This window comes from Rhineura floridana, chromosome 6, assembly GCF_030035675.1.
Source record: "Rhineura floridana isolate rRhiFlo1 chromosome 6, rRhiFlo1.hap2, whole genome shotgun sequence".
In the NCBI taxonomy this organism is placed as follows: Eukaryota; Metazoa; Chordata; class Lepidosauria; order Squamata; family Rhineuridae; genus Rhineura; species Rhineura floridana.
Window position 1 is genome coordinate 1,473,838 of NC_084485.1, and position 70,599 is coordinate 1,544,436.

The 70,599-nt window shown below is 47.8% G+C and overlaps 3 protein-coding genes across 4 annotated transcripts; 2 read left to right on the plus strand and 1 right to left on the minus strand.

Moving 5' to 3' along the window:
• The first annotated feature begins 8,478 nt into the window (after nt 1-8,478).
• LOC133386927 (cell surface glycoprotein 1-like) lies at nt 8,479-24,436 on the plus strand. Its single transcript, XM_061630744.1, has 2 exons — nt 8,479-8,588; nt 21,855-24,436. The coding sequence occupies exons 1-2, from the start codon at nt 8,513-8,515 to the stop codon at nt 23,225-23,227; spliced, it is 1,449 nt and encodes a 482-aa protein (XP_061486728.1). The 5' UTR covers nt 8,479-8,512; the 3' UTR covers nt 23,228-24,436.
• A 468-nt stretch (nt 24,437-24,904) lies between these two features.
• LOC133386928 (chelonianin-like) lies at nt 24,905-38,747 on the minus strand. The gene is made up of 5 exons (XM_061630745.1): nt 38,650-38,747; nt 34,176-34,352; nt 32,292-32,432; nt 29,484-29,651; nt 24,905-28,390 (listed from the first exon to the last, which is right to left on the minus strand). The coding sequence occupies exons 1-5, from the start codon at nt 38,714-38,716 to the stop codon at nt 28,380-28,382; spliced, it is 564 nt and encodes a 187-aa protein (XP_061486729.1). The 5' UTR covers nt 38,717-38,747; the 3' UTR covers nt 24,905-28,379.
• A 16,196-nt stretch (nt 38,748-54,943) lies between these two features.
• On the plus strand, nt 54,944-63,461 carry LOC133386518 (WAP four-disulfide core domain protein 3-like). 2 transcript variants are annotated; one of them, XM_061630173.1, is made up of 5 exons: nt 54,944-55,037; nt 61,392-61,526; nt 61,972-62,106; nt 62,559-62,693; nt 63,185-63,461. In XM_061630173.1, the coding sequence occupies exons 1-5, from the start codon at nt 54,953-54,955 to the stop codon at nt 63,193-63,195; spliced, it is 501 nt and encodes a 166-aa protein (XP_061486157.1). In that variant the 5' UTR covers nt 54,944-54,952; the 3' UTR covers nt 63,196-63,461. The 2 variants fall into 2 exon arrangements, with proteins under 2 accessions (XP_061486157.1, XP_061486158.1); XM_061630174.1 differs by lacking the exon at nt 54,944-55,037 and adding an exon at nt 61,180-61,301.
• The last annotated feature ends 7,138 nt before the right edge of the window (nt 63,462-70,599 follow it).

Genomic DNA, 70,599 nt, shown 5'->3' on the forward strand with positions numbered 1-70,599 from the left:
CTCTCCCCTTGGCAGTCCTTACTAATTGCACGTGTGACGTCTTTCTCCCTTGTCCTTTACGCATAGACTCACAGTCCTTCTTCAGATGCAATGTTGAACCACAGGTATAGCATGCCTTCATACCAAAAGATCTTGTACCTGTGTCCTTAAAGTCAGGCCTTCTTTCTCTCTTTTCTCCTCTTGCTCTCTTTCTCCTACGTCCTTTCGTCTCTCCCATTCCTGGAGCAGCTTTCCCAAAACATACTGGACAGTAAGACCTTCATCCGGCATAGCTTCCAGCGAACTTATTATCAGATCCCAGGAAGAGTTTAATGAGGATAGGATTATGTACACCTGTTGTAATTGTGTGTGTACTACTTCTCTCTCTTGTAGTTCCGCAAACAGTTTCTTTATCTCTAATAAGTGTGTAGACATTGATACGTCATCCACCAGCCTCATTTGGTGCAATTTCCATGCCAGGTATATTTTACTGCTTTCTGTTTTCCTGACATACACGTCTTTCAATGATTGCCAAATGGCTCTAGCCGTGGGTTTGTCCTGTATATGTAGCAGTTGTGCATCATCTACTGCTAATATTAAGTATGAACGTGCTCTTTCCTCCAAACGTTTCCATGGAGCTGGTGGTGGGTCTGCCGGTGGGTCGTTTTCAATCACCTGCCATAAATCCTCTTTGGTCAGGAATGCCTGCATCCGTAAACGCCAGCTGGAATAGTTGAGATCAGTAAGTCGTTCTAACGGCATGCCTGCTGATAAGGAGACTGCCATTCCCATAGACATGTCCTCCTTGTTTAGTATATCGTGTCGTATACGTCCGCTCTCCGGGCACTTTTCTCCCCGAAGATTCTTCCTTGCTTGCTCACGCCACACTGGGCACCGCTGGGCCCATAACCCTTGTTGGCAGCGTTGCCATGTGGCGTATGCCCTTTGTGCGTGAGAGTGAGAGAGTGCGTATCAAGGAAGAGACACTTGAAGCGATTAATCTTTTACTGGCTTAACCCTATACAGAAGCAATACAGACATAGAGACAACACATCTCCTATGTTAGCTACATTCGCCCCCCACACTTACACATTCTTTTACAACAGGTTTTATAGCTTGCTAGCTGCTTATCTCTGAGCTAATGACATACAGCTGTGGGTACTTTCTGTTTAGCTCCTCTTTGGTTTAACCCGTTCTTAGTCACATCTTCTACAGAAAAAACAATATGCTACCATTTGGTCCAACAAGATCGGCATCTTCAGCGTAAACTGCGAGGGGGGGCTTCATGGCTCAAGCCCCCTCCCTGGGTAGCCAGTGCCAGGCAGTACTGACAGCCTCACACGAACCACATTCACACCATACATTTATCAGAGCTTGGAAAAGATACTGTTTTAAACTACAGCTCCCATCAGCCCCAACCAGCATAGCCACTGGATTGGGCTGATGGGAGCTGTAGTTCAAAAAAGTGACTTTTCCAAGCTCTGTATTTACTCCACTATTATTCCACTTTAGACAGTCATGGCTTTCCTCAAAGTATCTTAGGAAGTGTAGTTTGTGAAGGGGGCTGAGAGTTGTGAGGAAACCCCTATTCCCCCTCAGAGAGCTACAATTCCCAGAGTGTTTTAACAGTCAGTCTCACTTCCCAGAGAACTCTGGGAATTGTAGCTCTGTGAGGGGAAAAGGGGAGTCTCCTAACAACTCTCAGCCCCCTTCACAAACTACATTATTCAGGATTCTATGCGGGAAGCCATGACTGTTTAAAGTGGAATAATAGTGGAATGTATGGTGTGAATATGGCCATGATGGACTCAGTCACAACAGCCCCTGAAGCGCAGGACTGCCGTATCTCTCTGTTGTGTCCTAAGGCCGTCTCCATGATTCTTTGGCACTTTCTTTGTTGGTGTGTTTGGTGAATTTCTACCCTGCCTTCAAGGGCCTGTGGCCCTAACAAGGTGGCTTAGGCTGCAATCCAATACCCACTTACCTAGGAGTAAGTCCCATTGAACCCAAGGGAGCTTACTTCTGAGTAGACATGCTGTGGATTGTATCCTTAGTCCTTAACCCGCTTTTTTTGGAACAAGAGACTGCAAGGCCTCAGATGGGCCCAGCAGACTGCAAATCTGTCAGAAGACTGCACTAGAGAAGCCAAGAGCGGCCATAATATTCAATATAAATAAACTCTACATTGTACAGGGACAGTAACCATTTGGTCCCAGTTGGGGGACCAAATCTCAGTCACCATGAAAAACCGCAAAGAGTCTGTGGGACTTCAGCAACTGTTTTTATTGTGGCACGAGCTTTTGCAGGCCGGAATTAGGGACGTGATCTATTAACTGGTGCCGCTTTGAAGGCATTCCGTCAACCCAACAGGCAGTATCGATTTGAATTCTTTCTTTCTCCGCTTTCTGCCATTTTTACCAGTCTGATTTGTCCCTTCTCCAAAAATATTGATATTAATATTGAGATGTTCTTTCAAAATATTGATACTTTGAAAGGAAATATCTATCAATGAAAGAAAATACCAGCATTTTGAAAGAAAGAAAATACTGGTAATTTGAAAGAAAATATACAAGAAAGGAAAGCAGTTTTGCCGCCACCTCCTTCTCCGCCGTGTTTGAGGCTGGTCAGTCTTCACATTAGCAAGCAAGCAGAGACCGGCTGAGGAAAGCAGCTTTCAGTGGCCCCCCTCCTAGAGTCAACATGGTTGAGATTTTCAGGGTCCCCCGGAGCGCCAGGTACAGGATGGCCCCCACCAGTACCGCCCACACCCCCAAGGCGGCCCCCACGAGGTAGCAGAGCTGCCAGAACTGCAGGTGCCTCAGTGGGTGCACCACGGCCACATAGCACTCCAGGCAGATGCAGGCCAGGAAGAGGGAGCTCCCGTATAGATTGGCAAAGAAGAGGCAGCCGGTGACTTTGCAGAGGACCTCCCTGAAGACCCAGTCGTTCTGGAGCGCGTGGTAGGCGATGTTGGAATATGTGTGGTTCAACTCCAACTTGGGTTGAGGGTGCATGAGGTTAAAAAGGGTAGCTAGAGAGCAGACCTCTTGGTTGCTAGGCTGTACCTGTCCTTTGATCTCCTGCTGTCCCTTTCTTCCTGCTAGCGTTTCCCAACCTTTGGGCCACAGATGTTGCTGGACTACAACTCCCATCAGCCCCAGCCAGCATTGCCAATGCTCAGGAATTATGGGAACTGTAGTCCAGCAACATCTGTGGCCCAAAGGTTGGGAAACGCTGTAACCGATATGCAAAGGATGTTGATCACAGTTCCTTCCCTCCTTCCTTCTTCTTCTTCTTTCTTGAGAGGGGAGCAGGCATCTTTCCTTTGTCTCTCCCTCTCCTCCAGCATGAGGGCGAGCACTGGGCGCAGTGCCGGCTGCTCCAACTTAGCTAGTTAGCCAGATATAGGACTCTTTCCTATCAAGCACTCGGGTGTTCTTGCACTCGGGTCCTGCTTGCGGGCTTCCCCCAGGCACCTGGTTGGCCACTGTGAGAACAGGATGCTGGACTAGATGGGCCACTGGCCTGATCCAGCAGGCTCTTCTTATGTTCTTATGTTCTTAAGCATGTACTTCCAGAATAAAGTAGTTATTTCTTATTTTAAAGCTTAACGCCTCTGTCTGACTAATATGCAGGGAAGGTAGAATCTTAGCAAAGATTTGAACACACATACATAAGCTTGCTCAGTACTCAACGTAGCCGGCATCGTGACTGGGAGGAGGGCCGACGCTATGAGTTGGCGCAGGGGAGTAGCAGTGGCGCGCTTCATCTTCCACCACCCCTGGGTGGCCAGCCGGGTCGACCATGTCTGAGCCCGGGGTGGAGGTGGGGGGTCGACAGCTGCCGCCTCCTGGCCTCCGATTGGTCCGACCATGCCATACTGGCCATGGTCTTCCTTTTCGGGCGGCGAGCGCCAGGCGGGGCAGGGTTGTGTGGGCACCCGCTCTGGTGGCTGCACCCCACGGACCTCGATGCTAGCAAGGAGCTGCACCAGTAGCTGGAGGGGGAGGTTGCTGTCTGGGCCACCATGGCCAGGGCTGGCGACCCCCAGGAGGGGACCTCTGGGACAGCTGGCAGCGCCTCAAGGGATTGCTGGTGGAGCACTGCGGTGCGCACACGTGGTGAGTGGCTTGCCGGGAGGCACGGGTCTACCAGGATGCTGTCTATGCCCTCCTGCGCTGCTACTGGTGGCGGGATGCGGGGTTCCCCTTCCCGCCGGAGGAGCTCCGCTGTGCACTGTGCACTGGCAGAAGGTGTTTGCCCGCCAGCCCAGGCCTTCCTCGAGGAGGTGGAGGCGCAGGGGGGGCGGGGCTGACGGCTGACCAGCAGGTGGCGCTGGAGGCCCCGATCACTGAGAAGGAAGTGTGGGCAGCCATTGGGCGGGGGCGGGCGAGCTTGGACCCTGTGCCTGACGGGCTACCTTGGCGCTTCCATCAGTGCTATGTGATGCTACTGCCAGCGCCGCTTGTGCGGCTCTTCAGCTCCCTGCTGCCGCGGGAGGAGGGGCTGGCAGACATCTCGAGGGCGCTGCTGGTCTTGTTCCCCAAGAAGGGGGACCTCTCACTGCCGATCAACTGGTGCCCGATCGCCCTCGCCCTCGCCCTCAACCACATCCTGGCCAGTGTTCTTAATGCCCGCCTGGCGGCCGCCTGCATCTTTATATCTCTCCTGTGTATGCCTCTGTACGTTGTTGTTCCTACCTCTGTATGTCCCTTGCCTTTGCGTTTGTGTGTGCATCTGTATTTGCCCTTGTGTTTGCCTCAGCGTTGCTGAGTAGCGGCTGAGTTCTTTTCCTGTAGGATAGTTAATTTTAAATAAAAACATTTGTACCTAAAAACATTTGTACCTAACCCTAACCCTAACCCTGGTTACACTCTGACCCTAACCTTACCCCTAACCTAAGAGTGCCAAAGACTAATTAATTAAGGGTAATTAATTTTCTCAAAGACTAATCCAAGCTACTCGGAAGTGCTACCCTCCGCTACCCAATGGCCAGTGTGGCTCAGTTTAAACAGAGAGCCAGTGTGGCCTAGTGGTTAGAGTGTTGGACTACGGACACCAGGGTTCGAATCCCCACACAGCCATGGAGCTCGCTGGGTGACCTTGGGCCAGTCACTGCCTCTCAGCCTCAGAGGAAGGCAATGGGAAACCCCCTCTGAACACCGCTTACCATGAAAACCCTATTCATAGGGTCGCCATAAGTTGGGACTGACTTGAAGGCAGTCCATTTCCATTTCACCCCTGTACAGAAAAACAGTGGACAAGATGGCCCTGTGGAGAGCATCTAGGTAAACAAGAAACAGAGAAGGAAATGAAAACAGCACTGTGGTTAGAGCCTACTGCAGCCGCCCTGAGTGCCCTATTATAGGGTAGAAGGGTGGGATATAAATATTTTAAATAAGTAAATTAAATAAATAAAAAATCATATGGAGGTGAGGATGTGGGTGATGTTTTCCCGAAAGAAATTCCAGATGTTTCAGGGAAGGAAGAATGATTCATAATCAGGGATTTCAAGTTATCCTAAGCAGAGAACCCCTAACAGATTCCGGATGTGCCTGGTTGGCAACTTCCTCATTCAGAAAGTGGAAGAAGGAATGAGGAAACCACCTGGCCTTGACTTGACTTAATCTTCTTAACTAACAGGGAAGAGTTGGTCAGTTGCATTCTGGAGGCAAGTGACCACATAGTGCTGGAATTCTTACAAACTTTTGAAAAGCCAAAGGTGAGCATAGTCAAATATGTGCCTTGGATTTCAGAAAAGCTGTTTTCAAAAAGTGCAGGAAAATGCTAGGTAGGATTTCATGGCTAGATATATACTAACTGGCTGAAGAACTCTCAGAACCGCTGTCTATTATCTTTGTGAAATCATGGAGGACCGGCGAAGTGCTGGATGACTGGAGGAGAGCTAATGTTGTCCCTATGTTCAAAAAGGGCAAAAGGAGGAACCAGTGAACTACAGACCAGTCAGCCTAACACCAATCCCTGGAAAAATTCTGGAGCAGATTATAAAGCAGTCGATCTGTAAGCACCTTGAAAACAATGCAGTGATTACTGGGAGCCAACATGGATTTATAAAGAACAAATCCTGCCAAACTAATCTTATCTCATTTTTTGACTGGGTAACCTCCCTTGTAGACTGTGGGAATGCTGTGGACATAATATATCTCGACATCAGCAAAGCTTTTGACATAATATGCTGATTAGCAAGTTAGCTAAATGTGGGCTGGATGGAACATCCATCAGGTGGATCCACAGTTGGCTCCACAATCGTACTCAAAGAGTGCTTATCAATGGTTCCTTCTCAAACTGGGGGGAAGTAACAAGTGGGGTGCCACAGGGCTTGGTCCTGGACCCAGTGCTCTTCAACATTTTTATTAACAACTTGGATGAGGAGGTACAGAGCATGCTTATCAAATTTGCAGATGATACAAAATTGGGGGGCATAGCTAATACCGTGGAAGATAGAAACAAAATTCAAAGGGACCTTGATAGGCTGGACCATTGGGCTGAAAACAACAGAATGAAATTCAACAGGGATAAATGCAAAGTTCTACACTTAGGAAAAAGAAACCAAATGCACAGTTATAAGATGGGGGATACTTGGCTCAGCAATACGATGTGAGAAGGATGTTGGAATTGATCACAAGTTGATATGAGTCAACAGTGTGATGTGGCTGCAAAAAAGGCAAATGCTATATTAGGCTGCATTAACAGAAGTATAGCTTCTAAATCGCGTGTAGTTCGCCCCTATTCAGCACTGGTTAGGCCTCATCTTGAATACTGCATCCAGTTCTGGTCTCCGCACTTCAAGAAGGATGCAGACAAACTGGAACAGATTCAGAGAAGGGCAACAAGGATGACCAGGGAACTGGAAACAAAGCCCTCTGAGGAGAGACTGAAAGAACTGGGCATGTTTAGCCTGGAGAAGAGAAGACTGAGGGGAAATATGATAGCACTCTTCAAGTACATGAAAGGTTGTCACACAGAGGAGGACTGGGATGTCTTTTCCATCATCCCAGAGTGCAGGACACGGAATAACAGGCTCAAGTTGCAGGAAGCCAGATTTCAACTGAACATCACGAAAAACCTCCTAACAGTTAGAACCATACGACAATGGAGCCAATTCCCTAGAGAGGTAGTGGGCTCTCCGACACTGGAGGCATTCAAGAGGCAGCTGGACAGCCATCTGTCGGGAATGCTTTGATCTGGATTCCTGCATTGAGCAGGGGGTTGGACTTGATGGCCTTGCAGGCCCCTTCCAACTCTACTATTCTATGATTCTATGATTCTAACAGGGAAAGGAAGCCAAGATGAAGGGGAGTTCTTGAAGGAAGAGTTATAAGAGGCAAAATGGCAAACAGGGCCAACGAGAAAGAAACATGGGAAGCATAAAAAAAAAAGTCATTGTAGCTGTGAAAAAAGTTTAGGGAACAGGTGAGGAACTCAAAATTAAAAAGGGATATCAGAAGAAGTTTGCAATTTATTTATTTGTTTACTTATTCTTTGATTTCTAACCTGCCCTTCCTCCCAGCAGGAGCCCGGGGTGGCAAATGCAATGCCATGCAGCCTCCTGTTCTCACAGTGGCCAACCAGATGCCCTAAAGGGAAGCCCACAAGTGGGACCTGAGTGCAAGAACACTCTCTCCTCCTGTGGTTTCCAGCAACTGGTACTATTCAGAAGCATCCGCCTCCAGCCATGGAGGCAGAGCACAGCTGTTATGGATACCAGCCAAGACAGCCTTATCCTCTGTGAATGTCTAATCCTTTTTCAAAGACTTCCATAGACAGGTCAGAGCTGAGTAGCTGAAGCACCAGTGTGGATGAGTCAGTGAGCATCGTAAGAGTGAAAATGTCCACAGCACATGTTGCCAACAGGTGGAACTTCCTGGCACAGGATGTGATGTCCAGGAATGAGCCTGGATCAGGACAATGGATAAGGGGTGACATCAGCTTCCTCTGCTGCTGGCAGTTACAGCTCTGTCAGGTTTGGAGGAGGGGGATGGGCATTCCGGGCAAAGGGGACTTGCCTGGGGCCATATTACTCCATGCAGGACCAATGTACGGCTCCCACCTGGTGCTGCCCGAGATGGAGGCTGGGCTGTCAAGGGGAAAGCAGGTACAAATCCTCTTTTTGGCCCCTCCAGACATAGACACAGAAGGAGCACGGTCTCCAGAGGCACCAAGGCAAAACAGGGCTCCCTTCCTCTGGGATGCAGCTGGACCAGCTGTTGGTGCCCAGGAGGAGAGTATCCCTGGTGCTGGCAGATCTGTGGGCTTCCCCGTGGCAGCAGACAAATCCTTGCTCTGTCTCCCAGGGCTGCTTCCATGGCTATCATGCTGATGCTGACTGTGTAGGTGGCACAGGCCGGCCAAGGTGGCTTATTAGGGAATGAGCGTAGGATGCATATGGGAGGGCCTTGTAAGTCACCTTGCAAACTATTTCCTTCACTGCCAAAGGAGCTCCACCCAGGCAACTGTTTATATACTGGGATGGCTAAATCCTGGGCACTTGGCGCTGTCTCTGAGCACCACCATGAAGCCACATGGCCCTTTCCTCCTCCTGGGCTCCTTTGTCCTCTGGCCTGCGCTGCTGGCTGCATCGCCCAAAGGTGAGTAGAGGCAGCTGCGGGACTGGGGTGGCTTGGGATGCAAAGCTAGGGGCCAGCCAGGTCAGGGAGGAATGTGTTTTTTCCTGCTCAGGAAAATCATGGAATGGTCTTTGATGTATCATTCTGGTACTTGCATGTAACGGCAGGTTTCAAATTTGGATTTGGCTGATGGCTGGGGTGGGGTGGGGTAGAAAGAGAAGGAAGAGCCCTCAGAGTAAGCTGCAGAGCTCAAGCCAAGCTGCTCAGCTTTTGCAACAAGAAGGTGAAATCATGGCAAATCACAGACCTGACACCATTTGCTTGTTAGTAAGCGATGTCCTGTGCCTTTGCTTTAGCAGGCACAAATTAAACAAAGAAGATTCTCCTAGCGTTCAGATGCTGTGATGGCAGAAGCTTCACCTGTAGAATTCCTGCATATCATTGAGCTGTTATATACCCTGGACCCTTGCCTGATGAAAAGGTGGCCATGATGAAAGAGCAGAGATGAAGGAGAAACTCATCACTCACATTTCCCAAACTAATTCACTCAGCTGAGATGCAGCCGTCCCTCGAAAAATCACAACTAAATTTCCAATCCAAAAATGTGTACAAAATGCAGATATTAGTGAAAATAATGTACAAAAATGCATCATGTTAGGGGAAATTGCTTGCTAAAATGTGGTTTAGGCAAAGTTGCATAGAAAATGTTTATACCAAGAGAAATGCACCCCAAAAATGGGCACAATTTTTGTGCAAGCTTTTAAACACAGAATTGGCAAACCAATGCAAAAAAGGGGGGGAAACAAGCATAAGATTTGAAAGATGAGAATCTGGAATTTACAGATTTGCCAGTCCTTGCCTGGAACCTTGAGGACATAAGTGCCTTCACAAAGAGAAATGCAACTGATGAGCACGGGAGGCAGCCGCTGTCTGGCAAAGGTTTGGTTCAGTATATTGCTATGACAAACATCACCTTAAATGTCAAAAGTGGGCCAGTGTTCTGAAGCAATACTTCTTCACACAGCACGTGTGGAATTCACTCCCACAGGAGGCTGTGATGGCCACCAGTTTGGATGGATTTAAAATAGGATTAGACACATTAATAGATTTATTTAATTACATTTATATACTGCCCCATAGCCTAAACTCTCTGGGTGGTTTACAGCAATTAAAAACAATAAAAACAAATACACACATTTTAAAACACAAAAAACAATTTAAAAACATAATTTAAAAATGCATGCTAAAATGCCTGGGAGAAGAGGAAAGTCTTGACCTGGCGCGGAAAAGATAACAGTGTTGGCGCCAGGTGCATCTCGTCAGGAAGATCATTCCATAATTTGGGGGCCACCACTGAGAAGGCCCTCTCCCTTGTTGCCATCCTCCGAGCTTCCCTCGGAGTAGGCACCCAGAGGAGGGCCTTTGATGTTGAGCGTAGTGTACGGGTGGGTTCATGTCAGGAGAGGTGTTCCATCAGGTATTGTGGTCCCAAGCCATGTAAGGCTTTATAGGTTAAAACCAGCACCTTGAATCGAGCTTGGAAACATAAGGCTATCAATGGCTAAATGGGCAATTATAGCCAGGATGGCTATGTTCTACGTTTACAGTTGGAGAATGCCAGTTGCTGGGATTTGCAGGTGGAGAGAGTCCTGTTGCTCCCACGCCCTGCTTGCAGGCTTTCCTCTGGGGAATTTGGTTGGCCGCTGTGACAATAGGATGCTGGGTTAGATCGGTCTGCTGTCTGAACCGGCAGCAGGGCTCTTCTGATGATCCCATGTTCAGGGGCTGAGGCAGCCCAGGAGTGAACAGAGCATTCTTCACGGGCCACAATCTGCAAAGCAAGGTCCAGCATTTGGACTCTGGCTGGATGGCCACTCGGTGGCTGTAGCGTCAAATGCCTAGTTCTGGCCAGATACAAGACAGTGGAGTTCGTGATTTTAAAAGGACAATGAACATGGCTGGTGGTTAATGGTTTATTTGCAAGCAGTAAAACACTATAAATGAAACTAATAGCTAGCAGGTCTCTGCCTCTTCTTCCCCCCCTCCTTATGCTCCTCACTGGCTAGAAACCTCCCAACAGCACTATGAGGATTCGTGCCTGGGAGGGGCTGAGTCTTCTTCCTTCTTCTTGATGGTACTTCAAGGCTGTGTTAGTCCCTGATGTTATCTCGGGGCTTCTTCAGCCCCCTGGAGGCTTAATCTCCTTGATCTAGGGGCCTCATTTATACCCCAAAACCCACCTGGGAGGGGCACCTTACACCTATTAGATCATTATCTGCCCATCATCCAAATTGCTGGTTTAACCATCAGGTGATGTCTCCTGACCCTGCACATGGTACAGGAATACCCCGCTATATGGACCTTCACTTTACGGACACTCGCGAGTACAGATATATTTACAGTAGCACCATTCCCCTGTTTACATACGCTCGCTTCACAAGAACAGACACTTAAAGCCATGACGCCACCGCGCGATCAGTCTCCAACTACAAACTTGGAAGGCCTACTGTGTTTATTTTAGTTATAAATGCGTTATTTAATAATAATAATAATAAAATTTTATTTTTAGGCCGCCTATCTGGCCGAATGAACGGCCACTCTAGGCGGCGTACATAGATTAAAATTAAGATACAACATATAAATACAGTTATAACATCAGTCTTCAGATAATCAGCCCACCCACATCTGTACGTTATACAACTAAAATTACTTAGAAATCCTGTATGCCCGCTGAAACAGCCAAGTTTTTAATCCTTGGCGAAAACCTACCAGGGAGGGGGCATGGCGAAGGTCACATGGCAGAGAATTCCAGAGGGTGGGGGCCACAATTGAGAATGCCCTCTCTCTGGTCCGCACCAGCCTAGCTGTTTTCACTGGTGGGACCATTAGTTATGCCTGTATATGACGACTGCAGTGCAGTATATGCATCGATAAGTGAAAAAAGGTAGTGCTTCACTTTAAGTACATTTTTGGTTTACGTACTCGCTCTGGACCCATTGCATACGTTAATGCGGGGTATTCCTGTGCAGCTTCAGCTTGAGAACACAGTTGCATCTCCAACTTAATGGCTTGTTTTGACTATCAAGTGCTTTGTTTATATAAGCAAAATGAGAACATTCGTAAGCTAATTAACTTACTGTCCCTTCAAAGCTTGCGAAGGCTATACACAAGCCCAGGGCCGGCCCCAGGCATGACGGGGGCCTTGGGCATCAGCTTCCCCCGGGCCCTGGTGTGTGTGTATGTGCGTGCGTGCAAGCGAGCACATATGCGCGCTGCCCCCCCACCTGTCACCTGTCTTTTAGCATTGCCATTAACAAAGATGGCGGCCATGGTTTCCCTAAGGGGATGAAGCCTCCGAAGCCATCTTGGTTGATGGCACGCATGCGTGCTATGCGCGCGCATCTCTGCCATCAACCAAGATGGCAGCAGGGGCTTCAGCACCTTATGGAAACCTCGGCCGCCATCTTCATTAAGGGCAATGCTAAAAGGCAGGAGACAGGTAGGTGGGGCAAGGGAATGGTGGGCAGGCGGAAGCTCCTGCCCTGCAATCTGCAGCTGGTGCCGCGGATTGCGGGAGGTGAGCGGAGGAGCCCCTCAGGGGCCCCTGTAGTTCCAGGGGCCCTCGGGCCAGTGCCCCACCTGGCCGCCCTTTAGAACCAGCCCTGCACAAGCCCTCCTGGTAAGCTAAAGTGTGGGACAAGCTGGATTGTTTCGGTTAACTGAATAACTTTTCCCAAAGGCTGTTTCATAGACAAAATGAAGCATTTGTCAATTTAATGTCAGAGAGCCTGCTTTTGAGCTCTCCAGATCCCAATACATTGCAATCACAGTATGCAAAGCAATAAGCACCTCAGTAACTCAGGGGTTTGGGGCAATAGTCATGGCACAGAGGCCATTCACATGCCATTTCTAAGCCTCCTCGATTACATCTAGATTCTTCCGGTGATTGGCAATACAGTGGCTTTACTGCAGATCAGGGGAGAGTCTTTGGGGCCTACAAGCCTCAGAGAGAGCTCTGCAGGCCGCAAGCTGGAGGGCTCAAGAGAGCTATCCAAGAGAGGCCTGTCAGAAGCAGGTGAGAGGACTTGAGAAAGAGCTCAGGCTTGGCGAACCAAGATGGAAATGCTCAAGCACTAAAGGCAGCAGCACCGAGGCAGCCCAGGTCACCAGGGTCCCAGGTAAGCCGAGGCTCAAACAGAGTGAGGAACTAGACCCAACCAGATGTGCAAGCCACGAGGGAAGGCATGTTGCAGAGGAGCACAGGGCCCACAGCCCCGTCGCTCAGAGGAAGGTAGTTGGAACGACCCAGAAGCCTTGATCCAGCCAGGGAGGTCTTGGGGGCAGGTTGTCCCCTTAGCAGACAAGTAACATCCCACAAGCTCCTGGCTGGGGGACAGCTGTAAGTGCTGGTGGCTGTTCATCCTCGTAGGCAGGGCCGGCTCAAGTCACTTTCCTCCCCCCCGAGGAGCTGCTCTGCGCCAGCTGAACATAGGATCCCTGTGCCAAGTGGCAGCTCTAGGCTTCTGCCCAGCATGCATGGCAAAGCATCCTGGGGGTGAAGGCACAGGTAGCCTTGGTTCCCCGGGGAGGGGTGCTGCTGCTGCTGGTGCAGTCGCTGGTGCAGTCTGGTCCTTGTTCAGTTTCTGTTCACAGGATCCAATGCCCATGCAACAAAAATGGCACTGCTGGGCACTCGTGACAGTCACTGTGGGAAGCCACTCTGCAGGCCTGTTGCTGGCACTTCTGCCACCCACTGCTGGCCAGAGTTGTTCACCACCTGCCTCTTTTCCTGCTTTTGGTTGTGATGTAACTCTGATAGGTATCAGGCTCAGGCACTAGTTGCTCAATTAATTAGCCTAATTGCTCAATGACCATGTTTTTTTGGTTGATCATAACTGACTAACGAGTCTTGCTCTTCGGCACCTCCTCTGCACCACAAAGCAGGTCTTGTGGCAAGCCACTTTGAGGGTGGGTGGAAAGTAGGGTTGCCATATTCCACAAATCTGGGCAGGTTAATTTGGATATTATGGAAAGTATTTCCATATTATGCAAATTATTTGTGTATTATTTGCATATTATGCAAATATTTGCATATTAATATTTGGATTGTCCAGTTGTTTTGTTTTTGTGCCTAGGAATCACCACCAAAAGCTGGGGAAAGATGTGAGAAATCTTTTTTTTAAAAGCAACATTTTCAGCCTTAAATGCCTAGACTCTAGTTTCCAACACTATGGAGTATTTATTGATGGATTAAGAGAATTTATATCCTGCCCTTTTGCTGTTAAAAACAGAGCTCAGCACAGCTTACAAATATAATAAAAACAATAAAAATACACAATCAATATAAAAACATAATAAAAACACAAAATAGCAACAAGCATAAAGTAAGTCAGGGCAGCAGTACGGTTAACCATATACGATATATTTCAAAGATGTGGTGGGTAGAGAAAAACAAGAAGCCAAAACGTTAGGAAAAGGAGTCTTTCACACCACATGCTCAGTTCTAAATACTGTTGCAGCAAGTTTTACAAGTTCCTCCAGTATTCCACTGGTGCAGGCACTCAGACATTCAAAGTATCTGTATGTTTCTTAGGTTTTATAAAAGCAGAGCTTTGCTTAACTCAAAATTTCTTCTCCCTTTGATCAACCACATCTACACAGGTTCCACCTCCATACTCAAAATGAAACTGGGCCTGGAAGTGTGCAATAACCCCACACATACCTTGCTAATTAGATTATCAATGCCAGGATGTCTGTCTTATCGACTACTCTCCTGCTCCCCCCCCCCCCCCAGGCATCATGAAAGACCCAGTCCTGGGCTCAGAAACGAAATAAATATCTGGTCCTCTTCAAAGTATTGATAAGCCTCTTGTTTTAATTGAAATAATAATTATAAATTCTTGTTCTTATCACTAATGGGAGTTAATTATCTTGCATATGCTCCTGTTGCTTCTATGGCTGTAACGGAGTGAGGTTAAAGATAAGTGAAATGCAAATAGGAAAAAAAACCACAGAAGGCAGTAACACTTTCCTAAATGTAATACCTTACCAACCACAACAAGATTCCTGAGTAAGGCAAAAAACTAAGCATCTCACAACCAGTCAGGATTCCTAACCAAAAATATGATAAATGAAGAAATATTTATATAAGCATGACTATCAAATATATTTATTATTTACACAAACTGTAAAGATATTTATAGTGCAATCCTAGGTTTATTTATTCAGAAGCAAGTCCCAGTGTATTCAGTGGGGCTTACTCAAACAGGGACAGAAATGCAACCTCAAGTGATAAGCAACTTCATTCACACAACCCAAAATTCCAAATCATGCTACTTTACGCTGTTTTGCAACTGTTTATACTTGTTTTTATGGTTATTGGATTTTAAATGACTTTATTTCTTTTTGTGAGCTGCCTTGGTTTCCAACAACCCTATCTCACAGGGGTGTTGGAAAGACTCCACACGCACACACTGCAGATGTATAAATACATACAGCCCATATAATAGTTTATTGTCAAACCAGTTGGTCATTGCTGAAAAATCAGTATTAGTTTAAAAAAAATCAGTATTACTTTCCAACAGAATAAAAACTGTAATACCTAAGTAAGCCCTGCCTACTTGCTTTAAAATTGGACTGGAGACAGAAAGAGTTAGAACACAAACACAATTCTTTTTAACATTCACTCCAAAGTCCCATTGATTTTCAGCACATTCATAACCATGTCTACTCAAAAGTAAGTCCTATTGAATTCAATGGGATTTACTCTGGGCATATGGGATTAGCATTGCTTTTACAAAAAGCAAGCATTGGGAAGGTTTTCAAAACACTGCCCAAGATCTGACTCCTGCACACAAGAGGAAAAAAAACTGAAATGTATATACTTACCCAATTTATGAGATTTTCAGATAAACAGGAGGGGAAACCACCATTTTGTTTTCTAGACACTGCCTCAGGTCAATGAAACTGAAACACAATCCCTGATTGGCTGCAATCCTGAACGGGCGGGGTTAAAGCTACGAAGTGCTATACAGTACTGTTCAAAGAAAGATTTAACAGTTGGGGGGCTGATGTTTTTATGCATATCTCGAGAACCGGGCCACCTAGAAACTTAATTTTTTAAAAAAATGAAAGCTGAGAATCCGGGCCACCTAAGGGGCTAGCCGGGCGCCGGGTGGCATGCACAGAATCTGGGTAAAACCCGGCTAACCGGGCAATATGGCAACCCTAGTGGAAAGGCAAGGAAGTTTGGCATGATAGTCAGGATTCTCCCAGGCTGGTCTTCTGGGGTCTGAGCATCTTTTGGTTTAATGGATTGTCTTTGTAATTCGAGAGCAGCGACTCCTAGCGGTCTCTGTGAGGCTTCTTCATTGCTTCCCAGGACACCCAGAACCTGGAAGGGAGCCTGTTCCCTTTTACACAGTTGCCACCTCTTCATTTTTAAAGTTTTTTTAAAACATCATGAAAACGGACTTTAAAATACATTAAAACAAAACATCTTTAAAAACTTTTTTTTAAGTTTTCATAAGATTTTTTTTAAAACAAGATTTATAAACATATTAAAAATTAATTCCAACACAGACGCAGACTGGGATAAGGTCTCCACTTAAAAGGCTTGTTGAAAGAGGAAGGTCTTCAGTAGGCGCCAAAATGATATGGCTCTTGTCTAATATATAAGGGAAGGGAATTCCACAGGGTAGGTGCCACCCAGAGCTTGGAAAATTACTTTTTTGAACTACAACTCCCATCAGCCCAATCCAGTGAACATGCTGGCTGGGGCTGATGGGAGTTGTAGTTCAAAAAAGTAACTTTTCCAAGCTCTGGTGCCACCACACTAAAGGTTTGTTTCCTATGTTGTACAGAAAGGACTTCCTGATAAGATGGTATCTGCAGAAGGCCCTCACCTGCAGAATGCAGTGATTGATTGGGTATATAAGGGATAAGTCGGTCTTTCAGGTATCCTGAGCTGTATAAAGCTTTGTACACCAAAACTAGAACCTTGAACTTGGCCCGGTAGCAAATGGGCAGCCAGTGCAATTCTTTCAGCAGCGGGGAGACATGCTGGCGATACCCTGCCCCAGTGAGCAGGCTCGCTGCTGCATTTTGCACCAGCTGCATCTTCCAGACCAACCTGAAGGGCAGTCCCACATAGAGCGCATTACAGTAATCCAGCCTTGAGGTTACCAGTGCATGGACAACAGTGGTCAGGCTATCCTGGTCCAGAAACGGCCGCAGCTGTCTTACCAGCTGAAACTGGTAAAAGGCACTCCTAGTCACGGAGGTTACCTGGGCCTCTAGCGACAAAGATGGATCTAGCAGCACCCCCAGACTACAGACCTGCTCTTTCAGAGGGAGTATGACCCCATCCAAAGCTGGCAACTGCCAATTATCCAAACTCAAGAACTACCAACCCACAGTGCCTCCATCTTGCTAGGATTCAGCCTCAGTTTATTTGCCCTCATCCAGCCCACCCCCCAGTCCAGACACTGATCCAAGGCTTGCACGGGCTCTCCCGATTCATGCATGTATGTATCGTGAAGAGATCTAAAACTCTGATATTGTATTTCAGCAATAAAGATTGTGTAGGTGGCAATTCTTAAAGCCTTTATTAGGGAGATGTTGTAATTCCCTGTCAATCAAGCTTGCATGGGCTTGCATGGACTCTCCTGATTCAGATGTTACAGAGAAATAGAACTGGGTATCATCAACATACTGCTGACACATTGCCCCAAATCTCCGATGACTGCTCCCAAGGGCTTCAAATAGATGTTAAAATAGCATGGGGGACAAGATGGTATCCTGCAGCACCCCACAGCACAACTGCCAGGGGGCTGAAAGATGGATGATGACCATGCAACTGAAAGTGTGATGCGGTCACCTGATGGGGATGGCCCTGCTCTGCCCGCCCTGGCTGACTGGTACCTATCCGGGAGGGCAGGGTTGCACGGCCGAAAGGTGCGTTTGCTTCGTCGTCATCGCGCCGCCGCCGCCGCCTTATGAAAGGACGTGGCCCTCCAAGAGGAGAGTGCTGCGTAGTCAGGTGCCACCACAGAAAAGGCTTTATCCTGTGTCACCACCTGATGTATGCTGCTCCAGCCAAGACCCAGGTCCCCAAGCCCGAGCTCCCACAGCCGCCCCCGACATAAACCATCACCCCCACCACCAGCAGAAGCCCAGGGAGAAGCAGCAGAGCGAGCCCAAGGACGTGGACAGGAAGACAACGTTGAAACAGCAAACAACTTCGCTGTAACAAACACCTGTCACCCGTCTGCCTTTCGAGAGCTGCCGCCCCTGCTAACACCACCTCCTTTTTCCTGGCGGTGCCGATAATGATAATGTTATTTGTTATTTAATTTAATTTTTGTAAATTGTATTGCTTTTATTGTATTTTTATTGTATTTTTATACCTGCGTTTATTTTTCTTTGTAAGCCTCCTTGAAGGCCTTTGGCCGAAAGGCGGAGTATTAATAACAACAACAACAAACTAACAAACAAACAAACAACAACAACAATAATAGCCCAATGCTATTCTCTGAAAATAACCCTGAAGATTGGATCAGAACCACTGTGAAACAGTGCCGCCGATACCCATCTCACCAAGTCGGCCCAGAAGGATACCGTGGTCAATGGTATCAAAAGCCGCTGAGAGATCAATTAAGAATAACAGGGTCACACTGCCCCTGTCCTTCTCCCAATAGAGGTCATCCATCAGGGCGACCGATTCAGTCCCATAACCAGGCCTGAATCCAGACTGAAATGGGTCAAGATAATCTGTTTCATCCAAGCGTACTTGCAATTGCTGTGCCACAACCCTCTCAATCACCTTCCCAAAAAAGGGGGTATTTGTGACCGGTCGGTAATTGTTGCAAACCAATGCCAAAATACATTTTAAGTAACATCCCAGAAGAATATAAAGATCGGACAAGGAACAGATTTGAGGCTTCAAACTTAGTTGACAAAGAACCAGAAGAACTATGAAGTGAAGTCTTAGACATTATCAGTGAAGAATGCAAAAAGACAATACCTCTAGTTAAAAAGACAGCAAGACCTCAATGGAAAACTGAAGAAACTGTTAAAATGGTTAAAGAGAGAAGGAAAGCGAAAGCAAAAGGAGATAGAAACACCGTCAGAACCCTAAATGCAACAATACAGCGACTAGTACGTAGGGACAAACAGAACTTTTGCAATAGTTATTGTATAGAAATAGAAGAGGACAACAAAGTTTAGATTAGAGAAATGAAAGGGAAATTTAAACCAAGGGTTGGGATGTTGAACAATCAACGGGAACACACTGACTGACTGAGATGAAATAAAAGGAAGATGGAAGCAATACACTGAAGAACTCTATAAAAGAGATGCCAGGATGACAGATTCATTCACGGAGGAACCATATGATGAAGAACCAGAAATTTTAGAATGCGAGGTGAACGCTGCTCTTAAAATACTTGGAAGAAACAAATCACCAGGAATAGATGGCATACCAATAGAGCTGCTACAAGCTACGGAGACTGAATCTGTCCAGATTTTGACAAAAATTTGCCAAGAAATATGGAAAACTAAACAATGGCCCACAGACTGGAAGCGTTCAATATATATCCCAATTCCAAAGAAAGGGGGTCCCAGAGAATGCAGTAATGATCGAACTATTGCCTTAATCCCATGCAAGTAAAGTAATGCTCAAGATTCTACAACAAAGGCTCTTACCATATATGGAGCGAGAAATGCCAGATGTCCAAGCTGGATTTAGAAAGGGAAGAGGTACCAGAGATCACATCGCAAACATATGTTGGATAATGGAACGGACCAAGGAATTTCAGAAGAAAATCACCCTGTGCTTTATAGATTACAGCAAAGCCTTTGACTGTGTAGATCATGAAAAGCTATGGAATGCTTTAAAAGAAATGGGGGTGCCACAGCATCTGATTGTCCTGATGCGCAACCTATACTTTGGACAAGAGGCTACTGTAAGGACAGAATATGGAGAAACCGATTGGTTCCCCATCGGAAAGGGTGTGAGACGGGGTGTATTTTATCACCCTATTTGTTTAATCTATAAGCGGAACATATCATATGGAAAGCGGGATTGGACCAAGATGAAGGAGGTGTGAAAATTGGAGGGAGAAATATCAATAATTTAAGATATGCAGATGATACCATACTACTAGCAGAAACCAGTAATGATTTGAAATGAATGCTGATGAAAGTTAAAGGGGAAAGCACAAAAGCAGGACTACAGCTGAACGTCAAGAAGACTAAAGTAATGACAACAGAAGAGTTATCTAACTTTAAAGTTGACAATGAGGACGTTGAACTTGTCAAAGATTAGCAATACCTTGGCACAGTCATTAACCAAAATGGAGACAATAGTCAAGAAATCAGAAGAAGGCTAGGACTGGGGAGGGCAGCTATGAGAGAACTAGAAAAGGTCCTCAAATGCAATGATGTATCACTGAACACCAAAGTCAGGATCATTGAGACGATGGTATTCCTGATCCCTGCCATCCATCAAGATGGCGGTGGAGGCATCTGGCCCTTAGGGCAACCTCGGCTGCCATCTTGGGTGATGGCAGAAGTGCACCCACAGTGCGATGGGCCCTGGCATGCCTGGCGGTGCCCTGACAACCAGCATTTACTTCGAGAGGTAGGCGGAGCATGTTGCAGGCGGCTGTTGCAGGTCTGCACCGCAGTGGGGGGGGTGTGCCTCAGAACTCGGTCCCGTGATCCATGCTGCAGATTGTGGAAGATACCTCTATCCACCCACCCTAAGGAGGCGCCGTTGGGCAAGGCCCGTCCTGGCCGCCCTCTGGTGCCAGCCCTGAAGAGAACTATGTTTGTATCTCTCTCCCCATGCAAATAGGACCAAATTATTTTATTTATTATTTCAATTCATATACCGCCCTTAGCAGAATAGCTCTCAGGGCGGTGAACAACAAGATAAAATACAGTATATCATAGTAAAAAATCACAAAAACATGTACAAACAAACAACAGAAAGCACAACAAAAACGAAATACAACACAAATTAAGAAGGATACATGTTAAAAGTAGAAAGATTAAGAAAATTAAAAGATTAAAATGCCTGGGAGCATAAAAAGGTCTTTACCTGGCGCCGGAAAGATAGAAGTGTAGGCGCCAGGCGTACCTCTTCGGGGAGGCTGTTCCACAACTCAGGGGCCACCACAGAAAAGGCCCTAGATCTAGTAACCACCCTCCAGGCTTCCCGATGAGCTGATACCCGGAGGAGGGCCTTAGATTCTGAACGAAGTGAACGGGTAGGTTCATAGCGAGAGAGGCGTTCCACAAGGTATTGAGGTCCCACGTTGTGTAAGGCTTTATAGGTAAGAACCAGCACCTTGAATCTCACCCGGAAGCAAATAGGGAGCCAGTGCAGACGCGCCAGAATAGGTGTTATATGCGAAGACCGACTGGTCCTCGTCAATAGTCTGGCAGCCGCGTTCTGCACCAGCTGAAGCTGGTGTTGGGAGTTGCTCTTGTCACATTTCTAACAGTCAAGAGCGTGCTCAAGAGATCAAAGTGGATGTAACCCCTGATCTTACCTATGTCTAGGTTTAATCAGAGAGTCAGCAAAAAACACAAAAAGAGGGACACAAGAGGACACTGAGTCTAGCCAGAGCAGGGGTCATGGCTTGTGGCTGCTAAATGGAGATTTGGGTCCATATGCAGAAGACAGTCCTGGGAAGGCTGAGGCAAATCTCTCCCAAGCAGGTAGAGATTCTGGGTAACCTGCATGGCCACAGGGCCACTGTCTGCTCTGCTCTGAGAAGAGTTACCTCAGAATTTAGGTAAGTCAGAAGAGCCAATCCTGACAAGCTTCACTGTAGGTCCTGTGGAGCACCTCTGTAAGTGCCACTGGGGCTCAAGGAGAAGGAGAGGAGTCTCTAACATCTGCACTGAGCTGCTTCAGATGAAACACCAGAGAGGGTGGGCTGTTATTCATACTCCAGGCATGGCTCGTTAGTTGCTCATCCACTGCTTATTAATGAGACTTTGCTGTATCCAGCTGGAAGACAGAAGTAGAGAAGGAAAAGATGGTGGCTCTTTGGCCTATGGAAACCACTGAGGCAAACCCACATCTAATTCCACATAGTTCTATACACGTGCCACATAGGGGGGTATCTAGACCATGGCCTATACCCTTCGTAGAAGGACAGGAGAGCCTGTCTTTCTTGTCCCCACTTTTCCTTGACACACATACATCCTTCCCAAGGCAAGTCCCAGAGCTGAGAACTGCCTGCCTGTATCTTATGTTCTCTCTTCTGTCTTCAGGGACCTCTGGAACGGCATCTCTTTCCAATGGGGGCGACACTGGGAGGCAGCAACAGAGCCAAGCCACACCCAAGGGTAAAGATAAAGAAGCCCCCAGGACAAAACTTCTGTGTCTGTTGATAAAGGACACTGAGCTGGCACAAAAGAACTGTTTGCCCAAAGGACACCTGGACAGCCAAGCTGCAGGCAGTGGGGAGATTTTTTCTAAAGAGACACCCATCTCCAAGGGAGGGGGCACCCTTCTTTCAAAGGAGTCAGCCTCTTCCCTTCTCTGCAAGAAGAAACCGCAGGCTGTGGACAAAACAGAACCTGGCTTTCCTTCTGGGAATCCAGAACCTGTTGAAAGGTCCCCCGTGGGATCAGAGGGAAACTTTTACACTGACATGAAGCCTAAGCTGGGGGTGAGAGTCATCTCTGGAGAGAAACCAGCACCAAGTGGGAAGCCTCCTTCAAAGGAGAAGCCCATGTCCATTGACAGTCTAAATGTTGCTTCAAAGCCAGCATTTCCCAGTACAGGATGTATCAACAAAAGAGACAAGACAAAACCTGGTGGGAAGCCAGGAACTGTTGAAAAGTCAGCTTCTAATATTCAATATGTCATGCCCACATCTGGTGACCAGCCAGCATCGACTGAAAAGCCAGTTCCTAGTACTGGGCACACAACCCATGGCACACCCCTCTCTAGTGAAAAGCCTGCATTTGACAGGAAACCACTTTCTCCTGTTGGAGATGTAGCTTATGTGATACCCACATCTGGAGAAAAGCCATCTGGACAAGTGGGTGACACCAAGCCTACTTCTGGAGAAAAGCCAACATCTGGAGAAAAGCCATCTAGACAAGTGGGCAACATCAAGCCCACTTCTGGAGAAAAGCCAACATCTGGAGAAAAGCCATCTGGACAAGTGGGCAACATCAAGCCCACTTCTGGAAAAAAGCCAACATCTGGAGAAAAGCCATCTGGACAAATGGGCGACATCAAGCCCACTTCTGGAGAAAAGCCAACATCTGGAGAAAAGCCATCTGGACAAGTGGGTGACATCAAGCCCACATCTGCTGAGAAACCAGCGCCCCATGAAAAGCCAGAATCTGGTGGGAAACCTGCATCCGAGGAGAAGCCTAAACCTAAGGAACAACCGGAGAAGGATGCTGGCAATGGTGGTAAAGATGAGGACGACGACATTTTTGATGATGAAGATGATGATGATGGTGACGACGAGGGTGGCAATTCCAATCCCAGTGGAGGGAACAATGACAGAGATGAAGATGCCTTTGACAAAGAACTTGATTACGGACTAAACAAGTCCCCTTTCAATGCTTATGAGTATCATGATTCGTGGAGCAATGACAACTCTGAAGATGGACGTTGGTTTTGAGAAGGTGGAGGGGGGCCCTCCTGAGGAAGGTGGTGGCTTCAGGGATGGGGAGCTTGTGTTTAATGCATGGGGAGACACACCCACCGTGAAGCAACCTGGACCTGAGCCACAGCCCAGTAAGCCTTTTTCTGAACCAGGCCCAGTTGGGGATGGGAAGGAGGAAGGAGGTGCTGGGAAGCGGGGCTCAGAGGCAGCACCTTCAGGGCCTGACACGTAGTCTTCTGAAGTGCTGAAGGGGAGCTGCTTACACCCACCTTCTTGGGACCCAAAGCACTTCAGCCCTTTGTCCTGCTTGAAAATGGCTTTTGCTGCCATTAAGTCTAATCTTTGGGAGCTCTAGATTTTCTCTGTGGCTTAATCAACAGTGGCCAGAGTGCACAGTATGTCTACAGGTTACCAGGTGCTGCACTCTGGGCAGAGAATTCAGGGTTCGTCTGGCTTACCGTGTGCCTGACTTTGCATCCTGCGTTCCTGCTTTTTTAGGTCGAGGGAATCTGTCCTGGTGGGTTAGCCACCCTCTTCATGGCTGTCACCCATGTCAGATAGGTCAATGTTCCTGAGGGAGTGTTCCCGTCTTGTGGGATGTCACTAGAGTCTAGTGGGTGATGCTCAAGGCTGCAAGAATGGCTCAATGTGGGGAGGGGTGTTCCAAGGGGGACTCTGTAGCTCTGTCCCCAGAAACCTCCCAGCTGGGCTTGAAATGCCTCTGCAGGAGCTTTTCAGAGCCCAGTCCGCTGGCAGGTCCTTGCTGCTGAAGAACGTCCTTGGAGACTATGCACCCAACATTCACAGACCCCCCCTTAGTATTTCATATCCCACAGGGCTTTCTTAAATCATGGAGGACCCCCCCCCCGCTCTGGGCCATTCCCTCTTGACCCATGTAGGATGAGATGGCTGGAGGACTAAAGGTGTTCGGTGTATTGATTTTCTTCAACAATCTCTAGGCCAGGGGTAGCCAATGAGGTGCCCTTCACATGCTGCTGGACTACAGCTCGCATCATCCCTAAATATACTGGCTATGCTGAAGGATGTTATATTTCAACCATGTCTAGAGGGCACCATGTTGGTGGCTACCCTAGCTCTAACCCTTTGGAGCAGCCCTTGTTGGCACATTGTGCAGCAACTAACCACCAGGGGGCAGCATTGTCAAGCCACTGTAAGTGCACCTTTTCACCAATGATTAAAGGAGCTTTTCACTCTGTCTGGAAATCCTGACTGGTCTTGTTTAGTTCATGATGCCTTGGAGGAAGCAGACTTTTGACTTCCGAAGATTATGTTCTAAGATTCAGCAAAATTAGATTTACTTTTTAAAAAAATCTTCTATGGCATTATTGGGGCTGATGTACCAGCAGCCACTATAAAGGGCCCATTCAAACAGCCAGTGGCCATTCTTAGGGTCATGGGTCATAGACAGGTGCTCTGGCACATCCCACTGTTGAAAAGAGGAATGTTGGAACAGGCCAGGTCTATGGTTGCAAGGTGGTTTTAAGGCAATTCCAAGGAGAGATATTGGGCGGCTATGAGCTACTGGAATTGGGCTTATTTGTGATTATATACACATCTGGGCCCCCAGAGGATTCTTCTTCTCAGGGACAAAATTAGACATGACATCAGGAAATTTATGATTAGATCTTCCACTATGTTTAAGAAGTTTAACAGTAGCCATGGAAAGGTGGGAAAATCTGATTTATTTATTTAAGGTATTTATTGACTGCCTTTTTGAGTACAACTCATCCAAGGCAGCTCAAATAAATAAAAAATCATTACAATATCTACAATGCAAGATATAGAAACACAATATAATTCTACAATTCCCCTAGTTACAAGAGCCAGCAGCAGCAGCAGCAACCACAGCCATATGCAGACCAAGTTATAAGGTGTAATCTCACATCACACCAATTAAAAGAAGTCAATTTCAGCCTTCATAGGGATCAGTCATGCAAACGACGAGGCAGACATTCAAGGCCTTTAGAAAGGACCGGGGTGTGGTAGCCTTCAGATAGTAACGACTTCCACAGCTGTGGAAAAGGCCATCTTTCCTTCAGTGCTCCAGTTCCGGGAGGTAGAAGTTTCATCCTATCTCTTCCCACCACCAGTCTCCCTAATTTATGTATGCTTGTATATTATTAGGTACATATCCTGTCATTTCCTCCATAATTCAAGGCTATGGACAGGGGATCCCCAAGCAACAAATTAAATCCACTTTTGTTTGCCTTATGGGGTAAAACATACAGACCCCGGACATCAGTCTACATCACTGACCGTTAAGAGCCAGGCAGGTTGGCATACAAGCAAATTAAGAACATAAGAAGAGCCTGCTGGATCAGGCCAGTGGCCCATCTAGTCCAGCATCCTGTTCTCACAGTGGCCAACCAGGTGCCTGGGGGAAGCCCACAAGCAGGACCCGAGTGCAAGAACACTCTCCCCTCCTGAGGCTTCCAGCAACTGGTTTTCAGAAGCATGCTGCCTCTGACTAGGGTGGCAGAGCACAGCCATCACGGCTAGTAGCCATTGATAGCCCTGTCCTCCATGAATTTGTCTAATCTTTTAAAGCCGTCCAAGCTGGTGGCCATTACTGCATCTTGTGGGAGCAAATTCCATAGTTTAACTATGCGCTGAGTAAAGAAGTACTTCCTTTTGTCTGTCCTGAATTTTCCAACATTCAGCTTCTTTGAATGTCCACGAGTTCTAGTATTATGAGAGAGGGAGAAGAACTTTTCTCTATCCACTTTCTCAATGCCATGCATAATTTTATACACTTCTATCATGTCTCCTCTGACCCGCCTTTTCTCTAAACTAAAAAGCACCAAATGCTGCAACCTTTCCTCGTAAGGGAGTCGCTCCATCCCCTTGATCCTTCTGGTTGCCCTCTTCTGAACCTTTTCCAACTCTATAATATCCTTTTTGAGATGAGGCGACCAGAACTGTACACAGTATTCCAAATGCGGCCGCACCATAGATTTATACAACGGCATGATGATATCGGCTGTTTTATTTTCAATACCTTTCCTAATTATCGCTAGCATGGAATTTGCCTTTTTCACAGCTGCCGCACACTGGGTCGACATTTTCATCGTGCTGTCCACTACAACCCCGAGGTCTCTCTCCTGGTCGGTCACCGCCAGTTCAGACCCCATGAGCGTATATGTGAAATTCAGATTTTTTGCTCCAATATGCATAATTTTACACTTGTTTATATTGAATTGCATTCAATATAATTCAAATTCAAGAATGGTTCTGGGTGCTCATCATGTGGTTCCCTGCATGCCGGCGCCACCACCTCTCTGGAGACCATCGAGGATCCGCTCAGAGGTCTGCTCCAGAGGTCTGCTTTCCCTGCTACTCCTTCTTAACCTTTCTGGGATCTTTTAAAGAATTGCTTTTCTTAACATTGTGATTTTATTGGATCATAACTGGGTGAAGCACTTTGAATGACAACTGCCACTTATGAGGGAACAGTATGAATGCCGCTGCCCTGCTGTCCCCCTACAGCCACTGAACGGAGGTGCTTCCAGCCACGGAATGCTCCAGTCCTGTTCGCTGGGGAGGCTTTTCAACATCTTTACCGTTGGGTCCCACCTTTGCAAACCTACAGAGCAAAGTTAAGTATAGGAAGCCGGTGGAGCTTTTCCAAGCCAGATTGCTGCACGGGGGTGATTTTGACTGGAGAGATGGCTGTGAAGGGGACGGTTAAGCATCCCCACCCCATGGGCTAGGAAGCCCTGACAAAAATCCTCTTTCCCAAGAAAGACAGAGGGGAGGGAGAACATTGAAGCGTGGGGAGGAAGAGAAGAGAGGTGGGGGGGAGTGCCAAAGAGAGAGAAAGTGGGGTAACACGGCGTGAAAAGGAGTGGCCCCAACCCCAGCTCTGCCCACTTTTGACCTCAGCCCAGTGGTGGCTGGTGCCCCTTGGGACTGGTAGGGCAGAAGGCAGGGAGCTCAAACAGTGGGGAGCGTCAGGGCCAGTGACAGGGAGAGCCGACTCACTCTTGCCTGCGGAGTTCCACAAGGGTCACGCTGGCTCTGCAGAGGAGGGGCCTGGCAGGCGCCCCACCCCCACCCCGGAGTGGTTCTAAGTTAGAAGGCAGGCAGGTGGGGGCTGGCTGAGGGCAGAGACTGAGGCTGACGAGGCAGTGCCCCACTTGACCCAGTGGACCGGCCTCCCCCGTGTCAGCTCCACCCCAACCAGGGCTCCAGCCATCCCTGGAATGTGGCCCCCAAGTGGCTACACACCCCAGGAATGTGGCCCTCAACACAAGCAAGGTTCCCCAGCCCTGGGGCAAATGCAGGTGGACTAGACCGGGAACAGGTGACCTGGCCTAAGGCAGCCTCCTCGCTCCTTCCCATCACAGCATTCAGTCTCTGCAAACGTGATTCAAGCCTCGTTTACCTATCACTCCTTTTCTCCATCCCTGATATTTCGTACTTTCAGGACCACCAAAGGGACCCCCCTAAGTGGGCCTGATGCCCCTTCCCCACCAGCAGCAGCCGAAGCGGCAAAAGCAGCTGCTCTTCAAACAGAACATTTACAGAAACACCCCCAGAGAGACTCCCTCCGGCCCCCAACCAGTTGCTGCTGCTGCTGCTGCTCTTGGGAGAAGACCAGGCTGGGGACAGGGATGGGGGTGTCAGGAGGGAGAACCACCCAGGAGACAATAAAGTGAGGCAGCAGCCAAGGGAGCCAAAGCCCCTCCTTCTTCTTCCTCCTCCTCCTCCGTGTGTGCCGGGCTCCTGCAAGCGGCCACTGCCTGCTTGACTGGCTGGTTTCCTTCACTCCAATGCTTGCTTGCAGGCCTTTGCAGAGCCCAGAGTGTGACCGAGGAATGAGGTGACCTCTTGGAGGGCAGGACCTTGCAGGACAGTGCAAGGAGAAGCAGACAATCCTTTGCACCCTCTTGAAACAAGGACACCCCCCGGGGGGAAGCATTGTTCACACTCTGAGATGTTTATGCAGCGATGGTGACATTTTTCATCACATTACAGCAACGTTCATTCATTGATTGGAAAATGTACTATAGCCAGACCATCCTTGCAAAATGCACGCTGACGGGCAGCCTATTCTTGTATGTCGTCATCTCAGGCTGGTCCGGCCAAGGGCTTTGCGGCAGTCAGTGTGTGGGGGGGGGGGGGGCGGTAGGCAGGTGAGGAGGATTTAGGAAGACCCTGGAAAAAGGGGGAAGGAGTCATCAGAATACTGTGCCTGTGATGGATCCCTAGCTAAGGTTGTTTTCACACTTCCGTGTTATTGAGACATTGCTTTTCTGCAATCAGCTGAAGGGAAATTTAAAACAAAAGTTCTACACAATACTAAATACAGTGTTACAGTATGCAGCAATTCCTATCCTAGCTGTCAAGAACTTTCTATAGCATCTACTCAGAATCAGTCCCACATTCAACGAAGATCCTCAGCAACATTAAAAGCTTCCTGCATGCAAGTTTGCTCTTTTTAGTGCTTCCTGTCGATTCCTTAGTGACAAATAGCCTCAATTGTCCCTTAATGTCAGTTACAATTCCCAGTCTCTCTCTCTTTCCCCTTTAAATACATTTCCTCTTATTATGGAATTTCCCCTTTCATACAACTATTAAGGGCACAGGAGCCCTGTCCTTTACTGAACCTGGCAAGCCAAATCTAGATGCCTACTCTGGTAGGCTTATGAACAGAGCCACTAGAGGGGGGAATAGGTGGCAAGACCCACGTGGGCTTTGACCTGAGAGCTCCCTTTCGAGAGGACTATGGATCCTGCCATGGAATGCAATCTTGGGCTGTGTAGTCAAGTGGGCCCAGAAAGAGTCTTCCATTACTGAGGAGACAATTTGGATTTCTCTGAGCATCTTCTTTTTCACTGGCAGTGAAACTGGAATAAATGTCGTGGAGAAACTCAAGGGGCCCCTCACTGGCCTGGAGCCATCATTGGTCAAACTGAAGGGGCTTTCTAGGTGGGAAGACCAAGAGTGCCAACACCTCTTAAACCAGGATGTGGAGCTTGGGTGGTCCAGAGCGGGAGCCTGCAAAGGACTCAGGTGGGAGGTGCAGGGAGTCTGCTGAAGGTGATGGGAAGCTGCAACGGCAGGTGAGGAGACATGGGCCAAGATCTGACCCCTTGAAAAGCATTTCTGGTCATCTTGCCCTCGATACTAGAGAAACCTCCTGCTCACTGTCAGCACAGGCTCATTTATTGACAGGCACGCAAGACTGACATGGCCAACAACCACCCTCCTCCTCCGGGGTCTGCATCCTTCTGAGCCTCCTGCTTACCTCCTCGCTGGCACCTGGCCTGGCATTCTCTGAGTTTCCTGAAGTTGTTTTTGTTGCCAAGGCATCCACCGTAGCTGAATTTCTTACACTTCCGAGTGTCCCAGTCGTAAAACCAGTTTTGGGTTTTGCTATCACAGGGCCCAGCATCTGGAGGGAGTCTGCAAATATCTGAGATGACAAGGAAGAGAAAAGGAGGGCTGAAAGTTGTTGGGAGGGGGACAAGAGCAACTCCTGTTTGGATTCTTTTGTTTGTGTTCCAGAAGGAAGACGGAGTTTGGGTCCTCCAGCTGGCTGGGCTTGCCTGCCTTGACCTGTGCTCTTCTCTACCTGACTTCCTTCCGTTGTCAACTGATATGCTCAGGGATGCTGACCTGCCCCTCCTTCGTCTTCTTCTTCAACTGTCGGAGAGAGAGGAGACACCTTTGTCTTTGCTCTCTCTCCTGAGCCATGAGGGCAAGACCCAAGTGTGGGCATTGTGCCTCCAACTTAGTTGAAAATGAAAATGAAACGGATGGCCTTCAAGTCAATTCCGTCTTATGGCGACTTATGAATAGGGTGTTCATGGTAGGTGGTATTCAGAGGGGGTTTACCATTGCCTCCCTCTGAGGCTGAGAGGCCCAAGGTCACCCAGTGAGTGTTGGCAAAGAAAGAGTGCCTGAATGTATTTTTCCACAGCAGAGTTACAAGGCCAAGAAGCACAGAGTCCGTGCAGATCTCAAGGACAAGTATCCAAGGCAACCAGCTGGCCTTATCTATAAGACTTAGCAGATCTGGCCAGTCGGTGTGGGGGTCGAGGAGTTTGTACAGAGAGAGAGCTTGTGATATATTCTATTGTCAGTAAAGTGACTCTTAAAACTTGTTACTTGTCTGGCTCATTGCGTCAACTGGAATCTAGCCTGTCACTATTCTGTTCTGCATCCTGGGCACCTGCTTGCGCCAGATACAACATCCAACAGTGAGCTCCATGGCTGTGTGGGGATTCGAACTAACTTAGTTAGAACTTGATATGCCTTTCCTATCTACTATGTATTTCTATAAATAAATTAGCTTTTCTTATTTTACTAAGTCTTAAGTCTCAGTGATCTAAATGCAGGGTAAAAGCCTGCCACTTAGGTAAACACACACGCAGCTCAAACTGCTGAGAATCTCTGCATATATATATATATTTCCATAACAAAAGTCAGACCAGGAGAAGCAGGAGCATCATCTCCTGGACCCTGAGGCTCCGTCCTTCCTGCGCCACCTTGCTTGGAGTCTCTTTCTCCAGACCGGATCTTCCTCTGAAGCTCACTCAGTCCATTTTCTTTTCTCTGTCTCTCTGAGAATATTAGGAGAGCCTGAATGCTGGATCAGGCCGCAGGAGGCTCATCTAGTCCAGCATCCTTTTCTCATACTAGTGGCCAATGAGATGCCTCAAAGGGTAGGCTGTCATGACTAGTAGCCATCGATGGCCTTCCAACCTCAACCTCTGAGAATAATTCCATCATTCAACGATGTGCTGGGTGAAGAATCAGCAAAGAGCAACCAAAATTAACAAAGGGCTGGAGCAACTCCCCTGTGAGGATTGATCACAACAAGAAACTAGGCATGTTGCAGGAAGATTCAGGGCAGACAAAAGCAAGCAAAAGAGAATGAAAAATGAAAAACAAAGTACTTCACACAGCACAGAGTTAACCTATGGAGTTATTCTCAAAAGTTGTAGTTGGAAGGCCATTCATGGCTACTAGCAAGATGGAGTGATGTCTACCAAATTTATCTATTTATTTATTGCATTTGTATACCGCCCCATAGCCGAAGCTCTCTGGGTGGTTTACAACAATTAAAAACATTAAAAACAAATATACAGATTTAAAAACACATTTTTAAAAAGCAATTTAAAAACACATGCTAACATGCCTGAGAGAAGAGGAAAGTCTTGACCTGGCACCGAAAAGATAACAGTGTTTGCGCCAGGCACACCTCGTCAGAGAGATCATTTCATAATTTGGGGGCCACCACTGAGAAGTCCCTCTCCCTTGTTGCCAGACTCCCAGCTTCCCTCGGAGTAGGCACCCAGCGGAGGGCCTTGGATGTTGAGCAAAGTGTACGGGAGGGTTCATGTTGGGAGAGGTGGTCCATCAGGTATTGTGGTCCCAAGCCATGTAAGGCTTTATAGGTTAAAACCAGTACCTTGAATCGAGCTCAGAAACATACAGGCAGCCAATACAAGCAGGCCAGAATCAGATGGGTTTAAAAGGGAATTAGACAAATTCATGGAGGACAAGTCTATCAATGGCTACAGGTCATGACGACTATAGATTGCAACCTCTCCAGTATCAGATGCCTCAGAATACTAAAAGCTTCCTGAGGAACATGGGAGGGGGGGTTTACTGAGACCACGTCCTGCTTGTGGGCTTCCCAGAGGCATCTGTTTGGCTACTATGGGAAACAGGACTAGACAGCCCCCTTTGGCCTGTTCCAGCCGCTGGATCCTCTTCTCCTCTTGGGAAATCATAGATCATGGTGGTGGTGGGCATTTGCTGGTGGCTTTGGGCTCCCAAAGCTGACTGGAAAAGGGGGGGGAATCCCAAGCACCCTGAGAGGCGTGTGGCAGCACAGCAAAAGCTGGAGGGTCAGACATGACATGACGTGACCCAAAGAAAACCGGGGGAGGATTGAGAGACGAGCCTTCGGGGTGTCCTCCAGCCATGGAAACACAGCTCTGTCCTCACAAGAGCTCAGCATGATTCAGAGTAGGTCCCAGCACTTCTTTGAATGGGGCCCATTTCCCTCACACACACACCCCCAGCAGCAACTTCTGGGTCTCACCTTTGACAGGGTCAGAGCAGCGCAAGGCACACCCATAGGAGCAGCACTTCTGATCTCCAGGACAGTTCCCGTCATGGATGCAGTAGGCTAAGCACTCCGTAGTCACATGCATGGGGCTCGGGAGACACGAACCGGGCTTCTCTGCAGCACGGAACAAAAATATGGGGTTTGGGGTCTGACATAGAATCATAGAATAGTAGAGTTGGAAGGGGCCTATAAGGCCATCCAGTCCAACCCCCTGCTCAATGCAGGAATCCAAATCAAAGCATTCCTGACAGATGGCTGTCCCGCTGCCTCTTGAAGGCCTCCAGTGTCGGAGAGCCCACTACCTCTCTAGTTATTGGTTCCACATGGAGTGGCCTGTCGGGCTGTTGTTGTGTAGCCCATTGGGGAAATTCTTTATATACAAAGAATAAGCAAAATATACTCTTTTATAAAGCTATAAAGGTTTATAAAGGTTTAAAACATTTTAATAGTTTAATTTAACATTTAATAAGTTTAGCAGCCAGCCAGAACCCTTTTCTTCTTGGAGCGGTCTTCCCTGACTGTGCTGGTTTGTTTGGAACAACTTGTACTCTAAACAATTATGATAACACTGAATAGACACGGAATATCTCTGAACATCCTTGTCCTCTCCAAGATGTAGGAAGGATTGCATTAGCTGGAATGCTTAGCTCACAGTGAAAATGTACTTTTATGTGAAGTACTGAACATTGCCAAATTCACCAAAACATGATGCAGAAAGTACAGTACCTATGCAATGCCTATGCAATACTGTAATGCCTATGTCATATTGATGTGTTCACTCCTGATTGGTAGATGCTAAAGTGTTTGTCCTGAAATGTATAAAAACCCCAGGCAACTTGTCGCCAACTAAAGGCCTACCTTTTTGCTGCAAACCTGTGTTCTTCGATTTTACTCAAGGACCCCCAGTCCAACAAACTACAACATTCCCTGTCACCCCACCCATGGGCCTTCAGCTTCTAGGAATGGGCTTGGTTGGGTGGGGGTGAGATGGTGCAAGAAGCGGGTTGTCTCCTGGCTCCCCTCCTGGACCATCAGCAGCAAGGGTGGCAATGGTGGTGGTGGAGATTCACCAAGGGTGGGAAAAGGCCCTCAAGCAATCTTGAGAAGATCCTGGGGGCTGGCCCCATCTCGCCCAGCATCTTGTTCTCACCCCTATAGAGAGCCTGCAAGCAGCACTTGGGGGTGCACCGCCATTCGAAGCATCCTGCCTCTGACAGTGGAGGTCGTACACAGCCATTGTGGCTAGTAGCTATTGGTAGCCTTACCCTCTGGGAATGTGTCTACTCTTTTGAAGCTATCCATGTTGGTGGCAGCAAGTTCTACATCTTAACTATTTGCTGTCTGAAGAAGTCCTTCCTTTTGCCTGTTCTGAATCTCTCATCATTAGCCCCGTTGAGTTCTAGTATGAGAGTGGGTGAAAAAAACTTCTCTGTCCACTTTCCCCACACCAGGCATGATTTTATACACCTCTAGCATGTGCCCCCTGCACCCCACTTGCTTGCTTGTGAGGCAGGGCTTCCACGGGGGCACTGAGGGGCTGATCTCTGTGGCCCTTCTCTTTCCTGGTCAGACTACCCCCTACTCCTCTCTGGAGCTTGGAGGAATAGGGTGGCAATCTGAGCCACATCTGCATCTCACCATGCCTATGTGGCATTTGCGTTGGGGGCGTAGAGCAGGGAAGAGGCTAGACTAGGCAGCCACGGGATCAGGAGGCCTAAGGGGGCCAAGCCCTTGTGTTTTGAACCCGTCCAGGGGCCCTGAGCTTCCAGCTGCCTGAGGGTCTGTCTCCCAAGGGGTGTGTGGGGTCCCTCACCTACTCAGTGGCCGTGCCCACCCCCATCTCCCACCCCCACTCACCAATCTTCCCACAGTGGCGCTGACATTCCTCAATGGTGTAAAACCGGTTGCGGTTCCACAGGCAACCTCGGAAAAGGAACGACTCGCACACCTTGGAGGTCGAGTTGTAAAAGAAGCGGCGCTTGGGCTCCCCACATCGATCAGAATCCTTTGGAAAGGTGCTGCACACGTCTGTAACTGGTGCAAGGAGAGGGGGGGGTTGAGGAGGGGAGGGCACCTTAGCCAAAGGCCTTGGCCATCATCCCCTTCCCATGGATGGTCAAGGCAACAGTCGCTTCCACAGCTCTTCCTGTGCTAAAAGGTGGTGGGGTGGAAGAGCAGGCACCCCCTCCCTAGCATATTCCCAGCTACAGTCCTGGAGGTTCCAGAATTAGCTCTAGAGAGGGATATGGCTCCTCTGGAGTTTCTCCATCCCTTTGCCTCACATCCTACACATCCCAAGGCCTGCAATCCTGACTTCGGTGGCCTTACAAATATACAGGTTGAGAAGAGGAAGAAGCACAGCCAAAGCACTGTGCTCTCTCACACATGCACCATACACACAGAGCACATTTACCCTCTCCAAGGGACCCTGGGAACTGTGGTTTGCTAAAGGTGCTGGAAATTATAGCTCTGTGAGGGGTAAACCACAGTGCCCAGGATTCTTGGGGGGAAACAATGCACTTTAAATGTGTTTTGAATGGATGGTATATAATATGTAGGCCCTCTCTCTGTTAGAATTGGCGCAAGAGCAACTCCTGTTTTGTTCTTTTGTTTAAGCTCCAGAAGGGAGATAGGGCTAGGGTCCTCCAGATGGATAGGCTTTGTTTACCTTTACCTGTGATGCTCTGACTGACTTCCTTCTGTCGCTGGACTGTTACATCTCTTCCTTTCTTCTCCCACTGTCTGGGAGAGAGGAGACTCCCCTTGTCTCTGCTCTCTCCATGCCATGAGGCTAACTCCCGCACCTGGGCGTTACGCCCCCAACTTAGTTAGTTAGAGCTAGGTATGCCTTTCTATCTACTATGTATTTCTACAAATAAAGTAGCTTTTCTTATTTTACTAAGTCTCCAGTCTCAGTGATGCTGATGCAGGGTTAAAGCCTGCTTTCTTAGGCAAACACACACACACGCTGGCACACTCGCATTTCAACATCCGCTGTTACTCTGCTGTTGTTGTGCTGCTTTAAACAAAATTAAGCACACAAACACACACAGCCAACACTCTCCAGGCAGAGGCACCTCCCCAAATTGTTCTTGGCATACGGAGCCCAAACTCAGCACTCTCTCCCTTTCCCCCAAATGGTCTCCAAAGCCCATTTGCTCTTGCTGGGATCACATCGACTGGGGAGGCATCCCCCTTCCTGGCATTTCTTTGCCCCTCAGAATGGCCAGCTATGGACATCAATCGGCCAGAGTCTCCCTAAACCTTGGAGCCTTTGCCAGCTTTCCTATGGCTGGTAAGGCAGCCTCCATTAACTCCTTCCTGCCTGATATTTATTTATTTATGTATTATTTGATTTATATCCCGCCTTTCCTCCCAGCAGGAGCCCAGGGCGGCAAACAAAAGCACTAAAAACACTTTAAAACATCATAAAAACAGACTTTAAAATACATTAAAACAAAACGTTCCTTAAAAAAAAAGCTGTCAAAACATCATCTCAGATTAAAAAAATTTTTTTTAAAAAAGGTTTAAGAACATCTTAAAAAGCAATTCCAGCACAGATGCAGACTGGGATAAGGTCTCAACTTAAAAGGCTTCTTGAAAGAGGAAGGTCTGTCAGTAGGCGCCAAAAAGATAACAGAGATGGCGCCTGCCTAATATTTATGGGGAGGGAATATTGATATATTGTCGTCAGTGTGCAGGGTGTTTTACAAAGCAACAGAGGAGAGGTCCCTGCCCCAAGAAGATGACAATCTAAAAGGAGAAAGGGGAGGGAAATGGAGGCAGGGCTACACAGGGGAAAGAATGTGCAATGGTTTTTAGCTTCCAAATGCTTAGGCTTGGGTACTTAGGCACAAAGCAGGGCACGAGGACACAGAGGGTTGTGCTAAAGGTGCCACTGAAAGGGTGCATTTCATGGAGGAATCTGGAGAGAGATGGAGAGAGGTGGCGATGGCGTCACACAGGTGCTTTTGGAGGCAGTCCCTGTTGGAAGTGGGGCAAGATCAACTTGTTTTGTTCTTTCATTTATGCTCCAGAAAGGAGATAGAGTCAGGGACCTCCAGATGGATAAGCTTGATTACCTTTACCTGTGATGCTCTGACTGACTTCCTTCCGTCAGACTGATAGTCTTTTAGGAAGCTTACCTGCCCCTCCTCCTTCCGCCCTTTCCACTCCTTTCTTCTCTGACTATCCGGAAGAGAGGAGACACCTTTTGTCTCTGCTCTCTCTCTCCTAGCCATGAGGGCAATTCCCATGCCTGGGCGTTGTGCATCCTACTTAGTTAGTTAGAACTAGGGATGCCTTTCCTATCTACAATGTATTTCTATAAATAAAGTAGCTTTTCTCATTTCACTACATCTCACGTCTCAGTGATCCTAATGCAGGGTAAAAGCCTGCTTTCTTAGGTAAACGCACACACTGGCAACAACAGTCCCAAGGAGCGCAGGGGGCAGCGAGTGAGAAAGGGCAGTCCACCAAGGGCACAGCAGGCAGTGGAGGGTGGTGGAGCAGAGAAGGGAGGCCATGGAAGGCTGTGAAGGTAAGCAGGCGGAGCTGCTGCTGCATCCTGGACCGGCAGGCAGGAAGCCAGTGCAACACCATCACAGACTGTGTGACCAGAGCGGAGCTCACAGTTTGGGCCCCTGAGGGCTGGAAAGAGAGGAGGGAAGACAACGGGAGGAGCTCCAAGAGAGGAGAAGGTTGCAGATCTGAAGGCCACAGATGACAGGAGTCGCCTGAAGGAAGGAGCAGGGAGAGGGAGGGACATGTTGAAAGCCAGCACCAGCCCATTAGGAAAGGCCACAGCACCACGCAGCCACGGTGTTTCTCTGAAGGCTTAATATTTAAGCACACAGGGTCCTCTTCTCCTCGCCAGCAGCAAACTTGCTGCTCTTTTCTGTGCCAGCCTGGAGGGCAGCCATAGGGCACCCTCAGACAAGCCCGAATTTCCCACAGGCCCCGCAGACCACAGGCCCCACAGGCATGCAGGGAAACATTCCCTTGTAAAAAGAGGAAAGTAAACACCACTCAGTCCCCCTCCCCCTCAAAAACCCTGCTGTTAATGAGGGTTGTGCATTCACAGCTGTGTGAAAAATCCCCAGTATGACCCCCCCCCAATTTCATGGATCATTTTCTAGGCATCGCCATCTTGCTTTTTGCTCAAAGAGCAGGCTCTGGACATCTGTGAGTCATTTGTGCTTTGCTCTGAGGACTCTGGCATCACCTACTACGTTGGAAGCTGGGTTGAAATTTGGTTTCTTCTAGTGCTGAGGAAACTTGGAACAAGAATGGATTTCAACATATAACTACCAACAAATCTGTGCTTTGCCTTTTCCCAAATATCAAAGGCTGCATGATTCATCCTTTTGCTCTCCTATCCTTCCCTTTCCCAAGGATGACACACGCAGACACACGCATGTATACACATGTCCTCTGGAAGGAAAGGTGGTGCCGCAGTCTGCCCCTCTCTTTCCTGAGGCTTAATCTCCAAGAGGTCCCCCCACCAGCACTGCCTGCAACTCTGTCAAGGGCCACCTCTGGCAGCCCCCATCCCCTCCTCTGCTCGGACCTGAACCAGAGGAGACCGCGAGGGCGACCTGCAGGCTTTCAGGGCCTACTGTGTTTTTTACTGGCGCCCCAAGGTCCCCTAGCTGGAGCCAGATGCAAAGCATGGGAGGGAGCAGGGGGTGGATGACGGCAAGCTCAGCATGAAGGAACAGGGCGCCTCTGAGCATACACAGGCCCAAGAATCTGTGCACAGTTTTAGAACTGGGCTCACAGCGACTCTAGGCAGAGAACCTTGGCACCTTGGCGGGGTGTGGGGGGCGGACGCTTAGCCGCTGTTGCCAACTCAAGGAAATGGGGCTGGGAGAAAGCCGTTGCAACCCGAGGTCCCCCTGGAGGGCGGCGGGTCTCGCAAGAGCGCCGTCACGCTCAAACTCTGCCCCCCGCCCCGCCCCACATCCCACATCCCACCGCACAGCTTTGCGCGGTCGAGGCGCCGAAGGAAACGTCGAGGAAGTCTGCGGCTGGGCGAGAACGCAGCAGGTGGCTACCCGACCGGCCGGCGGCGGCGGCGGCCGCCTGTCAATGGTCAGCTGGAAGCATCCGGGCAGGGACGGGGCCAACGACCTGGGCTCTTGGCGACGGAGGCCGAGATGCTGCGGGACGCGGGAGGAGCCTTCCTGGCCACGAGGGTCTGAGTGGTGGGGAGGGGGGACCCCTCACATTCAGAGCTGTCTTAGCCAGGGCAGAACTCTCTCCGGCCAGAGCAATGCCACCCCCAAGCATACGCCCAGCCGCCCCCCAAGTCTTTCTCCCTCCAACTCACATGGGGCGGGCACAGATGGCAGCTCAGTCCAGAGGACGACGGCGAGGAAGAAGCTGGAGGACCTCATGATGCGCCGGGAAGGCAGCTGTGAGGGCGCCGGGCCACGCGAGTCAGCCAGCCCGACTCCCGCCCCCGCCCCCGCCCCTGGGTTGGGCTGGGAGAAGAGCCAAAGGGATCCCAGCAGCGGCTGCTGGCCCCGGCCCAGCTGCTTCGGGGTGAGCACCGGGCAGAGGGAGCCAGGCAGCGACAAGCAGCGCTGCGGCCCCGAGAGAGAACAGGGGCCACAATGGGGCCCCATGGATGCTTCGGCTGCGCGAGGAAGAAGCGTGGCCGGGAAAGCCGGCTGCCTGGGCAACGCGGGTTTATCAGCAAGCATCGTTTGGCCCCCAGTCTCACCTGCGCGGGACCCCAGAGCGGTCCCAATCCCCGGCCAGAAAGGGGCGCTGTCCGGCCCACCGGTGGTCTTCCCTGCCTTCCCTCCCCAACCCCCTCCGTCGCCCTCAGCTCCGCTGATACAAAGAGATACGGAGGGGGCAAGAAGCAGGCTTCATCCCGAGAAAAGAGCGCCTGCGTCTCACCGCGTGGCAGGGCCTCTCCAGGGCGGGGCCCTCTTTGTGGAATGCCCTACCTGGTGCTGGGGCTGAGGCGCCTCTGCTTCTGCAGGAGGGATCTGAAAACCTTCCAGGCCTTTGATGGACGAAAGATCATAGAATAGAAGAGTTGGAAGGGGCCTCTAAGGCCATCCAGTCCAGCCCCCTGCTCAGTGCAGGAATCCAAATCAAAGCATTCCCGACAGATGGCTGTCCAGCTGCCTCTTGAAGGCCTCCAGTGTCAGAGAGCCCACTACCTCTCTCGGTAATTTGTTCCATTGTCGTATGGCTCTAACAGTTAGGAAGTTTTTCCTGATGTCCAGTCGGAATCTGGCTTTCTGCAACTTGATCCCATTATTCCATGTCCTGCACTCTGGGATGACCGAGAAGAGATCCTGGCCCTCCTCTGTGTGGCAACCTTTCATGTACTTGAAGAATGCTATCTTATCTCCCCTCAGTCTTCTCTTCTCCAGGCTAAACATGCCCAGTTCTCTCAGTCTCTCCTCAGAGGGCTTGGTTTCCAGTCCCTTGATCATTGTTGCCCTCCTCTGAACCTGTTCCTGATACTGACCCTGGCACCCCTGAAATCATGGGATGCGAAAGTGATCACTTTTAAACTGATTTTAGAAGGAGAATGGTGGCTGATGTGTTTGCCACCCCGGGGGCCTTTGGCAGGATGGGGTACCAATGGAAACCATCATCACCCAAGTTGGGGTCACGGACCCCTGGAAGGGCCCCTATGGCAAATCTCCCGTTTCCCCAGTTCAGTGGGCCTTTGCTGGTGGTTCACAGTCAAAGAGGCTCCATGAGAGCCCACAGGGGATGTCCTCCCGCTAAACATTAAAAAATGTTTTTAAATTTGTTTTGTATTAACATACTTCAAAGTCTGTTTTTATGATGTTTTAGAGTGTTTTTAGTGCTTTTGTTTGCTGCCCTGGGCTCCTGCTGGGAGGAAGGGTGGGCTATACATACAAATAAAAACAAAATAAAATAGCAGGACACCTGGGGCTTGCTTGGGTTTCCAGGCCAGGAGGAGGGATGGAGCAGTTTCTCCTGCCTGTGGAAGTTGTGCCTCTAACTCTCCTTTGTGCCGCTTTGTCAACTTGGGGAAATGCCCCCGCCTGGCCCTTGGATGCGCTTGGAACATCCACCTCTTGCCATGCAGTGCCTTTTCTGCCTCTCGTCGTACTGTTGCAATGTTTTTCTTTCCTTCTCCCACTTTATTCAGTCTTCAGATACAAAGAATGAAAATGCAGAACTGATCTAGCATGCCAGGAGCACTGCTCCACGTGCAAGAAAGAAACAATGGGGGGGGGAACTTGATGCTGCCAATGGCCCCTCCCCTCTCCACTCCTTCAATTTCTGTGAGGCGGTGGCAGGTGGGCCCCATCCTCAGGGCAGCCAGGTGCGATCATGGGTGCTGCCCCCTCTGTGAATGAAGCAGTCAGGGATGGTGGGGGTGGACAAGGATGGCACCTGCTGGGGTGCTACCTAGCAGGGCTGGCCTATCAGGTAAAGCAGAAGGGGGAGGGTGGGGTCTTTTGATATGTTTTAAAGTCCTGGAGTTGAGTGCAGGACCTGCGTGCAAGAACACTCTCTCCCCTCCTGTGGTTTCCAGCAACTGGTATTTGGAAGCGCACTGCCTCTGGCTATGGAGCTAGTAGCCACTGACGGCCTTTTCCTCCATGAATTTGTCTAATCCTCTTTCAAAGCCACCCAAGTCGGTGGCCACCACTACCTCTTGTGGGAGGGAGTTCCATATGAATTCCATATTCCAACTATGCGCAGCATGAAGAACTCCTTGTTTTGGTCTGTCCTGAATCTTCCAACATTCAGCTTTATTCTAGTGTCATGAAAGACAGAGAAAAATCTTTTCCTGTGTGCTTTCTCCATGGAAATGGACTGCCTTCAAGTCGATCCCGACTTATGGCCACACTGTGTGAACACGGATTTCATGGTAAGCGGTGTTCAGAGGTGGTTTCCCATTGCCTCCCTCTGAGGCTGAGAGGCAGTGACTGGCCCAAGGTCACCCAATGAGCTGCATGGCTGGGTGGGGATTCGAACCCTGGTCTCCAAGGTCGTAGTCCAACACTCTAACCACTAGACCACACTGGCCTCATGCCTGGCATAATTTTATTCACTTCTGTCATGTTGCTTCTTACTCGCCTTTTCTCTAAACTAAAAGCCCCAACTTGTGTCTGTCAAAAGTTGAATGTGCCCAGCTGAGAGTGACTAAATCAAACAATAGCCCAGATCCCTGCAAAGTGCCCCGTGGGAGTTTCTCGGTTCTTGTCTCCCCCACAGCACCAAGAGGCCCAGAGTTCACCTTTCTTCTGGGCTCTGTTAAGTGATGCAAAACCTCTTTCGAGTATGAGGACACAGAAGCCGCTGACTAACTCATCCTAATTGACTTGGCCCAAGGTATGCTAGTTATGACGGGAAAGGGATTTTGTCTGAGTCACGAGGACCCACCCAGCAAGGGGATTTCCCAAGAGGAAATCTGCAAGCAAATGGAGGCTATTGAACCTGAAGGTCAGCAGCAGAGGGATTAAGAGGTTTTGGTCTTGAGCAAAGGCTTGAGGCGGTGGGGAGGGGAAGCGCCCTCTTTCATCCCTGGAGTGTGAGACAAGAGCATGCAGTTCCTTGCAGCAGCAATGGGGTATCCCAGGCCTCAAACTGGCCCTTGGGACTGAGGGCCAGGCTGGGCCAGGCTGGCTGTGTTGCACCACCACTAGATGCAGTGATGGCCACCAGCTTGGATGGCTTTAAAAGAAGATTAGACAAATTAATGGAGGACAAGGCTATCAATGGCTACTAGCCATGATGGCTGTGCTCTGCCACCCTAGTCAGAGGCAGCATACTTCTGAAAACCAGTTGCTGGAAGCCTCAGGAGGGGAGAGTGTTCTTGCACTCGGGTCCTGCTTGCGGGCTTCCCCCAGGCACCTGGTTGGCCACTGTGAGAACAGGATGCTGGACTAGATGGGCCACTGGCCTGATCCAGCAGGCTCTTCTTATGTTCTTATGAGGCCATAGGGACTGTGTCATGCAAGGGGTGGTGTAAAGTGGAGTCGCGTGAGGAGAGCCTAAGGGGCCTTTCTCTGTCTGCTGCCCCCTTTTCCCCTCCCCTGGAAACTGTCTCCCCACAGCTGCTTCACTCCCAGCTATGCCCACTTCCTGGGAGTGGGGTGGGGTGAGAGCGGAAAGAGGAGGGGTCCAGCTCCCCATTCCTGCTCCTCTGCTTTCAACTGCCCCCCACATCATTATCTGGCCCTCAGCCTAGCAAGGGTTTATTTTGCCCTTCTCGCATCTTCTTGCTCAATCCTCATTCCAGTAAACACCAGACAGGTTTCTAAATTATTTTTCCTTGAATAAGGGAAATAAGAACCTGAGCATGCCAGGAATTTTAAATAAGCAGAAATAACATTTTGAATCTTCAACAAATAGTGTGCATTGAGCAGAGAAAGGCTTCATAAGTCATTATTTTGATTAATGGATTAATTTTTAAAATTTGTACTTGCCTTTTGATAAAAAATAATCAAGGTGACTAATAAGCAATAACCCACAATGCACCAATAAATTAGAATTAAGATAACACCGACCAATCTAACAGCAAACTACAATAACTTGCAGAAGCAGACCCCGCCATATTTCATTTAAATAGAAAAATCCCACTGAAATCAAGCCGCCTTTGCTGCCCCATGAAAAGTGAGCAGCTCCAGGGTCAGGCGGAGCTCTCCCGGGAGGCCATTTCCAGGTGTTGGGTTCCACAACCAAAAAGATCCTGTGTTTGGTACCCACCCGTATAACTTTGGCAGCAGACAGGCCTGGGGAAGGCCCTTAGAGGTGGGTCATCAAAGTGCTTGGACAGACAGGCTCAAAGGGAAGCGGGGAAAGGAGGGGAGGGAGAAGGGATTCCTGAGGTATTAGGGCTGTTTTCTACGGGCAGAGACTTTTCTAAGTTGTGTCGCGTGATCTGAAGTCTTGTTTTGCAGTGGTTCCCTGGGAAATACCAGGCTTGTGTCTTGGAGTGGCTCTGGGGTTCAGGATCCTGCGCCTCAGAGGAAGGCAATGGAAGACTTTGGAGAGAGCTACACAACAGGACTTTTTTTTTTGGTGGATGACTTAAGGGCATATGTGAAGTGAAAACCACAGAGTCCTGTGGCACCTTAAAGACCACAAAATTTATTATGGCAGGAATTTCTGTAGTCAAAAGCCTGCCTCATACTCTCAAAATAACCAGCATAGACTTCAATGTCTAGAAAAAGTCACACTTGATTAATTCACATGTCCCTTGAGGGGTCTCTGCTGCCTGGGACAAAAAAAGTTGTTGAAAACAGAACATCCTTTGTGCCTCCCCCAACCCTTGAGGATTGACCTTTCTCTCGACTTGGGTGAACAAAGAGCGAGACTTGCTTAATGCAAAAGAATGTGAGATCCCAGGTTTCAACTGCAGGCTCCTCTCCTGAGCTGGTCTTGCTGGTTCTGGTGCACGTCCAAGGTGGTAGTGTGTGAAAGGTGCATGGACATAGGCACAGAAATTCCGGGACACTTCCCCAGAATGTGAGAAAGGTCCTGGAGGGTGGGGGAGTAGTGAGTGAGGGGAGGGCCCAGGAAGCACAGTGTGGAAGCATCCCATCAAAGACCAACTACTGGTCTGGAGGTCACTAATTCCGAGGGTCGCCATAAGTCGTAATCAACTTGAAGGCACATAACAACAACAAAACTGGTGTGGATGGGAAACAGCAGCACACAGATAAAAGGGCATGTGTGGACGTGGCTCACGTGCCATTTGTGCACCCAGAAAAAAACACCAGTATAAAGCCCCTGTCTGGAAGCACCCACAGCTCGCAACGTGCAACTGAGACCACAGTGTCAGTCAATGCATGATTGTGCGTGGCTTTGTTGCTTGTTGAATTCTTCTAAATGGCAGACTTGTCAAGGGGCCGGTCCCTATTTTCAGGACCTTCCACATGGTAAAACCCTGTCCCTATTTTGCCTTTCGGAGGCTGTTGGTGGCAGCGGTTGCTCCTGCATTGTGACTCTCCTGCACAACATGTCTGCAAATGCATATGGCAAAGCACCAGCTCATGGGATGCCTTTCCATTGCCCTCATTAACAACTGCCCCCCCACCCCAGCTGTCTGAATAGTAAATGCTGCTCAATGCATTTGAGATGAGATGCCGTCAATCAGGACCATTCTGAAAACACCCTTGATTCTATTTAGTTAGTAGCTGTTTTCATTTTTAAAATACGTTTTTAATTACTTTTAAAAAACTATTTTACTGATAATTTTAAAGTTTTTTCATAAACAACTTAGAGGTCTTTACATTCAAGCAGCATATACCTTTTGTTAAATAATAAAATAAAACAAATATTTACAAAGGGATAGTGGGAAGATAATGAATCACTTTGGTGTACTGTTATTTGACAAGGAAGGAAAGGGACAGAAGAGGACCAGGGAACAGCACATGGCACCGGTTTCTTGTGTTTCGTCATTTTTAGTTTGTTCTTAAAAGGGGGGGTAATCCAGGGAGGTGGGAGGGAGAGCGACCAAAGAGAGTTAGATCTGCTTAATTGTATATATTATCTTGGAAACATAAGGGGGCGATCGAGAAAAGCTATTCATAAACCAAAAAGGGGAAATAATTATGATCTCTTTGCTAACCAAACTGCTTGAGAAGCCAGTGGAGGAGAGGGTAGAAGAACATAAGGAGAGCCTGCTGGATCAGGCGAGTGACCCATCTAGTCCAGCAGCCTGTTCTCACAGGGGCCAACCAGATGCCCATTGGAAGCGCATGTGCAGGACCTGAGCGCAAGAGCAGCACTCTCCCTTCCTGCGGTTTCCAGGAACTGGTATTTGGAAGTGTGCTGCCTCTGACTATGAAGCCATGGATAGCCTTATCCTCCATGAATTTGTCTAATCCTAAATCCTTCCAAGTTGGTGGCCATGACTGCTTCTTGTGTTTGGTATTTTAAAAAATATAAAATGAAATAGGAAATGGTTTCGTGGTCCTATTTCTTAGCAGAGATATAAACGCAAGCAGTAGAGTGAGAATATAAACAAGTCCACACCTTTCCCACAGACTTACTAGTTAGTCAAATAACTCACACACAGAGTCTTCTTAAGTAAAAAGATAAAGAATATTTACTCATGACCTTTCATATGTTCAGGAAACATAGGTTCTAGCTTAGATGAAAGAAAAAGTAGAAGTCTTAGTCCATTTTAGTCTTTGGTAGTGATGCTCTCAGGAGAGCATCTGCCATGCGGCCTCTCCCAGAGGTAAAAAGCTCAGTAATAGAGATTATGCAAGAATCCCCAGGACAAAGGAGGAGGAAAAAAGAAATGCAAGAAGACAATAAGGGATGCTAAAAAAGAATTTGAGGAGCACATTGCTAAGAACATAAAAACCAACAACAACAAATTCTATAAATACATTCAAAGCAGGAGACCATCTAGGGAGACAATTGGACCCTTGGATGATAAGGGAGTCAAAGGTGTACTAAAGAACGATAAGGAGATTGCAGAGAAGCTAAATGAATTCTTTGCATCTGTCTTCACAGTGGAAGATATAGGGCAGATCCCTGAACCTGAACTAACATTTGCAGGAAGGGATTCTGAGGAACTAAGACAAATAGTGGTAACGAGAGAGGAAGTTCTAGGCTTAATGGACAATATAAAAACTGACAAATCACCGGGCCCGGATGGCATCCACCCGAGAGTTCTCAAAGAACTCAAAGGTGAAATTGCTGATCTGCTAACTAAAATATGTAACTTGTCCCTTGGGTCCTCCTCCGTGCCTGAGGACTGGAAAGTGGCAAATGTAACACCAATCTTCAAAAAGGGATCCAGAGGGGATCCCGGAAATTACAGGCCATTTAGCGTAACTTCTGTCCCTGGAAAACTGGTAGAAAGTATTATTAAAGCTAGATTAACTAAGCACATAGAAGAACAAGCTTTGCTGAAGCAGAGCCAGCATGGCTTCTGCAAGGGAAAGTCGTGTCTCAGTAACCTATTAGAATTCTTTGAGAGTGTCAACAAGCATATAGATAGAGGTGATCCAGTGGACATAGTGTACTTAGACTTTCAAAAAGCGTTTGACAAGGTACCTCACCAAAGACTTCTGAGGAAGCTTAGCAGTCATGGAATAAGAGGAGAGGTCCTCTTGTGGATAAGGAATTGGTTAAGAAGCAGAAAGCAGAGAGTAGGAATAAACGGACAGTTCTCCCAGTGGAGGGCTGTAGAAAGTGGAGTCCCTCAAGGATCGGTATTGGGACCTGTACTTTTCAACTTGTTCATTAATGACCTAGAATTAGGAGTGAGCAGTGAAGTGGCCAAGTTTGCTGACGACACTAAATTGTTCAGGGTTGTTAAAACAAAAAGGGATTGTGAAGAGCTCCAAAAAGATCTTTCCAAACAGAGTGAATGTGCAGAAAAATGGCAAATGCAATTCAATATAAACAAGTGTAAAATTATGCATATTGGAGCAAAAAATCTTAATTTCACATATACGCTCATGGGGTCTGAACTGGCAGTGACCGACCAGGAGAGAGACCTCGGGGTTGTAGTGGACAGCACGATGAAAATGTCAACCCAGTGTGTGGCAGCTGTGAAAAAGGCAAATTCCATGCTAGCGATAATTAGGAAAGGTATTGAAAATAAAACAGCCGATATCATCATGCCGTTGTATAAATCTATGGTGCGGCCGCATTTGGAATACTGTGTACAGTTCTGGTCGCCTCATCTCAAAAAGGATATTATAGAGTTGGAAAAGGTTCAGAAGAGGGCAACCAGAATGATCAAGGGGATGGAGCGACTCCCTTACGAGGAAAGGTTGCAGCATTTGGGGCTTTTTAGTTTAGAGAAAAGGCGGGTCAGAGGAGACATGATAGAAGTGTATAAAATTATGCATGGCATTGAGAAAGTGGATAGAGAAAAGTTCTTCTCCCTCTCTCATAATACTAGAAGTCTAGACAAACTAGACATACAATGAAGCTGAATGTTGGAGGATTCATGGACAAAAGAAAGTCCTTCTTCACATAGTGCATAGTGAAACTGTGGAATTCGCTCCCACAAGTGTTGGAATAGGCAAACTTGCATGTTCCCTTGTAAAAGGGAGATGTTCCCTTTCAGGGATACTTGGGAAAGATCCCATGTACCTGTTTACCATGATGTAACTTCCTAATGGGTGGGATTAGTTACCTGGCTTCATAAGAACATAACATAAGAACATAAGAAGAGCCTGCTGGATCAGGCCAGTGGCCCATCTAGTCCAGCATCCTGTTCTCACAGTGGCCAACCAGGTGCCTGGGGGAAGCCCGCAAGCAGGACCCGAGTGCAAGAACACTCTCCCCTCCTGAGGCTTCCGGCAACTGGTTTTCAGAAGCATGCTGCCTCTGACTAGGGTGGCAGAGCACAGCCATCATGGCTAGTAGCCATTGATAGCCCTGTCCTCCATGAATTTGTCTAATCTTCTTTTAAAGCCGTCCAAGCTAGTGGCCATTACTGCATCTTGTGAGAGCAAATTCCATAGTTTAACTATGCGCTGAGTAAAGAAGTACTTCCTTTTGTCTGTCCTGAATCTTCCAACATTCAGCTTCTTTGAATGTCCACGAGTTCTAGTATTATGAGAGAGGGAGAAGAACTTTTCTCTATCCACTTTCTCAATGCCATGCATAATTTTATACACTTGTGTCATGTCTTCTCTGACCCGCCTTTTCTCTAACCTAAAAAGCCCCAAATGCTACAACCTTTCCTCGTAAGGGACTCGCTCCATCCCCTTGATCATTCTGGTTGCCCTCTTCTGAACCTTTTCCAACTCTATAATATCCTTTTTGAGATGAGGCGACCAGAACTGTACACAGTATTCCAAATGCAGCCGCACCATAGATTTATATAACAACATTGTGATACTGGCAGTTTTATGCTTGGCAGAATAAGTGATTATAGTTTACAGCAGAAAGAGAAGAGCAGAAAAGGCAAAACAACACAGATTCCTTGGCTGCTTTCAAACAGAACATCTTAAAAGCAGAAGATGGAAAAGCTCATCTGATGAGCATGAGGCCAAACAAGAGGGCCTCGATGATTTCTAGGAATGGATCCTGTGGTGAGAAGGTCTTTTCTGCTTCAGTAACCACAGTCAATACAGCTCAGTGGTAGAGCCTCTGGTTTGCATGAAAAAGTCCCGGGTTCAACTGCTGGTAACTTCAGATAGGACTTGAAATGCCCCTTGATTGAAACCGTGGAGAGCTGTTGGTGCCAATCATTGTAGACAGTCCTGAGCTAGATGAGCCAGTGATCTGGCTCAGTAGGAAGCGTTCTCATGTTCTAATGCCAGATGAACCAGTTCCCCTGAGACCATTCGGCAGGCATGGAAGGATTGGCCAATTTCAGTCCTCTCAGTTTCACATTTTTTCCAGTCTTAAATTCACTTCTTCACATTTCTGCAGCAATTTGCAACTTTAAAAAAAAATCCTCATGAAAATTCTTCAGCATTTTAGTCTGAATTTCACCTAATAAACACATTTTTGTATGCAGTTTTAATTACTGTACACATTTTTGCAACCAATTTCTCGTAATATAGTGCATTTTACTTTTACTAATATGTTCATTTTTCTGCACACTTTTACTCAGATACTGGGATATGTGTGAATTTTGAAGGATTGCTCTACTTTGGTCCTCATATTGTTTTGGAAAGTGCAAATTTGACAGATTTAGCTTTAAATGCAAACTACCACCCACTTACCACCAGGCCATCCTGTTCACACAACACTATACATTCCCAGTAGACCTGTAAATGCCACTTTGTCTCTCCAGTACCTTGAAGGCTGAGACTGAAGGGCATGTTGGTGGGAAGCTCCTATCATTTTTATTGGTTGGGTGTGTTCAGTATGAGGCTGCATTGCCTGCTAACCCAGTCTGCTGCTCCCAAGGAGGTGTTGAAGGAGTTGGAAGTGGATACCTGCTCAGGGTGAGGAGTCTTACAGTGGGGCTCATCCCCTCTAGGGCCAACTTCCTAGCTGAAGCAACATTCTGGTCTTTTTAGTTTCTCTGACTGAGCTGGCAGAGGCTGTTTCAGCTGTGGTGTTAGAGGAACCCAGAACAATAGTCCTGGGTGATTTCAGTGTCCATGTTGAGGCTGCCTCTAGCATTCTGCCTCCGGACTTCATGGCCCCCATGATGACCATGGAGCTGTCTCAGGTTGTCACTAGTCCAACACATAGGGCAGGGCACACCCTCAACTTGTTTCTTGCTGCAGATGGAGGAAAGGGTAGTCCGGAGATGGGAAGTGGGGTGGATGTCATGGCCTGATCGCTTCCTGATGAAGTTTGGACTTATGGCTCCAATAGGAAAGGTGGGATATAAATCAAATAATTGTTGTTGTTATGTGCCTCCAAGTCGACTGCGACTTATGGCGACCCTATGAATCAGTGACCTCCTAGAGCATCTGTCATGAACCACCCTGTTCAGATCTTGAAAGTTCAGGTCTGTGGCTTCCTTTTTGGAATCAATCCATCTCTTGTTTGGCCTTCCTCTTTTTCTACTCCCTTCTGTTTTTCCCAGCATTATTGTCTTTTCTAGTGAATCATGTCTTCTCATGATGTGTCCAAAGTATGATAACCTCAGTTTCATCATGTTAGCTTCTAGGGACAGTTCTGGTTTAAATATTTGTGTGCAATTTTTCTCTAATACACACATTTTTGTAAAGCAATTCCCCCAATATGATGTGCTTTTGTATATTATTTTCATGAATACTGTTATGGGTTTGGGGGTTGAGACAGATCATTTCTATGAGTCCCCTTCCAGCCTCTGATTTGGAACTCTGCACCTCGAGGTGGGCTCTGCAGCAGAGAAACCTGCTCCCCTGGTCAGATGAGTTCCTTTAGTTAATCTAACAGAGTGGCCAGGTGGGCTAATGGGTCTGCCAAGTGCCTATTAAGGGGCAAATAGGGCAGGGAGGTCCTATTGTTATTGAAATTCTTCAGGAGACCCCTCGCCCACCTTGGACCAAAAGAGAGGCTTGTGTTTTTGAGCAGAGTCTGAGGAAAGGCTGGGAGCTGGAGAGATGCAGAGAGGCTGGCTCTCTGCACCATGGCTTGAGGATGCCTCCTGTAAGCCTGATGGAAAAGCAAGATTGGGCTCCTGCTGGGAGGAAGGGCGGGATACAAATTAAATAATAATAAATTGGACTGCAGATGCCTTGAACCCCTCCATCTTAGGCTGTGAATGTGTGTAAATAAGCCGTATTTCATAAAGGCACCGTAGACTCAGCTGGCCTTCTTTCCAAGGAAACCAAACCCTGGGTAAGCACAGGGACCCCTGGAGATCTCTCACCACTCGGAGGTTGGGGTGGCGCGCAACAATATATACATTTGTATGTATACTGTTCTCTAGTACATGCATTTTCGTACGCATTACATTTCTGGACAACAGCACTGCAAAATTTGGAGAAGTGTGCATGTTGAAGGATGGCTGTGATTCGGTTCAGGAATGGTTTTGGAAAGTGCAAATTCGGAATGTTTAAATGGAAACTGCATGAAATTTCTCCCACATCCCCAGTGTCGGGGCATACTTGGACTAGGAAGACCCAAGGTCCAATCCCTGCTCAGCCATTAAGCTCACTGGGCCGCTCTTTCACAGTTTTAATGTACCTACCTCATAGGGTTCTTGTGTACATAAAAGGACACCTACGTACACCACTCCTTCAGAGTAGGATGCAACAGAATGGATTAAATCAGCTAAAACTGAGAAGATAAGAAGGGCCCTTCTGGGTCAACCTCCTGCTTCCAGCAGAGGCTTACTAGCAGTCATCCTTGTGCTGACAGGACCCTGCCTCAGCACTGTGCTGGATACAAGGTCAACGCTCCCATCCGGGTGGAGGTTGGGCATGGATAGTGCTGTAGGCCCCTCTTGCATCTCCTGCACCTCCCCGCTCAGACCTCTTGACTCCGATGTAACCACATTACGCATGTTGGTTCCTCCTGCCCTGCCCACAGGTGAGGCAATGAACAACCCTCTTTAGCTGTGGTCTTCTTAAAGGCTCAGCTGACAAGTGATGGGAAGGCAGGAGCATCTTGACCTGCACCCAAGCAGTGCGCGCTGGTGTGAGACAGCCATGGTGGCTGCTCAGATCTTCCGGATTGGCCTCAGGAGATTAGCAACAGGAGAGCATGAGAAGAGCCTGCTGGCTCAGGCCAAAGGGGCCCATCTAGTCCAGCATCCTGTTCTCACACTGGCCAACCAGATGCCCCAAAGGAAGGCCTGAAAGCAGGACCTGAGTGCAAGAGCAACTCTCTCCCCTCCTGCAGTTTCCATCAACTGGTATTTGGAAGCACAATGCTGCTGTCTGCAGAGGCAGAGCGCAGGCACCATGGGCAGTAGCCTTGGTACTTCCAGATGCCTGGAGTTCCCAATCCGTCCCTAGAGACATCTGCCAAACCTCGGAGGGCTGGCAACCCGCCTGCTCAATAGGCCTTCATGTTCCCCTTGGTGATCATCCTCGCCTGGTTCCATGCTTGCTGTGTCAGGCAGCGAAGCAAATGTGATCGGCTAACACAGAGTACACCCTGCAGGCTCCTCATTTGGACACTTGTCAGACTGTCCTTGCTAAAAATCCTGGCGTTATTTGTCAGCCTTGTATTTAGAGTTCTTGCCCAAGCATTCTCTATGTGCTAAGGTTTGACTTCCACATGTGTTGTAAGTTCCTAACTGCTTTTAACTATGGTTCTGTGACAGTCTCACGATTCTATAATCAGAAAATGATTTATTAGCTATGTGAAAATGCACATATTATTCTAGTCCTACAAGAGGTGCTGCACACTGGGTCAACATCTTCATCCAGCTATCCACTATGACCCCAAGGTCTCGTTCCTGGTCAGCCATAAGCAGCAGAGGCTCCATGAGTGTATATGTGAAACGGGGGGTTGCCTGGTTTGAACCACTTTGCACTTACTTACATTGATTTTGTCATTTTACTGCCTGTTCATGCCGTTTGGAATGATCTTCACAATCCCTTTTTGTTTTAACCACCCTTAACCATTTGTTATCTCCTGCAAATTTGTTTGCCTGATTGCTCACCCCTAACTCTAGATCATTTATAAATAACTAAAAACTACAGGTCTCAACTGTGATCCTTAGAGAACTCTGCATCTTTCCATTGGGAGAACTATCCATTTATTCTCTCTCATTCTGTCTCGAATCATAGAAGAGTACAGTTGGAAGGGGCCTATGAGGCCATCGAGTCCACCCCCTGCTCAAGGCAGGAATCCAAATTAAAGAATCTGCAACAGGTGGCTGTCCAGTTGCCTCTTGAATGCCTCCAGTGCTGGAGAGCCCATCTCCCTAGGTCATTGGTTCCATTGTTGTACCGCTCTGTTAGGAGGTTTTTGCTGATATTCAGTCAAATTCTGGCTTCCTGCAACTTGAGCCCATTATTCCGTATCCTGCACTCTGGGATGACTGAGAAGAGATCCTGGCTCTCCTCCTTTATGTGGCAACCTTTCAAGTACTTGAAAAGTACTATTATATCTCCCCTCAGTCTTCTCTCCTCAAGGCTAAACATGCCCAGTTCTTTCAGTCCCTCCTCATAGGGCTTAGTTTCAAGAGCCCTGATCATCCTCACTGGCCTCTTCTGAACCCGTTCCAGTTTGTCTGCATCCTTCTTAAAGTGTGGTGTCCAGAACTGGACGCAGCACTCAAGATGAGGCCTAACCAGTGCCAAATAGAGGGGAACTAGTACTTCACGCGATTTGGAAACTATACTTCTGTTAACCCTACCTAAAATAGCATTTGCCTTTTTTGCAGCCACATCACACGGTTGGCTCATATCTAGCTTGTGATCAACAACAATCCCAAGATCCTTCTTGTATGTAGTATTGCTGAGCCAAGTATCCCCCATCTTATAGCTCTGTACTTGGTTTCTTTTTGCTAGGTACAGCACATATCCCTCTTACATTTCATTCTGTTGTATTCAGCCCAATGCTCCAGCCTATCAAGGTCCCTTTGAATTTTGTTTCTGTCTTCCAAGGTATTAGCCATCCCTCCCAATTTTGTATCACCTGCAAATTTGATAAGCATCCCTTGCGCCTCCTCATTCAAGTCCTCAATAAAAATGTTGAAGAGCTCTGGGCCCAGGACCGAGCCCTGAGGTACCCCACTCGTTGCCTCCCCTCAGTTTGAGAAGGAGCCACTCTTTGAGTACGATTCTGTAGCCAGCTGTGGACCCACCTGATCCATCCAGCCCATTTTCAGTTAGCTTGCTAATCAGAATATCATGGGGCACTTTGTAAAACTTTGCTGAATGTACTTCTGCTGCTGTCTTCCACCTTTTTTCCTCGATGGAATTGTTTCCAATTGTGCCCTTAGAATTTCCTTGTTTGGAAACACCCACCAATCTTGGGCTCCTTTTCTAATTAGGATTGCTTGCCATGGAACCACAGTACCTGATGGAACGCCTCTCCCGATACGAACCCACCCGTACACTACGTTCAAGATGAAAGGCTCTCCTCCGGGTGCCTACTCGAAGGGAAGCTCGGAGGATGGCAACAAGGGAGAGGGCCTTCTCAGTGGTGGCCCCAAATTATGGAATGATCTCCGTGACGATGTGCGCCTGGTGCCAACACTGTTAACTTTTCGGCGCCAGGTCAAGACTTTCCTCTTCTCCCAGGCATTTTAGCATGTGTTTTATATTGTTTTAAATGTTTAAATTGTAATTGTTTTTTAAAATATGTGTTTTAAGTTGTATATTTGTTTTAATGTTTTTGATTGCTGTAAACCGCCCAGAGAGCTTTGGCTATGGGGCAGTATACAAGTGCAATAAACAAACAAACAAACAAACAAACAAACAAACAAACAAACAAACAAATAAATAAACTTTACTTTCCATTGTTCTGAGTTTATTAAAATCGGCTTTCCTGAAGTCCAGGGTACGAGTATGGCTACTCTCAGCTTTTGCTTCCTTTAAACCCAAGAACTCAAGCATAACATGGTCATTTCCTCCCAGAGTTCCCGCAACTGCCACTCCATCCACCAAGTCATCTCTGTTGGTTAGAATCAAGACAAGGAGAGCTGATCCTCTAGTTGCTTCCTCCACTTTGTGTTTGGCAGAATTTGTCTCCCAACAGATATGGGGGCAATTGCAGTCCCCCATTACTACTACATCATGCCTCCTCGAAACATCGGCAATTTGCTTTGCTTCCTCGTCTTCTCCGTGATTGGGTGGTCTATATTTGGTAGAATCAGCCTGTAGATAGGCTGATTCCTGTCCTCTAAGTGTCAGATAGAGGGGATTAGTGGCCTCTGCACAAGTCCATATAAGGGGATGAGATGGGTCTGAAAAGTCTGCACAACACTCTTCCCCCACCAGTTGTGCATGAAAGGAAGTCTGTTGCAACCACTTGTAGGGGCCACTCACCTGCACAAGGGCCGAGCCTCTGCTCAACAGTGTGCAATGCAAGATCTGGGAAAGGGGCAAGAGGAGGAGAGGCCACCACCTTCACCTGGCAGGTGGAGCAGTATGAGTAGCGTCAGCCCAGCGACAAGCAGGTTTTGCCTCCAATTTCGAAGATGACACCCACCAGCTCCGGCTCAGAGTGATGAAACCCAACTGTCACCTCTGCTGGCGAAGTTCCCTCTTGCTCAACCTTCTCTGAAGGAGGCTTTAAATCTTGGCCCAGGTCAGCCGTGGTGCTCAGACTCTTTGGCAAGGAGCAGCACCATGAAGGCCAGGTCCCTCCTCCTCCTCCTCCTCGTGGGGCTCCTCACCATCTGGGCTGAGCTGCCCTCTGCAGCTGGACAAAGAGGTAAGGAGGAGGAAGCACAGGCCACCCTCCCTCTCTCGTTTTTCTCTGCGAGTCTAAGAAGCGTTCCTAACACAACTTGCTTTCTGTGCCCAGAGCCCTCTGCACTGCTTTTCCCTGTTCCGATTTGTCTACCTCCTTCACTCCAGGTGAAGTCTGATTCATGGAAATAGGAGCTATGACTAATTCCCGTGACTTGGAAGCAATGGCTCTATTAATGGAGCCTAAGCGCACATTGGCCTTTTTTGCATCCTGTTGCTGAGTCTTGCTGGGAGCTTGTGATGATGGTGATGACGATTTTAAATTAGATTAGAATACATCCACTACTACATTCATCAAAAATCACACTTAAGGCACAACAATAAACACAAATCAAATTTCATCACCTTAGCCAAACAAGTCACACTCTGGAGATCTTATAGATTTTAAATTCACTAGACTAATATATTACTATAGCTAGTACTTCAGTGATTCTATTATCATCATTATTTTATTAATCACCTTTTACACTATTGGCTCAAGGCGATGGACAGCAAAAAAAGAGTTAAAAACAACAGCAGATATATTTAAAAGAAAACATAACAAAAACGATACAAAATAAACACTCAGGGCAGAGGCTTTTTCATCTGGCTGGGAAAGCACATTGGAAGAAAAGCACCTTCACTTGTTTCCGGAAAGTCAAGGGATTGGGCACCTGTCGAATCTCGTAAGTGCAGATTCATTCATCCATTCGTTGGCGAGAGTAAGATTGTCTTCCAAGATAAGGTCTTTAACGGTGGGTCCTTAAGTGACTGTGGAGGCCAGTTCTGGATCCACACAGCCTCCCACAGTGAGGACATAGGTTTCCAGACGACAGGTCTTTTTCACATGTCCTCCGCAGCCAAGCCAGATGCCTACAAATTGTAGCGGCTTGTTTATTGCACATTTGCTCTGGAGAGTCCAGAGGACTGCTCAGCCGGTGACCGATATTTAGGAAGTGCAGAAGGCCCCTGTTCAATGCACCAAGGCAGTCAGCGAGCAGCGACTCCAGATTCCCAGCATGCTCCACCTGTCCTCCTTCCCACACCTGATCCAAAAATTGTGGGATCAAGGAACAAAGAGCTGTCACAGGCCATACTTTTCAGCCCTTGCTCTCTTCTGTTCCTCAGGTCCTGCCGCTTCCCACAAGGGGAAGGGTCTTATATGGCTCTAAGGGTGCCTCTAGGTGGATGTTTATTGCGATATTGGCTCTTCTCATGAGGCTGCCAACATCAGAATGCCTCCCGTATCCCCTGCCCCCATATAACCTGGATTTACCCTTTCTGCAAGGAAACCCACCAAGGATATTCCGCTGCTTTGGAGAGGGGACATTTTATCCCTACTTTTTCACCACTGTCCCATTGCCAGCTGCCCCCAATCCATCACCCACACTCTCTCACACACACCAGGGCGAAGGAGGAGGCGGGAGGGGAGGGGGCTCCCCAGCCAAACCATCCGGCCAAACCATCTGCAAAGCATCTCCAAGCAGGTGGAGGAGGAAGAGGAGGAGCAGGTGGAGCAGCACTGCGGGGCAAGGGGCAGGTTGTGGGCAGAAGCTGGTGGAAAATCTGCTTAATTCCGGGGTGTGTGTGGAATTAAGCAGATATTTGCCCCCCCAGCCTACATCCTGTCTCTTGCCCTGCAGTGTGGCTCTTCCTTGCCTTCTCCATGGGCTGGCACTCCCAAGGAGGAGATTGCTGTGGCCTCTGCTGAATGGATGTACCCAAGGGGTGTGTGTCCTGTCTCCTCCTCCATAGTAGCGGTGTGCTTGTCCGTGTGGCAGATCTGTAGCGGTGCAGTGTGAGTGTGTGGCTCAGAGGTGGCATGAAGGGATTCTGCAGGGGGAGGGTGGAAGGCAGTTGCAACCCCAGGAATGACCATTTTGACTTCAGAGCAGGCAGCCTAGGAAGGAATTGTACGTTGCGCTTGCTTCTTGGGGTTTTCACCCCCCTCCCAGAGGTGATGGATCAGTTCAGTTTCAGCAGAGGAGGAGGGGCACATTAGTTGCAAAGCATTCGAAAGGGATGAAGAATTGAACCCTTTCTCTCTCTCTCTCTCTCTTAAAGAGGCTTTAGAAGTTTGTAAGTTCTTCCCCCCTTCGATTCCCTCCCCCCATGCATCTGAAAGTATTCCTGACGCAAAGCATTATAATTTGCAAATGCAGAAGGAAAATGGGTGCTTCTTGCCTCAGTTTGTTGTGTGTGTGTTATGTGCCTTCAAGTTAATTACAGCTTATTGTAATTATGAAGCAGCGACCTCCAAGAGCATCTCTCATGAACCACCCTGTTCAGATCTTGTACAGGTCTGTGGCTTCCTTTACAGAATCAATCCATCTCTTGTTTGGCCTTCCTCTTTTTCTACTCCCTTCTGTTTTTAAGAACAAAAGAACATAAGAACATAAGAAGAGCCTGCTGGATCAGGCCAGTGGCCCATCTAGTCCAGCATCCTGTTCTCACAGTGGCCAACCAGGTGCCTGGGGGAAGCCCGCAAGCAGGACTCGAGTGCAAGAACACTCTCCCCTCCTGAGGCTTCCGGCAACTGGTTTTCAGAAGCATGCTGCTTCTGACTAGGGTGGCACAGCACAGCCATCACGGCTAGTAGCCATTGATAGCCCTGTCCTCCATGAATTTGTCTAATCTTCTTTTAAAGCCGTCCAAGCTGGTGGCCATTACTGCATCTTGTGGGAGCAAATTCCATAGTTTAACTATGCGTTGAGTAAAGAAGTACTTCCTTTTGTCTGTCCTGAATCTTCCAACATTCAGCTTCTTTGAATGTCCACGAGTTCTAGTATTATGAGAGAGGGAGAAGAACTTTTCTCTATCCACTTTCTCAATGCCATGCATAATTTTATACACTTCTATCATGTCTCCTCTGACCCGCCTTTTCTCTAAACTAAAAAGCCCCAAATGCTGCAACCTTTCCTCATAAGGGAGTCGCTCCATCCCCTTGATCATTCTGGTTGCCCTCTTCTGAACCTTTTCCAACTCTATAATATCCTTTATGAGATGAGGCGACCAGAACTGTACACAGTATTCCAAATGCAGCCGCACCATAGATTTATACAACTGCATTATGATATCGGCTGTTTTATTTTCAATACCTTTCCTAATTATCGCTAGCATGGAATTTGCCTTTTTCACAGCTGCCGCACACTGGGTCGACATTTTCATCGTGCTGTCCACTACAACCCCGAGGTCTCTCTCCTGGTCGGTCATCGCCAGTTCAGACCCCATGAGCGTATATGTGAAATTCAGATTTTTTGCTCCAATATGCATAATTTTACACTTGTTTATATTGAATTGCATTTGCCATTTTTCCGCCCATTCACTCAGTTTGGAGAGATCTTTTTGGAGCTCTTCACAATCCTTCTTTGTTTTAACAACCCTGAACAATTTAGTGTCGTCAGCAAACGTGGCCACTTCACTGCTCACTCCTAATTCTAGGTCATTAATGAACAAGTTGATCTAATTTTAAAAATGTTTATTGTATTGTTGATTGTATTTTAATATTATTTTGTTATTCATTGTATTTTTATACTATTTTATGTTCACTGCCCAGAGAGCTATCGCTAGTCGGGCGGTATATAAATTTAATAAATAAATAAATAAATAATAAATAAGTTGAAAAGTACAGGTCCCAATACCGATCCTTGAGGGACTCCACTTTCTACAGCCCTCCATTGGGAGAACTGTCTGTTTATTCCTACTCTCTGCTTTCTGCTTCTTAACCAATTCCTTATCCACAAGAGGACCTCTCTTCTTATTCCATGACTGCTAAGCTTCCTCAGAAGTCTTTGGTGAGGTACCTTGTCAAACGCTTTTTGAAAGTCTAAGTACACTATGTCTACTGGATCACCTCTATCTATATGCTTGTTGACACTCCAAAGAATTCTAATAGGTTACTGAGACAGGACTTTCCCTTGCAGAAGCCATGCTGGCTCTGCTTCAGCAAGGCTTGTTCTTCTATGTGCTTAGTTAATCTAGCTTTAATAATACTTTCTACCAGTTTTCCAGGGAGAGAAGTTAAGCTAACTGGCCTGTAATTCCCGGGATCCCCTCTGGATCCCTTTTTGAATATTGGTGTTACATTTGCCACTTTCCAGTCCTCAGGCACGGAGGAGGACCTGAGCATTATTGTCTTTTCTAGTGAATCATGTCTTCTCATGATGTGTCCAAACTATGATAACCTCAGTTTCATCATTTTAGCTTCTAGTGATAGTTCTGGTTTAATTTGTTCTAACACCCAATTATTGGTCTTTTTCACGGTCCATGGTATCCGCAAAGCTCTCCTCCAACACCACATTTCAAATGAGTTGATTTCTCTCTTATCTGCTTTTTTCACTGTCCAACTTTACATAGAGATCGGGAATACCATGGTCTGAATGATCCTGACTTTGGTGTTCAGTGACACATCTTTGCATTTGAGGACCTTTCCTAGTTCTCTCACAGCTGCCTTCCAAAGTCCTAGCCTTCTTCTGATTTCTTGACTATTGTCTCCATTTTGGTGAAGGACTGTGCCAAGTATTGATATGAGCAACAGATTATTCAAGCAATGTCTTTCCTTCTCTGTCAAACTCTGCCCAGCCAAAATTCTCTCTCTCTCTTGTTAAGAAACATAGGCTGCAATCTAATACACACTTACCTGGGAGTACGGTCCATTGAACCCAATGGACCTTACTTCTGAGTAGACACGCACTGGATTGCAGCCTTAATCTGCTCCCTGTGGGGAATGGATGCTTCTGCTGCTGTGGAAGGGGTGAACAAGGAAACAATTTTCTCAGCAAGGAAGGCAGCAACACCAACATGTTAAAGCTAACTTGGTTTACTTGGGAGTAAGCTTCATAGATCACAGTGGGGCTTGCTTATGAGTAAACATGCAAATGATTGGGTTGCCTGATACTATAGTACATTTATCTTGATAAAATAGGTTGCTAATTTCTTCCTTTGGCTGAATTGTATAACAAGGTTAGAAATAATATGAATGATAGTTACAGAATTCACGCGAGCTATGGCCATTTGATTATTCTAGGTACATAATCTTGGGGTGGAGAAGGCATGGAAGGATCTTTCCACAACTGAGTTTCTAAAACCTTAATATCCTTATTAAAAAAGTCTTAGGAGGTAATAGAAGCCATTGGGTACCAAGCCCATCCCTCAGAGCAGGACCCCCACCAGCGTGGCAGAAGGAACGAAGTTGTGCAGGAGGCTGACGTGTTCTAAGTCATTAGCCAATGACTTCTCTCATCGGCTAAAGGTGACGGAAGATGGGAGGCTTGTTTTTCATGAAACCATTGGACAGAATGCTGACTGCACATTTTGCTGCATATCTCAGGCTCTCCAAGGGCTACAGCAGCCCTTATTTACTTTTGTAAATGGAAGCGGAGATATGGGCCAGCTAATGGTAGCAAAGAGCCCCTGGCCCACCGGTGCTGGGATCTGCATGTCAGGCTGTAGCAACAATTTCTCTTGGGGAAAAGTGCTGCAGCTATGGTTGCGGCCACGTTTGCACAAACGTCTTGGGAGGTAAGAGAAGCCATTGGGTGCCAAACTGTTTTCCTATTTATAGATCCAGCTACTTATTATGTATTTATTTATTTACTTAATTTGTTAGTCAATTTTCTTCACGAAAGTGAACCCAAAGTGACTTACAATCAATAAACTAGCTGGATAAATTCCTATAAGACTTCATTTCTACTTGTTAGGAGGTGGAAAAGATACCTCATCATGGTCACTGAGGTTTCCATTGCTCGTCCCAAGTCATCTGCCACATGGAAGAGGCTGCCTACATCGTGGCCTCTTGTACTTGGGAAAGAATTGTTGAGCTGTTCCATGACCTCTTCTAACCCCGTCCTTGTGTCCTGGGGAGGACTGAGCAGATCATTCTCACCCATAGATTCTGAAGTCTGACTGCCAACTACACGGAGAAGCATTGGCTCATTACTATCTGGCCTCTGTAACGAGGTAGGAGGAGAAGACTGAGTGGTACCATTCACCTTGGCATCACTTGAGGCTGTTCCAGTAGCTGCTTCAACCTGTGCAGCTGTGATTCCAGCTGTTTGTAGTGATCCTCCAGGATTTGCATCCTGGCTTCTAGACGGCCTTTGTGCTGACAAAGTAGTTTGGCTTCTGCAATGAGTTCAGCATCTCGTGGACTCTGAGGGGAAACGGGCATCATCTCAGGTGGGGATGGCCGTGGAGAGAGTCCTTTGTGATCATGTTGCTGCTTCAAGTGGTCATTTTCTGCCTGAAGGTTTGCGTTTTCCTCCTTTCTTTGCTTTTTGTGGAAAAGCGAAGCCTCAGGAGAGCATCCTAGTGTGGGAATAACCTGTGTCTCTTTCAGTGCGTCCTGGAACCTGCCCCCGGCCCACCGGAGTGGGGATATGTGTGGAACGCTGTAGCAACGATTTCTATTGTGGCCCTGGGGAAAAGTGCTGCAGCAATGGTTGTGGCCACGTTTGCACAAAAGTCTTGGGAGGTAAGAGAAGCCATTGGGTGCCAAGCTGTTTTCCTAATTATTGAAACTGCTTGCTATTTCATGTTATAAATGAGGCCAGAAAAGCAACAGTTAAAGTCCCAGCATTTCCCCCTCTGCCCAGGTGGGAACAGAAACTGACATTGGGGCCATTAAGGTAGTCCATTAACAGCCCCTTCATTGCAAAACCCACAGCCATAATTAACAGGAAGCAATAAAACAGGATGAATCTACAAGCCATGAATGTTTGGCTGAATTTGCTAGAGGACTTCCTTGTGAGTAAAACTCATACAGAGCTCTGAGCCATGGGGAAGGGTGTTGCTGCTAATATAGGGTTCTTCTAATGTGCCATGTGGAGCTCTCTGTTCCATCCCACTCCCAGCTACTTGTGGAAAAGCAAAGCCTCAGGAGAGCATCCTAGCGTGGGAATAACCTGTGTCTCTTTCAGTGCGTCCTGGAACCTGCCCCCGGACCACTGGTCCTGGGACCTGCGTGTTAGGCTGTAGCAACGATTTCTCTTGTGGCCCTGGGGAAAAGTGCTGCAGCAATGGTTGTGGCCGTGTTTGCAGAAAAGTCTTGGGAGGTAAGAGAAGCCATTGGGTGCCAAGCTGCTTTCTTATTTATACATCCTGCTTGCTATTAAGCTATTTCAAGTTACATACAAGGTCAGATAAGCAATAGTTAAAGTCCCAGCATTCCCCCCTCTCCCCAGGTGGGAACAGAAACTGACATTGGGGCAATTAAGGTAGTCCATTAACAGCCCCTTCATTGCAAAACCCACAGCCAGAATTAACAGGAAGCAATAAAACAGGATGAATCTAGAAGCTATGCACGTTTAGCTGAATGTGCTAGAGGACTTATTGCGAGTAAACCTCATACGCAGCTCTGAGCCATGGGGAAGGGTGTTGCTGCTAATATGGGGTTCTTCTAAAGTGCTATGTGGAGCTCCCTGTTCCATCCCACTCCCAGCTACTTGTGGAAAAGCAAAGCCTCAGGAGAGCATCCTAGCATGGGAATAACCTGTGTCTCTTTCAGTGCGTCCCGGAAGGTGCCCCCGGACCACTGGTCCTGGGATATGTGTGGAACTCTGTAGCAACGATTTCTCTTGTGGCCCTGGGGAAAAGTGCTGCAGCAATGGTTGTGGCCACGTTTGCACAAAAGCCTTGAGAGGTAAGAGAAGCCATTGGGTACCAAGCCCATCCCTCAGAGCAGGACCACCACCAGCGTGGCAGAAGGAACGAAGTTAGGCACAGTAGCCTGACATGTTCTAAGCGATCTGTGACTTCACTCATTGGTTAAAGATGATGGGAGGCTTGTTTTTCAGAAAACCATTGGACAGAGTGCTGTCTGCACATTTTGCTGCGTATCTCAGGTTCTCCAAGGGCTAGAGCAGCCCTTATTTATCTTTGTAAATGAATGCTGGAGATATGGCCAGCTAATGGTAGCAAAGGGCACCCAGGGTGGCATTGCCTGAGCCAGCTGGAAAGATGGCAGCAGAGTGTTGGGAAGGCTCGTGTTTGTGTGCATCATCATTTGGACAGAGGGCACCCCGCGATATAGCTTCCCCTTTTTTGTGCTCAGGATCTCCATGTCCAGTCAGGGATCCTGCGAGGGATCTGGAACAAGCAGCCTGCTGACACCTGATTTCTCTCCTGTCCTAGGGTCTCGCTAACCTGGACTCCAGAGGGGATGAGCCCTTCCACAGGACCTCTCACCCTGCGCAGGCGTCCACTGCCAACTCCTTTCCTGCTTCCTTGGATGAGCAGACTCCGCTTTGGCATGCAATGCAACCTTGTACTGAACACGCTCACCCAATAAAAATGATATGAGTTTCCCAGCAACATGAGCCTCAGCTTCAGCCTTCATGTTACTGGGGAGACAAAGGGGAAGATTACTGGTCTACTGTGGATGTACAGCATTGTGTAAATGGGATGGAAACTGGTTCATCTGACAGGACTCGCTCTTGGAGGAGCAAGGCTTACTCTTCTACATGCTTACTCATTCTTCTTTAAGAATGCTTTTCACCAGTTTTCCTGGACAGATGTTAAGGCAATCAGCTTGTAAATTCCCAGATTCCCTTTGGATCCCTTTTCAGTAATTGATGTTATATTGGTCACTTTCCAATTCAGGTATGGAGGCTGATCTTAGAGACAAGTTACGTATTTTTATAATAATTTCACATTTGAGTTCTTTAACTACTCTTGTGTGGATGCCATCCAGACTCAGTGGTTTGTATGTTTTTAATTTGTCATTCAGGCCCCCATTACTTGCCTGAGTAACTCAGATTCCCTTCCTGCAAAAGTTAATTCAGACTCAAGGATCAGCCCTATATCTTCCACCGTGAAGACAGATGCAAAGAATTCATTCAGCTTCTCTGAGATCTCCTCATCCTCCTTTGGCGTATCTTTGACTCCCTTGTCATCCATGCATCCATTCCAACCACCTTCTTAGCTGGTCTCCTTCTACTAATGTATTACAAGGTTTTTTGTTGTTGTTGGGCTGTGAGGGCCTGTACCTTGCAGAGAGGCAGGTTGTGGCTGCTGTTGGTGTACCACCCGCCTTGCTTCCCAGCATACCTGCCCAAGCTGGCGGAGGTGGTCCTAAGAACATCAGAAGAGCCTTCCAGCAGCTGCATCAGGCAGAAGGGGCCCATCTGGCCCAGCCTCCTGTTCTCACGGTGGCCAACCAGATGCCCCTACTGGAAGCCTGCAAGCAGGACCTGAACACAACAACAATTCTTCCCTCCTGTGGTTCTCAGCAGCTGGTCTTTCGTGTGGTGCTGGAGAACCCCAGGATGCTGGTTCTGGGGGGCCTCAATATCCCAGTTACAGAACATCAGCTGTCATGCGGATGGTTTTCGTGTTTATGGGGAAATTTTCTATGGATCTGCACCTAACAAGGTAAAAATGGCAAACACGGAACGAGCAATAACCGGTCCCACTCCTCCTCACCTTAGCCCTGACTCACACCGTCTAGCATGATAAGGCAATCAAACTGTCTTCAGTGAAGGAAAAGCAACAACAAGGTTTACTCACAAACACTTCATGCATACAAGTGATACAGGCACAGCTTAGGACAATCAGAAAGAAGAAATGGAGGTTACTCCCACTCCATAGTTTCTCAGCGTCTGACAAGTGGCTGCAGGGCTGCTTGCTCCATGTGGTAGTGGAGGATTCAACAGAAGCACATGCAGCACAGGGAGAAGGAAGAGGAGGGGGAGGGCAAACAACCACCACAAAGGAAACGACATCACAGGAAACTAGAGACTTTTCCTGAGTCTGGCTAGAAACAGCACTTCCCCTTTGATTGTACTCAAGCATAAATAGTACTCAAGCATGCCCCGTAGTGGCAGCATGGGAGGTTGTCTATTTCCAACATGCCAAGTCAGGCCTTTGACCCACTGAGCCCAGTTTTGCCAGCTCTAAGGTCCATCCTGGTGAAGTTAACCACAAGCTGGGCAGCTTGGACCCCGGAGGCCACAAGGCTGTGGCTCAGTGGCAGAGCACCTGCTTTGCTCACAGGAGGGCCCAGGTTCAGTCCCTGGTGGCATCTCCAGGTAGGACTGGGAACGTCCCCTGCCTGCCACCCTGGACAGCCACTGCCAGCCAGAGTAGGCCATACTGAGCTGGAGGGAGCAAGGGTTCAATTCAGTATGGTGCAGCTTCCTATGCTCACAGCAGCACCAATCCTCCCAGTGGAAAGAGCTGGCAATCCTGCTGAAGCTCTCGCCTGGCTGCGGAACAGCAAGATGCAATCGCTCCCGAGGACCCTCTCTGGGGCTGTGGAGCGTGTAGCCCCCTGGTCTACTGGGGAGCTGTGTGTGATCAAACAGACCTTATGTGGCTAGAGGGCAGGTGGCAAAAGTCTTGCTGCAAAAACGGCCAAACGTGCTAGAGCATAAATCGTTCCTGCTGCAAGGCATGGAAGCAGCAAAGAGGGGCCTACTTCTCTGCCTCCACCATGTCCCCAAGTAATCGCCCAGCGGAGTTCTTCATGGTGGTCCATGGACTATTGACACCTATTTCAGTGGATAACTCCTGGGGCATCTCAGAAGCCCTCTGTGATGTGCTTGCTGGGCTCTTGAAGACAAAGATATTGGCCTTCATAGTGAGCCTGGAACTGAATGAGAGAGGCTCCCCTTGATGCTCCATCAAGCCCTGCTTAGTGGGATCGTGAGATTCCTCCCACAATCCATGACACACCACCCTAAGGATGGACCCTTCAAGGAGAAGTAGGTGGGGCGCGTTTGCGTGCGTGCTTGTGCCAGGGCCCAGGGCAGGTTGGTGCCCAAGGGCCCCGGCATGCCTGGCAACAGCCCTGCCTATTATTATTGAGACTCTTCAAAAGACCCCCCCTCCTCCTGAGGCCAAAAAAGAGGCTTGTGTTTTTGAGCAGAGTCTGAGGAAAGGCTGGGAGCTGGAGAGATGCAGAGAGGCTGGCTCTCTGCACCATGGCTTGAGGATGCCTCCTGTAAGCCTGATGGAAAAGCAAGAAAGGGCTCCTGCTGGGAGGAAGGGCGGGATACAAATTAAATAATAAATAAATTGGACTGCAGATGCCTTGAACCCCTCTATCTTAGGCTGTGAATGTGTGTAAATAAGCCGTATTTCATAAAGGCACCGTAGACTCAGCTGCCCTTCTTTCCAAGGAAACCAAACCCTGGGTAAGCACAGGGACCCCTGGAGATCTCTCACCACTCGGAGGTTGGGGTGGCGCGCAACAATATATACATTTGTATGTACACTGTTCTCTAGTACATGCATTTTCGTACGCATTACATTTCTGGACAACAGCACTGCAAAATTTGGAGAAGTGTGCATGTTGAAGGATGGCTGTGATTCGGTTCAGGAATGGTTTTGGAAAGTGCAAATTCGGAATGTTTAAATGGAAACTGCATGAAATTCCTCCCACAACCCCAGTGTTGGGGCATACTTGGACCAGGCAGTCCCAAGGTCCAATCCCTGCTCAGCCATTAAGCTCACTGGGCCGCTCTTTCACAGTTTTAATGTACCTACCTCATAGGGTTCTTGTGTACATAAAAGGACACCTACGTACACCACTCCTTCAGAGTAGGATGCAACAGAATGGATTAAAGCAGCTAAAACTGAGAAGATAAGAAGGGGCTGTGATGCCCTTCCCTGGCTCTCCCTGTCAGGTTCCTACCTGCGCGTGGCTACTGCCTGTCACTAGGCACCACCAGGGACTCCACCAGTCTGGACTGTCCTTTTTTATTGTTTCTCTCCCCGCTGTAGCACAGATCTCAACAGATCCCCCTGCTAGGCAACCACCAGTCACGTCCCAATACTAGTATTCCCAGAGACTCTGAATACTGGTATTGTTATTCTCTTCACCGCTGCCACCATTTGTTACAGTTCCCCTTCAGCCTTGGTCATTACCTTACCCTCCCTTCTGGTCTGTGAAACCCCAGCCAAGGATCAGGCCTTTGGTAAACCAAATTAAGTATTTATTAAAGATAACAAAGCTAACAAGATTAACAAGATTTCTTCTTAAGGCACATAAGCATATGGTTTTACTCAATACTAATCCGAACTCCACCCCCCTCCTTCTCCACGCTCTCCTGACAAACCACTCTCTCAAACCCATCAAACAACCCACTCTTTCTCTTCTCCCCCCTGATTCCACTCTCACTCTTCCTTTTATACGTTCAGCCATTTTAAACACTCAGCCAATCATCTCTCATTCTACTGCCCATTCACTCCCCCTCCTCTTTCACTCCACTTACCATGTATCTTCTAAACAACCAACACTTACCATATATACATTAATATAGGAACATCACATTCCCCCCCCCTTAAAACAACGGCAGAGTATTATTCCTGTTCCAGGATTTATACGTCGCGTTAACAAATAAAAGTCTCTATGGGGAAAATGTCTTTCTTTGTTCCTCCGTCTGGTCACGTCACTGCAGTCCCAGCCACTTGCCTGGAAAGTCCATCGGCCAGTACATTGTCCTTGCCTTTTATGAACTGGAAGTCCACTTGATAGTCCTGTAGGGCCCAGGACCACCTCTGCAGCATAGTGTTATGGTTTTTCATAGTCTGCAACCATAACAAGGCCCGATGATCCGTAGTCACTGTGAATCTTCGTCCCCACACGTATGGGCGCAACTTGTTCAGTCCCCACACGACCGCTAGGCACTCCTTCTGGACCGACGAATAGTTTTTCTCCCTCGGCGTCAGCTTGCGACTCAGGTACGCCACTGGATGTCTGGTGCCTTCTCTCTCCTGTAGCAAGACGACTCCCAGCGCGAGGTCCGACGCATCTGTAGCCACGATGAATGGTTTCTCATAGTCTGGTGCTATTAATATGGGTCCTTGGCACAAGGCTTGCTTCAGTAGATCAAAAGCCTTCTGACATTCATCCGTCCATACCACACGCTCAGAACACTTCTTCTTTGTTAATTCATGCAAGGGGATAGGCCACAATTGCACTGCCTCTACCTTGCTCCATAAGGGGGTGACTTTCCCACTCCCCACCCCATGTCCTACACAGATTACTTCACTCACAACTTTCCCATTCACACAGCACGGTACAGATCTGACTGGGGCATGCTCTCCATGGAATGTCTGGCTATACTGGTTCGGCCAGGTTTATTGCCAAAGAGATTCCCATAGTTTTTCAAAACTCTCAGAATCTCTTCTGACCATTCCACTTGATCTACCCCTCCTTTGTCTTTGCTTTCCTGTACCAAATCCAGAAGTTCAGGCCCACTTCCCTCAGGGAATAAGGAAACTTGCAACACCTTTGCATCCCTGGTATGGTAAGGCTTTAACATATTTACATGAACCACTTTGCTTTTGTTTAATTGGTCTGTGGTGATTACATACGTCACTGTGTCAAGCCTTTCTCTGATGGTATATGGTCCTTCCCAGTTAGCCTGTAATTTGTCATGTTTCCTGGGTATGAACGCCATAACCATATCTCCCACATTATACACACGTTCCCTGGCTGTTCTGTCATACCAGTAACGTTGCTTCTGCTGAGCTTGACTGAGATTCTCTTTCACCACTTCCATCATTGATGTTAATTTATTGCGGGATTCCAATACAAAATCTACTACAGATGTTTTGTACTCTCCCAGGGTTCCTTCCCATGAATTTTTTAATAGTTCCAAAGGTCCCCTCACTTTTCTAGTGAACATCAGTTCAAAGGGTGAGAAGCCTGTTGACTCTTGAGGGACTTCTCTATATGCAAATAAGAAGCATCCCAACCGTTCATCCCAGTTTTGTGAGTGATCTTGAACATAGCTTCTGATCATGCCCTTCAAAACGCCACTGAATCTCTCTGTTAACCCATTAGTGGCGGGATGGTAAGTAGTGGTCTTTAGATGTTTTAGACCACATTTCCACATACATTGCATCACTTCTCCCATGAATACACTGCCTTGATCTGTTAGCACTTCATGAGGGAAACCCAGCCTCATAAAGATTTTTAATAAAGCCTCTGCCACTACAGGGGCTTCTACAGATCTCAGTGCTTCTGCGTCTGGGTACCTGGTGGCAAAATCCACCACCACCACTAGATATTTCTTGCCATGCCTTGTGGGTTTGGAAAAAGGGCCCACCAAATCTATTCCCACTCTATAAAAGGGTTGTCCAATTATAGGAAGGGGCTTTAAGGGTGCCTTAGTCTTTACTCCACTTTTTCCCACCTTTTGGCATATTCCACAAGATAGACAATGTTGTTTTACATCTTTGGAGATGTTTGGCCGATAATAGTGTGCTGCCAATCTCCTCTTGGTCTTTTTTATTCCCAGATGTCCTGCACATGGGACATCGTGGGCTACCTCTAGCAATCTGGTTCTGTATTTGCTAGGTACTATCAATTGCTTCACTGGTTCACATTCATCCTTTCTCTCAGTGGGCATCCACAGTCTATATAAAATCCCATTCTCACACACAACTTGATTCCTCAGCCTCCCATCTTAACTTCTCTCTCAAGTACTCTATATAAGCGGGATTGCTTAAGTATCCTTCTGGGGTCTCTTCTCTGACAGGTTGTTTTTGCTGGGCAATAGCAAATCCTATAAGTGCTACCCTCAGTTCATCTACCCCTTTACCCTCGTGAGGTAAATTGAATGTTATGCACTTCTCCACCAGCTCCTCTCTTTTCATTTTTATGTATTCAGCCATGGTGTTTGAGTTCACCCACTCTTTGCCACACACTCTTTGCCAGTCACTCTCACAAGAAATCTTGTTTTGTTATTTCTGTTTGCCACACCACTGTTCTGGATTCTCTAGTATTTGTATCTGGATTCTCTGTTGTTCGTATCCCACCGCTAACACCACCTGTGACGTATTCTCCTGTGTTCGTATCCCACCGCTACTGCCACCACCTGTGATGCCCTTCCCTGGCTCTCCCTGTCAGGTTCCTACCTGCGCGTGGCTACTGCCTGTCACTAGGCAACACCAGGGACTCCACCAGTCTGGACTGTCCTTTTTTATTGTTTCTCTCCCCGCTGTAGCACAGATCTCAACAGATCCCCCTGCTAGGCAACCACCAGTAACGTCCCAATACTAGTATTCCCAGAGACTCTGAATACTGGTATTGTTATTCTCTTCACCGCTGCCACCATTTGTTACAGTTTCCCTTCAGCCTTGGTCATTACCTTACCCTCCCTTCTGGTCTGTGAAACCCCAGCCAAGGATCAGGCCTTCGGTAAACCAAATATAGTTTTTATTAAATATAACAAAGCTAACAAGATTAACAAGATTTCTTCTTAAGGCACATAAGCATATGGTTTTACTCAATACTAATCTGAACTCCACCCCCCTCCTTCTCCACGCTCTCCTGACAAACCACTCTCTCAAACCCATCAAACAACCCACTCTTTCTCTTCTCCCCCCTGATTCCACTCTCACTCTTCCTTTTATACGTTCAGCCATTTTAAACACTCAGCCAATCATCTCTCATTCTACTGCCCATTCACTCCCCCTCCTCTTTCACTCCACTTACCATGTATCTTCTAAACAACCAACACTTACCATATATACATTAATATGGGAACATCACAGGGCCCTTCTGGGTCAACCTCCTGCTTCCAGCAGAGGCTTAC

Coding starts and splice junctions, on each gene's coding strand:
- LOC133386928 (XM_061630745.1), bottom strand. CDS start 38,716: ATGAGGTCCTCCAGCTTCTTCCTCGCCGTCGTCCTCTGGACTGAGCTG. Junction 34,353..38,649: donor GCCATCTGTGCCCGCCCCAT/GTGAGTTGGAGG, acceptor TCCTTGCACCAG/TTACAGACGTGTGCAGCACC. Junction 32,433..34,175: donor GCGCCACTGTGGGAAGATTG/GTGAGTGGGGGT, acceptor TCCGTGCTGCAG/AGAAGCCCGGTTCGTGTCTC.
- LOC133386518 (XM_061630173.1), top strand. CDS start 54,953: ATGAAGGCCAGGTCCCTCCTCCTCCTCCTCCTCGTGGGGCTCCTCACC. Junction 61,527..61,971: donor TTGCACAAAAGTCTTGGGAG/GTAAGAGAAGCC, acceptor TGTCTCTTTCAG/TGCGTCCTGGAACCTGCCCC. Junction 62,107..62,558: donor TTGCAGAAAAGTCTTGGGAG/GTAAGAGAAGCC, acceptor TGTCTCTTTCAG/TGCGTCCCGGAAGGTGCCCC.
- LOC133386927 (XM_061630744.1), top strand. CDS start 8,513: ATGAAGCCACATGGCCCTTTCCTCCTCCTGGGCTCCTTTGTCCTCTGG. Junction 8,589..21,854: donor GCTGGCTGCATCGCCCAAAG/GTGAGTAGAGGC, acceptor TTCTGTCTTCAG/GGACCTCTGGAACGGCATCT.